The sequence below is a fragment of the Typha angustifolia genome, chromosome 7, assembly GCF_048772165.1.
Source record: "Typha angustifolia cultivar Huaian chromosome 7, ASM4877216v1, whole genome shotgun sequence".
Lineage (NCBI taxonomy): Eukaryota > Viridiplantae > Streptophyta > Magnoliopsida > Poales > Typhaceae > Typha > Typha angustifolia.
The window spans coordinates 10,607,184-10,679,272 of NC_133245.1; the positions used below are offsets into that span (position 1 = coordinate 10,607,184).

At 36.3% G+C, this 72,089-nt stretch overlaps 5 protein-coding genes across 7 annotated transcripts in view; 1 reads left to right on the forward strand and 4 right to left on the reverse strand.

The window, feature by feature from the left end:
• Positions 1-4,880: 4,880 nt before the first annotated feature.
• Positions 4,881-7,644, reverse strand: LOC140762218 (uncharacterized). Of its 2 annotated transcripts, XM_073099866.1 has the most exons (6): positions 7,514-7,644; positions 7,301-7,423; positions 6,378-6,653; positions 6,108-6,269; positions 5,687-5,901; positions 4,881-5,586 (listed from the first exon to the last, which is right to left on the reverse strand). In XM_073099866.1, the coding sequence occupies exons 1-6, from the start codon at positions 7,613-7,615 to the stop codon at positions 5,571-5,573; spliced, it is 894 nt and encodes a 297-aa protein (XP_072955967.1). In that variant the 5' UTR covers positions 7,616-7,644; the 3' UTR covers positions 4,881-5,570. The 2 variants fall into 2 exon arrangements, with proteins under 2 accessions (XP_072955967.1, XP_072955966.1); XM_073099865.1 differs by having other exon boundaries at positions 4,884-5,901.
• An 18,446-nt stretch (positions 7,645-26,090) lies between these two features.
• Positions 26,091-27,761, reverse strand: LOC140762554 (uncharacterized). The gene is made up of 2 exons (XM_073100430.1): positions 26,913-27,761; positions 26,091-26,210 (listed from the first exon to the last, which is right to left on the reverse strand). Exons 1-2 carry the CDS (start codon positions 27,759-27,761, stop codon positions 26,091-26,093), a joined length of 969 nt encoding a protein of 322 aa, XP_072956531.1.
• Positions 27,762-29,933: 2,172 nt separating this feature from the next.
• Positions 29,934-33,757, reverse strand: LOC140762217 (monooxygenase 2-like). Its single transcript, XM_073099864.1, has 6 exons — positions 33,532-33,757; positions 33,285-33,431; positions 32,373-32,438; positions 31,961-32,126; positions 31,646-31,874; positions 29,934-30,745 (listed from the first exon to the last, which is right to left on the reverse strand). Exons 1-6 carry the CDS (start codon positions 33,603-33,605, stop codon positions 30,222-30,224), a joined length of 1,206 nt encoding a protein of 401 aa, XP_072955965.1. The 5' UTR covers positions 33,606-33,757; the 3' UTR covers positions 29,934-30,221.
• A 14,351-nt stretch (positions 33,758-48,108) lies between these two features.
• Positions 48,109-51,412, reverse strand: LOC140762216 (monooxygenase 2-like). 2 transcript variants are annotated; one of them, XM_073099863.1, is made up of 7 exons: positions 51,255-51,412; positions 51,008-51,154; positions 49,967-50,032; positions 49,644-49,812; positions 49,322-49,412; positions 49,184-49,258; positions 48,109-48,788 (listed from the first exon to the last, which is right to left on the reverse strand). In XM_073099863.1, exons 1-7 carry the CDS (start codon positions 51,329-51,331, stop codon positions 48,262-48,264), a joined length of 1,152 nt encoding a protein of 383 aa, XP_072955964.1. In that variant the 5' UTR covers positions 51,332-51,412; the 3' UTR covers positions 48,109-48,261. The 2 variants fall into 2 exon arrangements, with proteins under 2 accessions (XP_072955964.1, XP_072955963.1); XM_073099862.1 differs by having other exon boundaries at positions 49,184-49,412.
• A 10,879-nt stretch (positions 51,413-62,291) lies between these two features.
• Positions 62,292-72,089, forward strand: part of LOC140762555 (pentatricopeptide repeat-containing protein At1g20230) — a 14,483-nt gene continuing 4,685 nt past the window's right edge. Inside the window, exons 1-2 of the mRNA XM_073100431.1 lie at positions 62,292-62,403; positions 71,001-71,106. Of these exons, the coding sequence (XP_072956532.1) occupies positions 62,292-62,403; positions 71,001-71,106 (218 nt within the window). The remainder of the gene's footprint in view (positions 62,404-71,000; positions 71,107-72,089) is intronic.

A 72,089-nucleotide genomic window follows, 5' to 3' on the forward strand; every position in this document is an offset into this window, starting at 1 on the left:
TCATGCCATTGTTTAGGTGCTTGTTTAAGCTCATAAAGAGACTTAACTAATTTGCACACTTTTCTCTCTTGTCCTGGAGCCACAAACCTTTCGGATTGTTCCATATAGATTTCTTCATTTAATTTACCATTTAAGAATGCAGTTTTCACATCCATCTAATATATTTCCAGATTATATAATGTCGTAAGAGCAATTATTAATCGGATAGACGTTATTCTTGTTACAGGTGAATATGTATCAAAGTAATCTATTCCCTCTGTCTATCTATATCCTTTGACTACAAGTCTTGCCTTGTATTTGTCAATTGAACCATCTGCTTTCATCTTTCTTTTGAATATCCATTTGTAACCCAAAGGTTTACACCCTGGTGGAAGATCCACCAATTCTCAGGTATGATTTTGCAAAATGGATTCAACTTCACTATCAATGGCTTCTTTCCATAAAGGAGCTTCAGGAGTAGACATTGCTTCCTTATAACTCTGAGGTTCTTTTTCTAACAAATATGTTAGAAAATCAAGACCAAAAGACGTAGAAGTCCTTGCCCTCTTACTTCGTTTAGGTTCATTATCATTTCCTTCTTGTATAGACTCTTGGTCCTGCTTATTTTCATAAATTCTTTTGAGAGAACTTATTTCTAATATAGATTTATATGGAAATATATTCTCAAAGAATGATGTATTCCTAGACTCAATAATTGTATTCTCATGTACCTCAGAATTATCTGATTTGTGAACCAGGAATCGATATGCACTACTGTTATGAGCATAACTAATGAATATACAATCAATAGTTTTAGATCCAATTTTTGTTCTTTTAGGAACTGGAATTGCAACCTTTGCTAGGCACCCCTACACTCTTAAGAATTTATAGCTAGGTTCTCGACCTTTCCATAACTCATAAGGTATTTAATCCAATTTCTTATGGGGTAACCGGTTGAGAATGTGATTTGCAGAAAGCAAAGCTTCCCTCCACAAATTCTGGGGTAAACCAGAACTTATTAATATGACATTCATTATCTCTTTCAGAGTTCTATTCTTACGTTCAGCAATACCATTTTGTTGTGGAGCGTAAAGAGCCGTTATTTGATGAATAATTCCATTTTCTGCACATATTTGTGCAAATGGTGACTCATATTCACAACCTCTATCACTTCTTAGCATTTTAATCTTTCTGCTAAGTTGGTTCTCAACCTCTATTTTGAAATGTATAAACATTTCTAATGCCTCATCTTTGCTTCTTAGCAAATACACATAACAGTATCTTGTACAATCGTCAATAAAAGTAATAAAATACTTTTTTCCACCTCTAGTTTGAACAAATTTCAAATCACATACATCGGTATGTATAAGTTCTAGAGGTTATGTACTTCGTTCGATAGAATGAAACGGAGTCTTAGCCAATTTGGCTTCAACACATATTTCATATTTTTTATTTAAATCAATTTGGAAATTAGGCAACATGTTAAGATTAATTAATCTACGTAATGTACCATAATTAACATATGCTAATCTACCATGCTAAATTTCATAAGACTCAAGCAAGTAAGAAGAAGATTCTCCTTTAATTATTTTTGGAGTTACAGTCATTACATTCATCTTAAAGATGTTATTTAACAAGTAGCCCCTTCCAACATACATGTCATTTTTGATAAATACAAACTTATCAGACTCAAACACCAACTTAAAACCTTTCTTACTCAATAATGATCCCAAAACCAGATTCTTTCGAATGTCGGGCATATGCATTACATCATTAAGAGTAAGTTCTTTTCCTGAAGTCAATTTTAACACAACCTTTCCTATTCCTTCCACCTTGGAAGTTGCTGAATTGCCCATGTAAAGTTTTTCATCTGTTATAGTTTGATAAGACGAAAACATCCACCTATTGGCACAAATGTGTCGAGTAGCTCCAGTGTCTACCCACTATTCTTTAGGATTACCACCAATCAGGTTTACTTCCGAGACAATAGCAGAGAGGTGCATATCATCGACATCAGAACGAAGGTGTTTCACTTCAGTTACATTGGCTTGTGGCTTCTCCTTTTCAGAGTTCTCCTTCTTTGAGTTATCTTTCTTTTTTCTCAAGCGGCAGTCCTGAGCACGATGCCCTTGTTTATCACAGACGTAACATTTGCCCTTGAACTTCTTTGCATTGCCACTTTTAGAGCCTTCGCCAGTATGCTTTCTTTTCTTGTCCTTTGTGGACTCCACAACATTTGCCTTTGACACGTATTGGCTTCCAATTTTCTTTTCAGCAGTATGATTGTCTTCTTCAATCCTCAATCTGACAATAAGTTCTTCAACTGTCATTTCCTTGCGCTTGTGTTTTAGGTAATTTTTGAAATCCCTCCAAGATGGTGGTAGTTTTTCTATAATAGCCGCCTCACCATCCCTTTAGCATGAATCTCATGAATTATTACTTGAAGATCTTGCACCTAGTTAATCACTGGTTTAGTGTCAACCATCTTGTACTCAAGAAATTTACCGACTACAAATTTCTTTGCACCTGCATCTTCTGTCTTGTACTTCTTGTGTAAAAATTTTCATAATTCCTTAGACGTTTTTACTGAACTATACACGTTATACAACGAGTTGTCCAGTCCATTAAGGATATAGTTTCGGCAAAGAAAGTCGGCATGCTTTCACGCATCCACTGCAGCAACTACTTGCTTATCAGTTTCCTCCTTTCGGAGTTCAGGCATATCTTCATGTAAGAATTTAGCCAAATTCAAGGTGGTCAGATAAAAGAGTATTTTCTGTTGCCATCTCTTAAATTCTGTACCACAGAACTTCTTAGGCTTTTCTCCATGAACTGTAGGTATTGGAGGAGCAGTGATAGGGGAAATAGTACTCTTTACTATTTCAGCCATCTAAACGAATGAAAGAAAAATAAAATCCAATCAGAAGAAAAGAACACTGATTGGAATCAGAGTAACAACCAAAGAATTGGTCTTAAGATTGTTGGCGGTAACAATCTGATTTCAAAGAGTCACAAAAAATCCGATCAAAATAAATTAAATAAACTTACAGATTACAGAATATAAAATTCTGAATAGTCGAGTCTAGTGTTGGACAATATCTCCTTAAGACCAATTCGCCCTCCACCGATTGATTTTAGAACAGTGGACGTCGGTTTCCCAGGATACAATGACTGCCTTACACTGTAAAGGAAGCAGCTTTCTAATACCTTGATTGAACCTGAACCGGGCTGTACTCTCTTTCAAATGTAGACTCAAACTTAAAGACTTGACTCTAGAAGAAATGAACCAAGTTTTCCTCTCTGAAATTATATAAAATTATGTAGACTGACAGCCTATTTATAGAAGTAAACAGGCTTGACGAAAAGATGCAAAAGGTCACCGAATGGATGCACCATTTCGGGTCTGAAACTAATTAATAGTTACACTGTGAAGGGATGCATCATTTCGGGTCGGGTTCAAACCATATTTGAACCTGTATTAGGCAAAAAAAAAATTAAAATTGGACTTGACCCGTGCGTGCGAACCGAACCGGGCAGCGTGCGTGTGTGTGAGTTAAGTTGTATAGTAACCTTTACCCACAAATTAGGTACCCCTTTTGGGGCCCAAAGCCCATAAGAAGTTTGTTATTTATATACCATACTAACATTTCTCAAATATCCAATATGTACTGAACTTACTTTTTCATTACCATGATACCCACTTTAGAGCTAATTTTCATTCACTTCTCTTCATGGATTTGACTAAGTAAATATATGATAATAAAGTACACTTTGAGCTAAATTAATTCTACCATTAAACCATCATTAATAATATGTGGGCTCCACTTAAAACTTAGCTCAAAATTAATAAAAAATTTATGTCAAATATATAAAATTACCAACTCGTCATGTTGCTATCAAGTTCATATCAAGGTTCGAAGAAAGGGAGATTTGTGAGAGATACTAATCAATTTCATCATTTCAAAGATGGAGTGTGCTCCTGTGGGGATTATTGGTAAGAAGTTAAATAATGCTCAAATATGGCAAGATGTTGGAGCCACTACAGTGTATGCATGAATCAACAGCTTGACACCCGAATATCATAGTGTAACTATAATACAGGGTAAATTATTACGATGAGAAAAGGAAAAAGGTCTCCACATTCTAAATTGAGCAAAATTTGAACAAAAAACAGCTTCAAGGCTCATGTTTTCCCTCTAATCTGAAGGCTTCTCAAACTAGGACGACACCTATTTCAAGGAGTCAATATTTGTAGTCAAATTGTGCGGCTACTCTTTTTCTTATATCTAAATTATTGATCCAATTAACGAGTTACTAAGAAGACAAGGAAATGAAGTTGTATTTTGGCTGGAGCTCATGCAATCAACCAGTACCTGTTTAAGAGTGTCTATCATGGTGCTGCTATTCAATTCTATTACTGCCTTTCAAACTCAGTCAGATAATATAAGATATAATGTCAGTTCCATGTCGAGGATGGAAGTAAGTCTTCTGGGAGTTGCTTGTGCTAGGCCACATGACTGAGCAAGAAATTGGAGCTCCATATCTGGCTACTGGTATATTCATGAAATCTACAGTACGAGAGCCTTGTTTCGAAATGCTGAGGAGGAACTATCAGAAGACACTCAGGGCTAATCATGACTAGAGAATAGGGACGCAAAGCAGGTAGTTAAGAACAACATGAGGCTGCACTAGTACCGTGGAGACAATTTGCAAGGTATCATATATGGAAGCCTAATTTTGTAAGGGATAACATTTTGTCCTCACTCAGTGTCTTCAGTTTCTACCAAGCAATACTGCAACCTTGAGCATAATCCTTGTTTGTTTACATAATGCTTTAGATCACCAATGGCTAAAGAGTGATCACCAATGGTATTCATGGCTATCAAGATAGAAAGGACATGATGGAGATAATAGATGAAGAGGATCTAGAATGCTACATCAGCGATAGGATGTAAATACACCCTAGACTTTGGAAACCTATCAAATTGAAATATTCTGCTGTTCACCTAAGACATTAAGCCATCTAGTAAAACAGAAAAGTAGCGACAGAACTGTTATGGCTAGAAGCTCAAATTCTCTCACAGTTAGCAGTTGCTGCTGCTGCAGTCCATTATCCTCTTTCCTTGGAAAGTTGTCTGTAAAGATTAAATCAGCAATACAAGTTCCTAGTACAATATTAGTTATAGTGGTTTCTTCCATGAAGATATTCTTCAGCTCAGAATTAGTCAAGGATAGTTGTCAGCTAATATTGTGGTTTCTTTCATGAAGAAATTCTTCAGCTCCGATTTAGTTAAGCATGGTTGCTAGAAAGGGGAACAGAAAACTTTAGTTAAGATGGCTTTACCCAACTCAAGAATAATGCCAACGATGTAATGCCACCCTAATATTCTTATTGTTCTGTGTAGATGTCTTCTGTCTTCCACTGTAGGTCTGGAAATTTTTTCTGTAAGTTTCAATTTACTTCTCACTAACCAGACAAGTATGCTATGAAGCAAGACCTTGAAATTTTACTACAGATCAAATATGGAATTCCAATCATGTTTATAAGCTTGAAAGAATTGTAGCTACCAGATAAAAATACTCGCGTTGCATCAATTCAGCACTGCACTGAAGAAAGAAACGTAGATTTCAGTAATAGACATCACCAGAATATGATAATATTCATAACTTATCAGTTGGAGTTGTAGGACTATGTTCATTGTCATACTCCTCATCTATATCGCTGTCTATCTTTCCCAGTGGAGATGAGAAGTCCAAGCACATTCCAGTAATGACTTGCTCATATGATGCTGATAGATCTTGAGAAGTCAGTTGATGATACTCGACCAGTTGGTGAAGGCTTTGATTTTCTCGTGTTAGGTTTGCATTTTCCTGTGCTAATCTAGATTTTTCATTCAGAAGAGCCTCCAATTGAAGCCTCACCTACAGAATAACATGCACAAAAAGCAAAATTGAATCACAGTGGCAGACAACGGAAAGTACTGAATAGTTTAGCAATTCGCCAGCTTAAGCCATTGGGTTCAATCTTCCCTAGCTAGGAAGTTTAGTGAAGCAATATACTATAGGAACTTACAGACGTGCCATAAGATTTCTTCTAAAGAAAAGCTTTGATTATAGGAATGGCTTACCAGGTCGTCTTCTTCTGAAACTCCCTTGTCAAACCCTTCTCGAAGTCGGCTGTTTTCTTCTTCAAGCATAGTACATCTTTCTTGCACAAAATGTAACTCTGATCTGATTGACTTCAGCTCCCTAGCTAGTGAAGATGCTTTAGCTGCCATGGATACTGCAAGCTGCAAAAGAGAGAAAAAAAAGAAGAAGAGAAATTGAAGTTGATAATAAAAGGAGGAACAGGTTGGCAAACAGATGAAATATACGTGAAAAATAGTTGAATATCTAACATTCTTAGCCTTCTTCAGCTTAGCACTCCTCATAACATCTGAAGCAATCTGTTTGTCTTCCTTATCTTGGCATCCATCGGAAGCTGCCAAATCTTTATCTTCTACAGACCTATCGGATTCGGTCCCCTCGTTCTTATTATAGCTAATCGCATCATGTTTCTCCAGTATCTCGGTGGAATTACAGTGCCTCTTTGCTTTCGGCTCCTCGTCTTCTGATCCTTGTCTTTCGCTTTGCAGTTCATTTGTTACTGATGGTTTAGCTAGAGCATTCGCTCCCTGTTATTTGAAAAAAATTAGATTGCAAAGATAAGGAAATGCAATCTGTCAGAGAAATCACAGGATAAATACAGTGATCATACTCGAAATGGAGATTCGATTAAGCAATTCTTTTTATTTTTTGAAAGATTTAAGTAGAAGAATCCAAGCTGCCAACTACTTGGTTGCGGATATGGATTAGTCATATCAGCTGCAAGGATCTTGAAAGAAAATATCTCGTTCTTGAGATATGAGAAATTAAATCGAACATGACTGTGGATTAAAACTTCATGTACCGCCTTGAGATGGGAGCTCAATACTAGATCTTGAGCGAAGTATTATTTCAACTATGTTTCTATTTCATAACAAAGAAAACAGAGCTCGATTCACCTTTGCTTTTTTGTTGCTAGAGTAACTATGAAATTATCATTTAATCATCAATTTTAAGAACTATATAAAGGAGTAACTATATCCTCGTAGAATAATCTAATGCAGTCTCTATTCAAGAATTAAAGAATTCGCAGATAAAAAACAGCTAACAGTTTCTTATCATTCTAGGGAAAAGAACTCAGCTTGCAGCCATGAGTAGTACATTACAAGCTCTAAAATCTGTTCTTTTTCACAACAGAATGAGATCCAGATGACATATTATTGACTCAAGGCTTTACCTCCTGAGCTGCAGTTAAAGTTTCTGAGAGCTGAGACAGCGAGGAAGAAACAGAATCCAATCCCCTGAGTAGAAGCAGGGAGTCTTCCCTCAACCTCTTCCCACGCTCCGATTCTAACCCACACTGAAGAGAAAAAAGCACCAAAAGTACCCAAAAGTGTGAAAATTTCGAATTCGCTAGAAGAGGTTGAAGATTTGAGAACATGAAAAGTACCTTAGATGGCTTCCGCTCCTCGAGAATGGCTTCGACCCGGTTCCGGAGCTTGCTCCAGAATCTCTGATCTGAAGAAGGGCTGATGATAGGAGATGAATCCATCGATGGATGAGAGAGAGATGCAACGGCTAGCGAAGGGGAGCGTGAAGGGAGGAGAGAAGTTTAAATAGGAAATTTACTGTTCTCTAACGGTCGGATCCATGGGTAAGTCTCATATATTTTTCGTTGACCGAGATAGGCTGGCCCACTCTGTGGGTGTGCTGTTGTTGGTGACAGGGGGCAGTGCATTTCAAATGTTTTGCAATTTTTGCTCATTATGAGAAAAAAATTAAGTGAATGAAGCTTATTTGATACTACAGTAATCCAACCCCTTTTCTCTATAATTTTTATATTAGAATTTTTATATGATTAACACTAAAAGCTTTTAAAATGTCATAGTTGCAAAATAATAATAATAATAAAAAATATCCATAATTGTCATTACATTTTTTTAAATATCAGAATTTCCACTAAATTGACTCTTTCAGAATTGTAATTATGGTTAATTTATAGTGTAATATTCCTAATAGATTATTATTAAGTTGATAAACATATCGAATGACAAAAACACCCCTATTTTTTTTTTTTTAAGTTTTGTAAATATTTATCAATAATTTGTATCTCACATAAAATAAGAAATATTTCATTATACTATAATATTATTGGCTATAATATTAGATAGTTTTCAATAATCTTTAATGATTTATGCAAGTGAAAACTAGTCTTTTTAAAATTAAATTGTGTTATAAATATATTAATTAGATTTAATTAACATAATGATATTTTTGAAATTTTTTATGATTTCAGTGACAATTATGATATTTTGAAGAACTTAATGGCAATAATAATATTTTGAAAGTTTTCAGTGCAATTATGTAACAATCCCTTTACATTATACCGGGAATTAACTTAACTAACAAGTTTCTATCAAAACAGTATGTAAGCATGAATATCCCATTAAATTACTAAATTTTCTTTTTAAAATACTAAAAATACACTAATCTTCTATTGTATCTTTATAGTTTTATTCCTGCACTTAAATAAGACATAGTCCTGAATTAATGGCGATTCGTCAAAATAATAATGAGTTAATGAACTTCCATATCCAAAACATTTAGAAGAATAAAGGAAAAACTATAAGATTGTTTTCAAATAAAAAGAAAGAAAAAGATTATATTTTACTCTTTAGTGGTTAGGCATAAATTCATTTCACTCTCTATAGTTTGTGTCAATTAACCCTTTGATGGTCTAGACAAAATGCAATCGTTATGTTTTTCAATGTAAATACTAAATGGCAAATCAAATTTTAAAATACTCATTTGAAACCTAGTTGTAAAGAGTTAAATAACTTTTCCAATAAATATAGAAAATTAAGATCATATTTAAGATAACAAAGATACGACAAATATATTGAACAAATTATATTTTTGCCATCTCTGATCGATATAATTTTAGATGTTGATATGGTTTGGACTTGACTAGACCGCCTCGCGTCGGACCAAATTGAATTCGATCCCAAATCATCTTCCTTTAGCATTTTCTATTTTTCTTATTGTATTTACAATTTAGTCATTAATTTTTATTTAATTGCTTATTGTCATTTGATTGAGTTAATTGGGTTAGTTGATTGGGTTAGCCAACCCAGCTATGTCTGGTAGCCACCTATAAAACATTGTTGTGCTAGTCCTCTAGCCCCTATCATCCAATCATTCCCCCTGGTTCCTTAGGGCCAACCAACCTTCTCCCTCCTCTTCCTTTCACCGATTATTGTCATATTACCATTACATCTCCATTTTCATCCATAAACCATCTCCATTACTAGCTAACCATAACTACCACCACCATCCATAGTAGACTGCACAACCATTTTCTACCTAAACCTCAATTTGGCCTAGCCGAGCTAGTTATCAGAATGTGATAATATCAGTTTTGGTATCAGAGCCAGGCTGTTCTCGGCAGACTTCCATTTTCATGATGATTACCGAGCCATGTTGACACAACGTGAAATAGAGGATCCTAACTCGACAACGGTAGAGATTTTCGAAGCTACAACACTGAGAACAAACATGGAAGAGAACCCCAACACCGAGCCCCTTTCAATCCATGTTCAACTAGGCAACCTTGTCGAGCAGATCACCATGACTAACCAAATGATCATGGACATGTTGTGGGAGACCAGAGCATCAAGGGAGGTCGGAGAATGAGCTACAGAGCTATCAGCGCAAATCTTATGCGGAGGCTTGACACCTACTGCAGCCACTCCAACGCAACATTTACACCACCACTAGCTCCACTTCCCTAACCTCGAGAACTGATCATCACTATGGATCGGCTGTGATCGAGTCGCAGTGAAGAGGTCACCATAATGGGGAGCCTCTTGTCGGCTTTGACCCGTGGCACGACATGGATGATCCTCCGTTGTTGGTAGAAGTTGAACATCATTAGGGAGACTATCGACCAATCATGGTGCACCCTCCTCTTCTCTAACCCAGCAATGGACATGACCTAGATCATGACAACAAAGTTGGAGTGAAGATCATCGGCTTGGACTCCCCACGATTCAAGGGTGGCAATCCTATCAATTGGATCTACCAAGTGGAGAAACTCTACCTCTACCAAGGAACATCAAAAGAGCAAAAAGTGTTGCTAACTAGCATCCACTTGGAGGGACCGACATTGCATTGGTTTTGGTCAACCAATGCCCAAGGTGAGTTCAAACAATGGGAGGACTTCTACACTGAGCTCATGAGACGTTGTAGTACATCAACCTATGAAGACTTCAACGCCTTCCTCTTGAAGACCATCCAAAAGACCACGGTTGGGGCATTCCGTGAGGAGTGTTGTATTGTGTCTGAGTGCATCAAGTTGAAGATCCAGGGTCAAGTCTTCACCATCAACTTATATCCGCTAGCCTTGAATGGCACCGACATCATTTTGTGGATTCAATGGTTCAAGAGCATTGGGCTTATGACTTTCAATTTCACAAGCCTCTTGTTGTCCTTCAAAAGATATGGCATGAGAGTTTAGTTGGTGGGTGACCAACCATAGTCACAAGTCGATGTTGTGTTGCAACCTTTAATCAGACTACCACTTCGTAGAGACCAAGCCTTCTTGAGACAAATATTCAGTGACCCATTTGAAGAATCATGGGGGTTGCCACCCACCTATGGGCATGATAACCTAAGTAAGAGGACCTACTCATCACCAGTGGAGACTGACTTCATTGGCATGCTAACGACTGCTAGGAGGGTGATACGAACTAGGTCATATCGAATCACATCAATGAGATATTAGACTCAATAAGTTGAGTCTAGTTATCTTATTTGCTTATTTGGTTTAGTTAGAAGGTTATGATTTTATTTAATTAGCTAAATCCAACTCCGTGTAGTTTTAGAAAAATATTCGCAGAATATTCTATAGACGTCCAAATAATATCAAACTAGCTGGATAAGATCGCCAACCTCTATATCTACAACTTTGGTATTCACTACTTCTCTAGATTCAGAATCTATCTATAGTAAACCGAAGGATTAATCCGAGAAAGATAAAGAAGGCTGATTTAGTTAGTTAGCTAGCTAGCTTTATCTTATTATTTGAATTTCAAATAAATCAGATAATCCGCATGTGGATCCAATCCGCTATGGATTTTTACTCCTATAAATAGGAGTGGACATGTATTGATACTTTTTATTGAATTGAATTGAATGGAATGAATCTAAGTTTAGCCGATTATTATTTTCATCCTTATCTTTTTACTTTAGCCGTTAGATTGTTTTTATCTTCATAGGAGTAGATCTTAACTGTAGATCTCTTTCAAGCATCCAAATCCTAGCCACCTCCAACCTCCAGTAGCCACTCTACAATACGGCCGTCCACCACCACCCTTGGCCGTCCGCCACCCTTCGATGACTGCCACAATGTTAGAAATTACTATTTGCCCTCTCTGACCTATCTCTACTATTTTATTTTTATCTTTTCATCCTAACCTCCGATTTAAGTGAAACTAGATCCATTAGGACTCTAACTCATGAGGCTACCTCCACCCAAATTTTTACAATCATCTTACGAACGGATCATTCCAGATCTGGTCCATAATAGAGGGGCGAACTGGTAGAATAGTTTGAAGATATGAAGACAACAACGACAACAACAACCACCTTGCATTGTAGGGTGGGATTATCTAGGCCATCGATGGAAAAGGTCAAGGTGGTACAACCACTTGGTGTTGTAATCAAGGTTAGTTTAGGCACGGTCCAGTGGGAGCACATGAGGGGCTCACACTAAGTTGATTCGATCGACTTGGATATATTATTATCTGAGTCCACTTGATTATTCGAATTGAAAAGGAAATTTCATTAATGAACCGAAGGTGCTTGGACTTTGAAATTGGGAAGGCAAAACCAGACTTCATTAGACCCATACAAAGGGTTCAGGTCTGCACCCCTAATTCTGAGCCCAAAAGGACCTAATCCAATGAACCATCGGAGGAACGTTGGCTTTGATACCAATATTATTAATCATATTTAGACTGATCTGAATGTAAGAAAATTGTTATATTTTATGTGGTAGTAGCTCGTGAGTTAGAGTTCCAATGGTTCTGATTTCATAAGAATCCAACGTCGGAAAAAAAAGTTATAAATAAAATAGTGGAGGAAGATCGAAATAGGGCAGAATAGTAAATATCTGATATTGCGACGGTTGTCGGAGGGTGGCAGACGGCCAAGGGTGGTGGTGGTATAAGGTAGGGTGGCTGCTTGTGGAAGATGGCTAGGGTTTAGAAGATCGAAATATTTTTACGGCTATGATATACTCCTAGAAAGATAAAGACAATATAACGACTATAGTAACAGATAAAGCCGAAAAGATTAATGATAATTATCAATACATGTCCACTTCTATTTATAGGAGTAAAAGTTCTAATAGATCGAATCCATATGTAGATTATCCGATTTATTTGAAATTCAAAACAATAAAATAAAGCTAACTAACTAACTCAAATTAATTCAACTCGACTGACTCAACCGACTTGACTAACTTAACCTATGTGGTATCAAAGCCAATCCAAGCAAACAAGAATCCAAGCAACTCCATGACGATTGTTACACCAGGTATAAGGCAAACTAGAGAAGCCCACGTTAATTAAATCCAATGTTTTTATAAGCGAAGGAACAAGATCTACCTCCAAGTTTATCATCGGGACTTAAAGTGCAATTAAAATCACCCATGAGCAACCATGAAAGATTAAAATCCAAATGACTTAACTCATGCCAAAGCCAATTGCGGGGCATCATATTGGCATAGACAACAAAAATTAAAAAAAGATTTGGTACCTATCTTTGAGACTATGACGTGTAGTGCTTGAGCCGAAGAATGGACGAGGGTAATTCATATCCTGTTGGTGCGCCAACAGAGCATGATCCCGCCGGTAGCACAGTCCTAGGAATTAATAAACCCAACCATTCCGGTTCAAGTCTTAGAAAACGAATAGAACTTTGAGAGTCAGAGTGAGTCTTAACAAGAGCATATAAGTCAGGGGAGTGACTATTCAAGAACTTGAATAAATAAAACTCTGCTTCAATTTTGGAGAGGTCGCAAATATTCCAACAAATGGCCCACATTAAGAAACCATTGGAGATGGGAGATCCTTATCGATGACAATGGAATTGATTTTCTGAAGGGGCTGGTTAGCTATAGCCTCCTAAGCCATCTTCTTTGTGTTCCTCCTTCGAGGCTTTAAAAGAAGAGCAACTTTAAGAAGAGAGGAGGGATTCTGAAGTTTCCTCTACCAAAAGAACTTAGGGGGCAGTGCGCTTTTAGGTCAGGATCAGTGAGTTCCTTAGGGATGAAGACATTTGTAGCCATTACCCTCTCATGGGCCTGATGGAGAGATTGCGAGGTAATGGCCACCAAGTCAGCATGGCATGGGCTATCGTCAGGGTCCGAAGGAGGAGGAGGGAGAATGGAGAGGTTTGGTGGAAACTGAAATCCCTTAGAAGCCTCACACGTCTTAAGGATAGACGAAGGGTTGATCACAAGGAAATCAAGATAGAGGAGAGGATAAAGGCTGGTGTGGAGAGAAGAAATCTCAGAAGATTGATACCATTTTGTTTGAGTAGTATCTTGGGAAGAGATTGGTAGTGTGGATAGAACCTCTGAAATGGTCGGCTTAGTAGGAGAAGTACTCGCAGAACCATCAATATCCATCAATCAGGAGTAGGGGTAGTAATGATGAGGTGGAGAGGGGTTATGTCCTTCTTGGGAACATTGCACGAGCTTAATAAGGTCAATGGTTGTAGGGCAACACCCCTGACATGGCTCTCGATAGATTCATTGATGCAGCCATTGAGGATATCAAGGGTGGCGTGCACTATAAGTCATTAGCCATCTTGATGGCGATGGCGTGATAGCGGATGAGCCACTCAAGGAGTTGGGGCGCAGGGCGCAATGCGGGACGCCTTGGGTTTTGAATGAACATGAGGCAAAAGCAATGGGTTTACCTTTGGCATCACATTGATGCACCCATTGAGGATATCAAAGGTGGCGTGCACTACAAGTCATTAGCCATCTTGATGGCGATGGCGTGATAGCGGATGAGCCACTCAAGGAGTTGGGGCGCAGGGCGCAATGCGGGATGCCTTGGGTTTTGAATGAACATGAGGCAAAAGCAATGGGTTTACCTTTGGCATCACATTCCCCTTTGGCACATGATCTTTTAAATACTGACACGTGAGGGACTGAGTGTTGTTGAGCCTCACCACCCCGAGTGAGCTTACCTTCAGGAGCAAACACGGAGGTCTTACCCTTACCATCCTCTACAATATACATACCTGCCTTCGTTGTCTCCTAAGTTGCTATGGTAATAGGAAGGTCATCCCCGGTTGTGTTGGCTCTCGCATCTCTAGGAGTACTAGCTCTAGTGCCCCCAGGAGGACAACCTCACCATCCTTTTTTTTCAACACAAATCCACAAATATGGCTTGGTAGTCCCTGGTGGGCTCACCAAGTTCACCAAGGCTTGATGCACAGGCAACCCTGGTTAGTCAGAGTTGCAAACTCCTCGATTGGGATTGGTTGATTGCTTTTGTCAACAGTCTTATAAGGAGAAAATTTAGGATAGGCAGTTAGCCGGTGACCTATTCCTTCCATAGTGAAAATAGACCACAAGCAAGTTTTTATAGGCCACAGCTTGATGCACCTGCTCCCCCAGCGATCCGACAAGGGTAGTTTGCTTTAGGGGTTTCATCAAGTCAATTTTGGCATACACCCTAGTGTACCTACCTCTCATCTGAGCTAGGGTATAGCCATCAATATTTAGTGGCCTCCTCAAATCAGAGGCAATTTTTAGAAGGAGGTTCTCCCTCTAGTATTCCCTCAATAGGTGGCAAAATTTTGGCCTCCATGGTACAAGGTTTAGCACTAGACCCTAAAAAGTCCAAGGGCTACCAGTAAGGACATTAACTATATCACCCATAAAGGAGAATTTAAAAGTAAAAAACTCACCCACCATGTCTATACCTTGAAAGCTAGCTTCCATCATTTCACCGTCTCCCTAGAGAGGTATGCCAAAGGCAGTGGTTGGCCCAAAAACTTACCTATTAGATTGAATCTCCACTCCGTGTGAAATATATCACTTTGCCAAAAGGAAAATGAAGTACGAAGTTTCCTCCACTAATTTGAAACATGACCATTAATTGCACCTTCACTATAGCTTCACAGTGAACACGTTGTTCACAATAAATTTCTAAAAAAAAAATGTTAACATATTAGTAAATTTATCATCACATCATAGTCTTAGTAATAACACCCCCTAAGACGTAAACTAAGTGCCTGTTAAGCCGATCGAAAATGAATATTTAGTTATTCGTATATCTATAATAATACTTAAACATAGAGTTACCGAGATGAACTCCTAACATAACAATTCAATGAGTCAAACAATCTCGATTCATTGATTCTTAGATCCGAAGTTATTTGGTGAATTGAATTCTAATGGATGATTTTAAAGGAAACATTGGCATAGACCTGTTAAATACAAGTCCTCTTGGGTCAATTTAGAATTAGGTGAGCTTTATTGGTGGACATCTTTCTAGTTCTTTTCATTTTTTTTAAAGTATGGCATCATTCTCTTTCTGGCTACATCTTTCTCTTTGTCTTTCTCTTTTAGCATTTATTTCACTCCACCAATATGTGTTGGTTTCCCACGGTTTAGGGAGTGTTTACTTACTAGAAGAAAATGGAAAAAGAATCATTTTATTAAAGTTCGTTAATTTATAACTTCACTTTACACTTCACTTTATTAAAAGCTACTACCAACGATTGTAACACTTGCCACTGAATACACATGCTCTAAACCTACATAATGTCCCCGTGACCTATTGGTCAATATTTTAATACAATAAATAGGAGAAAATCTCATATTTTCATAAATAATATAAAACAAAAAAGTCTATAATATCATAGGCAACAACAAGCACCAAAATACATAACCATAGACAAATCCTAATGCCCATGCAATGGCTACAAGCCATCTAGCTTACCTAATAGATATGCATAGAAACCATAACATGAGTAATCTTACTAAACATTAAATAAAATTAACATGCACGACATGCATTACTAATAGTAAGAAAATATATGCACATGTATTATATGGATGCAATGATATCATAAGGTAAGAAATTGCATTCATTGCATTACTTGTAACAATCCAATCCCAAAAAAAAAAAAAATCTTTACATGGGCACGACGTGGCTAACCATAGTGTGACCGGCCTCGTGCCCATGCAGTGGGGCTGCGTGGGGGAGGTGCCACGCACCCCCCCTCGCATCGCCGCAGCCAACTGGCTGTGGCCATCTGGCAGCGACGGGCCTCAGCGCCGCCGCAGCCACCGCCTTCCCTCTCTCTCTTTAAAATCTCTCTCTCTCTCGTTTGGTCTCTCTCTCTTTAAACCTCTCTCTCTCTCTCTCTCTCTCTCACATCGAGGCCGGCCTATCGCCGCCGCCACCTCCGCGAGCTTCGGTGAGCTCCTTTATCTCCCTCTCTCTTTCTCTCTCTTCCTCTCTCTCTCTCTCTCTCTCTCTCTCTCGCTCACACCCGAGCTCGGGCACGTCGGAACCGAGCCGTCGGCGAGAGGCCGGCCGCTGGCTGGCCAGCAGCGGCCGGTGCCCTCCCCGCCGACCCGATTCCGCAGTTCCCTCCCCTCCTCTCTTTCTTCTCTTCTTCTCTTCTCTTTTCTTCTTCTTCTTCCTTCTTTCTTCTTCCTTTCTTCTTCTTCTTCCTCAGCTGCTTCTCCTCTTCTTATTTTCTGCAATACTGCTGGGCTCGGCCCAGCATTGTAGCAGGCTAGTGCTAGGCTCGAGCCCAGCACTGTAGTAGAGATCCTTTATCCTTTTAATTTTATTATTTATTTATTTAGGTATTTCTGTCTTAATTAATACAAATAGATTTAGACATTATTTATTTTAATAATAATACATATTCATCATTATGATTATTATAATTAAAGTTTATTGATGATTAATTAAGTTATAAACTATTACACATAAATATAGGTAATACTTATATTTATTTGTTTATTTATTTACTTATATGTATATTAGATTAATAGATAAATTTGTAAATTATAATTACTAGATTTATATTCTAATATTCTTATGATATACATTTTAAGTAATTCTATTAATTTACTATACATTATTATTTTGTAACAAATAAAATAATGACTATATAGTCCCTAATTAATCAAAATATAATTTAATTATAATTAGTTTTTTTATCTATATTTATATTTTATTTATAATAAAAATCTAGCCAATTATAAAATTAAGTAAAAATTTTAAAATCTAATAAATCATCATATTTTACTTGAACATATTATAATGGGATAAACAACTAACTTTATGTTACTTAAACATTTTCAAATCCCGAACCTCTTATTTAAGACCCCGTGGACCTTGCTAGTGAGAAGTGTCACACGGTTGATGGGCGGATGTAAGGGATACGTGGTTTGTATCTTCTGATCAGGATGAGTAGTCTTATCCCCTAGATCCCTTTCTCAAATTAGGTTATATTATATATTATGTACATACATGTTTTGGCCTCCAGCATGATTATATGACTTTATTTAGAGATGATTTCAGTTGAGCATACTTTATCATGCATTTGATTAGGCTGATTTGGGATATGAATACATTGGTGATATATAGAGATGATTGGAGATGATTATACTATTCTGATTTTATACCGAGATGATCTCTAGCATGAGTGTGCATGTGATAGACTAGTAGGAGTATGCATGTATTGACTATATAGTTGGAGATTGCATTGTATTATTTTTCTCTTAATTCCTATTCCACCTACATTCCTATTATGCATTGACTTGTTATCGTACTGGATATATACATGTGATCTGGCATTTAGAAGGAAAGCATGAAATGTGATTGATAGGATAGTTGATAGAAAGCGTGGGGATACCCAAGTAGGCGCCAGGGTTAGGAGTGCCTGGAGTGATGATTATGGTCGTTGATATGCGATATCTCGTGGCCCATGTCCGAGGTCAGTTGAGTCTGTGCGCACAGACAATCGGACACATGCCGTTCGCTAGGGCATATGTGGCGAGTTATCCTCACGAGGTTTCTATCAACTATGTGATGTGCCCGGTCTGGATGGATATTGATACCCTTAGCGGATGGCAGGGTATGGTTATATTTTGAGATACTCCTTGCGGATGGCAGAGTATGCTCGGAGCCTTCGGGCATGATGTTAAGACCGGGTACCGGGTGTTGACTGTGCATAGTGGTCTAGTATGATGATATTATACTGAGATGTCGGTGATGATTATGATGTTGAGAAATGAATATAATTTCATTATCATTTGATTACCTGATTATCGAGTAGTCAATATTCATCATATATGATTGCATTTGATATCATAACGTGGTCATGGTCGGCATGCATCATGTGTCATATTTGAGAGAGAGTTATGATGATAGTATAATACGGAGATTTGTTTACTCATGGTCGAGGATTATATATACTTTTATCAGTTATGACATGTTATCTACTTTTTATTTATATATTATTGATGATACATTCATATACTCATTCATGACATGATACTCTTTCTGATTTATATTATTCAGTACATGATTTACTCTCTATTTGGCATCACTGATTCAGGGTAAGGTCTATTCACTGAGCATTTTGCTCATAACTCTCTTCATTTCTTTTCTAAACCCTCAGATTTGTGGTACGTGATAGCGACCTAAGATATCTTGAGAAGATATTTTAGAATGATGATGAGGTGAGCTATTGATGCGAGATGGTATAGAAGATAGTTTAACCAAACATTGAGTTGTATCGTTGTTTGTTATATTTGTACCTTATTGTATCTAATGATGATTTGTATAGTATATGTCGGATTTTATAGCACTCATGTATCAGTTGTTTAGTTGTATCTTGATGGTTTGTTGTGGCCTATGTGGGCCCTATCAGATTATGTAGTGGTCTAGTGTATATTATTATGGACTTGGATATTCATATGTTAACAAGTTTATTTGGTTGACAGTATGATGTATTTGGTGATGGATTATGTGATCATGGATAGGTTAACAGGTTTTATTTGATGATATCATGATTATATATGCACATGAGAGTATATGTGCGTGACGAGCCCCACCCGACCTGTCGCGTGCGCCATGTGGACGCGTGGGCGTGTACGTGCCCGTGCCGGGCGGGGGCGTTATTTGACTTGCCTTACATCGCTTTCTAGACAATGGGTTATAACTACTTCATGAGATATCCTCACATGGTATGAAGAGTCCACCTTGATATGAAGACATTAAAACATGAGCGCCACATTCCTATCACGATATAATTAAATAATCCTACTGACATCCGCTCTAGGCTTGGATAGGTCTAATTGAGAATTTTTTGCTTTAATAGTCAGGTAGGGCTAGCATAGCTATATCAATGCCTGACGCATTATTAAACGTAATTAAAATAATTTATCTTAAATTATCATTCATATCATTATTGTTAATTTATAGTAAATCACAAAGTCCATATTTATTAATCACCTTTGTTATATTGGACAATTTGCTTAATATCATGTCTCTACATTAATCTGTATTAATTCTCTCGCATTCGAGCAAAGCCCAACTAGCTTGTGGTTGATTCATTGCCACCCCTATATACAAGTTAAGGTTATGTTATAATAAAAAGTAATCTGTGTCAAACACTCACCTATATTATGATAATGGTTCATGAGACACAAGGAAGTTTCTTCTTCTTCTTCTTCTTCTTCTTCTTCTTCTTCTTCTTCTTCTTCTTCTTCAATGAGAGAGACATGCAAACATACAAGATAATCATAAAAAGTCATGGTACAGTGGTACATTATCAATCCTTGCATTCCATATCGATATTTGAACAGGTGACTAATTCTCAAGTACTCATTACATGATTTTCAATTTTTTGGAGATCTCAACTTGCATATTGTCGATGAATGAAATATATGCAAATCTCCATGATTTCATAAAAAATAGGATTCGGAAAAATAGCCAATACCATGTCTCCAGTTCCGTTGCCTTTACTTGACGGTTGCGCACAAACTGCATCGGTTGAACAATTGTTGGTCAAGGGAAGCCCACATAGTCCATCGTTACTAATATAACTTAGGTTGCTAAAGGTTTACAATTGACTTCTAGATGGTATCCTTCCCCATAGATTATTTTTTTGATAGATTCAAATAATCAAGAGTTGTTTGTGTTAGGTTTTTATTTGTTGGCAATTGTGTACAAAATATTCTAAGTGTATTTTAACATGTATATGAGCTTTACACAAGTCTAGAATATCTCTGGTTTGAAGAATTGCAAGATTAGTGGAGAAAAGCTGTTGAGTTCACACCATGTTCACAAACGCGTTCACGCACCGCGTTCGAACGCGGGTACTACGTTCACACAGACAGAGAGCCACGTTCACAAATACGTTCGAATGCGGATACTGTGTTCACACAGACCGAGAGTTGCGTTCACAAACGCGTTCAAACGCAATCTGAAGAATTCAAGCTGTTACATTCGAACGCACCTGAGATTAAGTCAGGCCGTTCAAATGCACCCGGACCGCGTTCGAATGCACCTATGAAGTTTGCAATTTATTGGATTTTCGTGAATACGGATAAGACTCGGATTTGGCTCTATCATGAAGATCATATATAAGGATTGTGATGCCCTATCTCTAGAGTAGTTGAAGTAGCATTATTGAAGGAGACTTCTTGAGGCTACATTGGTTCTTCAACGAACAAGCTTCTACTCATTTATAAAAATTTAATCTTTCGTCTTAAGGGCTATCTAGACGAAAGATCAATCTCGAGGGCTATTGAGATTGGACTTCAATCACAAGAAGCAATGAATCGTGGGTTCTAGCGATCAAGACTGAGAGGAACAAAGTCATTTGGATCGACGGGTTGTTTTGTGAGTCAGTCTTGTAACTGCTACTATCATAGTGATTGGTTTTGATCCGAGTTTGGATCCGTATTTTTTTTTCTCGTTTTGGGTTTTTCCACGTTAAAATCTTAGCGTTCATCTGTGCTTTCGTTCTTAATATTTCTTCGAACTTTTACTTAAGCGAACGAACGATATCATTGCCTAGTGTTTAGATACATACGTGTGTCTAAGGGTTTTTTCAGTTTGGTTAGAGATACTAGGAGGAATTGCATCAAAGAGATAGTTGTTTGACAAATCAAGGGATTCTAACCACTTCAAAGGACCAATTGATATTGGGATTTCACTTAGATGATTCATCGATAACTTTAGGATGAACAAACCTGAAAGGTTTGTAAACTCTATAGAAATCTCTTCAAAGAGAAGATTATTTGATAGATCGATACTCGTCATAAGTGAAAGTGTGTTTCCGAATGAATAATCTAAACTTTTCCACATTACATGGACACTATATGTATAATGAAAACTAGAAGCATTATATATTTCACCTTCTGCTGTCTTATAGCCATGGAAGCAAGTTGCTTGAAACTATGTGGTATGTTTCCCGTAAAATTATTATTTGCAAAGTCCAGAAGTTGCAGCGATCCAAGACATGATAACTGTGGAAGAATGCTACCATCAAACATATTAGATTGTAAGCGAAGGATTTTCAATGATGGAAAGCTATTGCCTATCCATGTTGGGATCTTGCCTTATAACATGTTCTCCCCAAGATCTAAAATAGTTAAACTTTTACAAGATCTTAGTACTAAAGGAAACTCTCCTGTAAAACTAGTATTATCCAAGTGCAGCAATTGAAGAGGATGGTTGGTGGTGCTCATTGAGCTCGAGATCCTCCCAAAAAGATTATTGCTCTTCAAATTTATCAACAGTAGAAGATCCATGTCCCACCAACATTGAGGAAGCTCTCCTGATAATTCATTACTCGATAAGTCGAGGAGTTTCAAAAAGTTTATAGCACAGAAGAATAAAGGTATAATATCAACTATAAGATTGCTCATGAGAAACAAAGATTCCATACTAGCAAGAAGTAGAATTTGTTGACTCACCAACAATTCTAAAAGCTTAAACTTTTAAAGAACAGTAGTTATTATATTTTATATTCTAACATTTTCCTTCACTTATGGACTTTAAATATTTTGATATTCCTAAGAAGTGTATTCAACTCAAATTAGTGGAGGTTTAATATTTTTTTAAACAACATATAGATTTGGTAGGATTTGAACTCAAGACTTAAAGATCATATTAACTGAATAGCTATTCTAAAAATTTAAGTATTTAAAAAATGATAATTTTTATATTTTACATTCTAATAGAGTTGAAGGAAATAATGAAGGAAGGGTGGCATGATCGAAGGAACATGTCTAGTATTCGACCAATAAATTTGAGTCTGGAAAAGTCCAGCAACGAAAGATTAGGTAGTTTGTTAGCAGATTGGTCCATAATCATTAGATAGGTTAAAGTTTCAAGTTATTATGGTATCACTCGAGAAAGGAAGTTCTTACTCATATTTATTCCCTCAAAATCTCTACTTGTATATTATTTGACAATAAATCACCCTAATTGAGATAAGTGTCAAAAGATTAGGGCATCGGTCCAATTACAATGTTATTAAAGATGCTTACTAAAGAGCTTGTTGGAACTCAAATCCATATATATCAGATTGGGGTACACTCCCAAGTTAGCTATATCTCCCAAGAATTGATTTCTTTCTAGTCGAACTCGGACTAAACTTGTGTAATTTATCAAGCTTCTTGTTATGGGTCCTCCAAAATTGTTGTCCAAAGCAACAAAATACTAAAGCAGGCCTCTTTTGCACACATCCGATGATAAGTCACCAAAGAAATTATTTCTAGATAAGTTAAAAAAAAATTAAGTTTGTGATACTATTCATTTCCTTCGGTAAAGGACCACTCATTGATTGTCTAATAGTGATAGATAATAGAGGTTTGCCAAATTAACAAATGATGGTGGAATGGAACTAGAGAGCTTATTACCCTAGACTCGAAGGTATTGGACCTGCTATGCTGTTGTTGGACAAAGCTAACATATTCAGGTTGGAGAGAGGTCATATTTCATGAGCAATAGAACCAGAGAGCATATTACCCAATGTATAAGGTAGTGAGCTTGGTCAAGTTTCCTAGACTTGAAGGTATTAGACCTGCTATGCTATTGCTAGATAAAGATAATACATTTAGGTTGGATAAATGTCCTACTTCATGAGGAATGGAACTAAAAAGCTTCTTACCTGAAATATATAACACAGTGAGTTTGGTCAAGTTTCCCAGACTAGAAGGTATTGAATATGCTATTGTTTGGAGAGATATCCTATTTCATGTGGTATGAGGCAACTCAAGAAATTAGAAGTCAAGGATGAGCTTAATAGATTCTGCGGGCCTCCTAGTTCCTTCGAGATAAGACTTAAAAGATTATTTCGATACAAGTCTAAGTTTATAAGTTTGCTTAAGTTACCGAGTGACGAGGGTATAGAGCCACTTATCTAGTTCTCATAGAAATATAAGGTGTTGAGCACTGGAAGACAGCCAATCTCTGAAGGAATAATTCCGCTAAGTTGGTTGACAAAGAGATCAAGAGAGGCGAGCTTAGAAAGAGCAGCAACGGCAGGTGGAATGGATCCATCCAGTTGGTTGAGGGTAAAATTGAGATTTGTTAACGTCGCCAATACTGAGAAGTTGATGTCATCAAGTGTCCCTACTAGACCAATCTTCGGCAGGTATAGCGCGGTGATCATGCTCTCCCTTCCATGAACAGTAGTACTACTGCAAATGTGATGCAATTGCATGGACTAGTCTTAATATTCTATGAGTCTATGGTTTCATGGATTTTAAGGCTGGATCTCCATTGGAGAATGGCTCTTCCTTGTGAATCAAGTGTTGCCAACGTAACACTCGAGAGAATTGGGAGTAGCAATAGAACCAATGAGAGAAAGTTTAGTATAGGCAACAAGGAATTCATAGCTAGATCTTTTGGAAGACCAAGACTGAGCTTATTATATTGTCCTAAACCCTAAGGAGTTCTAGGGTTTATATAGGAGCCTTTTTTTACCACTCACTTAGGGCATATACTTATTTACTAGTAATTTTTTTGAGGTAAGATAACACTCATTTTCGTGGTAAAATTGATTCAATGAATTTCAAGAACAAGTCAATCAACAAGGTCTAATTAGCGATATGCTACCAACTCCCATTTAGTGACAGGGTCTCCACACTAATTAATAGTGCGCCTACTCTTGTAGACTTGTTGAGTCTATCTTGTAGAGAAAAACACAATACACATGATTCTGATAGACATGGGCAATCTTAAATTTCTATAATTAGACTGCTCTATGTAATTAATTATATTGTATATGAATATACAAAGAAAGAGTAAATGACCTTATTCTATACTCAAATTCTTTTATGGTATCAAAGCTTTCGACTCACTTTAGTCATTTGATCTCTGTAGCTGTGTCTAGTTGTGTCTAGCTGTGTCTAGCTTTCAAATATAATTCTTTGTTCAGAGTATAAAGACAAATGCCACCCTTACGGAAGGGATACTAGGGATAGTTTATGATCTAAAAATGGCTCAGTTGGTATGGAATGCTCTTGCTGCTCGATTCACTTCTCAATCCAAAAGCCATGTTGCAAATCTCAAATGACAAATCCAAACTCTCAAGTAAACATTAAAGCCTTTAAGGTGGCAAGGAGATTGCCAATCAACTCACAACAATTGGAGAATCTGTCGACGACGAGGATTTGATTAACTACTCTTATGCAAGTGGGCCCAATAACTCTTCATTAGGTTGCTACATATAGATGGATTTCACATTCCAAGGGTGGATTCCACCTTCAAAATTGCCTTCCAAGGTGGCACATTTGTCTGCTCGAGATGAACAATCATGATATGTTGATAGTGGAGCAAATGAACACATCATCATTGCTCTTGACAACTTCAACTCCAACGACAACATAATGAGATACTAATTACAGAGTTTTATATTCCTAAAATAGAGTAACAAATCCTACTACAACTCAACTTAACCCTAAGCAAGTCCTACGACAACTCAACTTAACTTAACCCTAAACAAGTCCTACTACAACTCAACTTAACCCTAAACAAGTCCTACTACAACTCAACTTAACCCTAAATAAGTCCTATTACAATTCAACTTTCCTATCATGTATTCAAACGCACTGTGATCATGTTCGAAAGGCCAAAATGTGTTCTCTATATGTGCAAATGCCAGATCGGGTGTTAGAACGACCCAAATGTGTCCTATGTATGTGCAAACACGAATCAAGTGTTCGAACGCAGTCCATTTGCGTTCAAACATACCTACTAGAAACTATTTTATTTTCCTAAAATATAAATAGAAATTGATACAAATTGAAGCAGTTTCACTATGCACCTAAATCAAGAACCGCAACACTCCTACAGCTGGGCATGAAGGAGTGTTGAGAACATACAAGCGGCGGTCCCAAAGTTGCATTTGGCAAGGAATGAAGGCTGAAGTGAGGCGCTACATCAATGAATGTCAAATTTTCTAATGTGCCAAAACCGAAGCCACGAAACTTGCTGGACTACTCTAACCTCTTCTTATTCTAGAGCAGATTTGGAAGGATGTATCTATAGATTTCATTGAGAGACTTCCAGAAGTTAGAGGATATTCTGTAGTGTTAGTAGTAGTGGATCGTCTTAGCAAGTATGCTCATTTTTCTACCTTAGCACACCCTTTTTCAGTAAAGGGGGTTGCTGAAATTTTTATTCGTGATATTGCTAAATTACATGGGACGCCAAGGATAATTGTTTCCAATAGAGATCATGTCATCATCAACAAATTCTAGTCAGAATTTTTAGATTACAGGGTATACGATTGACACTTAGTTCAGCCTATCATCCGTAGACTGACGGCCAAATGGAGGTTGTTAATTATAGATTGGAGCAATATTTGAGATATGTCATAGTAGAGAAGCTAAAGGAGTGGTTGAGCTATCTTCCATAGGCAGAGTGGTCTTATAACACCGCATACCATCATTCCATTCAGATGACACCTTTTGAGGCGGTGTACGGATGGATGATGTCGACGTTGCAGACATACGACAGAGCAACAGCAGCAGACTGATCAGAGGTGGACTTAGTATTGATCGACAGGGATAAGACCTTAAGAACATTGAAGGAGTATCTCATAGTAGCTCAAAACTGCATGAAACATGACCGAGGACATCGTGAGTGAGTTTGCTATGAGCGATTTGGTATATATACGGGCACAACATTATCAGCAGATCACTGTAAGGCACATAATGAACCAAAAGCTATCTTTTCGGTATTTTGGACCCTATAGGGTAAAGGCGAGGATTGGATCTACTGCATATTTATTGGACTTACTAGACTTTGAGCATAAATGAACCGCATTTGCTCCTAAAGGTTTTTAAGAAGCTGAGGATTTTGTGAGCCATAACTTGATTGTCGATGATCTAGTGCCGCGGAACAAAAGTAGTTTGCGGTTCCAAAATAAGGGAGTTCATCAACGGCTTTATTCTATTAGCTAAGATCTTTGATATGAACTTGTAGACGGTATTGCAAAGGCTAATGGGCCCAAATTCACTCACGTTAGTTGTGAATCAAACTTACTAATAAGAACTAAATTTGTTTTGTTTAGGTTCTTGTCCATCTTCCCCATGGTGAAGAAGTTGCAGATGCTATCGCAAACTCCAAATTTCATATTAGGCTACATAAGCTGGAAGAAGCGGGCAATTAAGGGGTTGAAGTTTTAAGAGTTGTTGTAATACTTTCATCTAAAGGAGGAGCTGCAAGGTCAGTATTATCTAGGGGTTAAAGTTTAGGGAAGAGAGACCAGTCCACCTGACTTGCAGAATGAATCGATGATGGTTTTGAAGTCTTGAAAATAGCTTTGAAGTGGGAGATGAAGGCTCCCTTGATACATTTGTCGTCGTAGATCCAATCGCCATTATCCAAATTTAGAGAACTAATGTTTTTGCATCTCTTACGAATAGTTGCTTGAGAGTGGAAGTAGCTAGTATTCCAATCTCCCCATGCAAGATGCTTTGAGTGAGCTATTTGGTGCCAATACAATTCTATTTTCATGAGAAGGTCCTCATGGATACCTCTTAGAGCACGTTTATGGAATTGGCTTTTGATATTTTTGTTGCCCCCTTGGAGGATGAGCAATTCATCTTCCACTGCATGAAGCTGCTTTCTAAGATCCCTAACTCCGTTTTGAGCCCATGTTTTCAGAAGTTTGGAGAAGGAAGCTAAGTTGTTTGAGATGGGAAATTCCCGATTGAAAGAGTCCACCCAAGTTCTCGAGTAGAAAGGGAAGAATGAACCTATGCTCATCGACCAGTTCTCAAAATGAAATTGACGCCCTGAGAAGGACGATGAGTTAGTTCTCAGCAATATGGGGTTATGATCACTCGAAACGGCTAGCGGGTGGAGCACACGAGCCATCAGGAAAGTGGTGCACCACAAGGCCAAGGCTAGAGCGCGATCTAACCTCTTGCAGATCAATCCCCTACCTAGTCTTCTACTAGACCAAGTGAACGCTGCAAAACCCAAATTAATTAGTCCAACATCGTTAACATGCTTGGCAAATTCTTTCATTTTGGACGAGGTGCCAAGGAGGCCACCCTCTTTCTCATAGAGGTTTAGGATAGAGTTGAAGTCGCCGAGGCAACAGCAGAGGGAAGCCATAGCCATATTAGAAAAATGGGCAACTCGAGCCCACAGAAGAGAATTTTCAAAACCATGCACATCTCGGTACACCCCACCAAGAGTCCTGTGAGAACTTGGGTTGACATCTAGCAAAAATGAAATGATCACTTGTTTCTAAAACCTCAACCTTCGTGACGTCGTTCCATAGTAATCAAAGGCCTCCTGAGAGACCGTTGGAGCTAACCACATATTTGTTGCTAAGAGAGAGATTCTATGATGGCATTTGCTTTGCTTTCATTACACTTTGTTTTAGAGATGAAGGCTATGTTGGTTTTAGAGTTGAGGAGGATGCTGCGAAGATTTTGACCGGCAGTGAGTCTTTATTCGTCTTGGGCCTTCTAGTTTTGTGCTTTCAAGTTTCAAAAGATAAAAATGAAAAAAATCCACTACTTACTTCTTGTGTTGCATTATAAAAAAAACTAAGAGGTAGAAAACCAATGCAATAGTCGATCAATGAAATTCCATACATAAATCTTCTTGAATGGCAAGACTGACAAAAGTTGTGAGCATTGAGATTATTATGCTCATAAAGGGAATCTGGATAATCAGAGAAACACTCCAATCCACTTTGGAGTTGAAACTGTTGACTGCCTTGCCAACAAAAGGCAAAATATGGATCAGATCTTAATATAATTATATTAAAAAAGCATTTCGATACATTGAAAAGTATTAGAAAATTTCTATTTGACATTCTACATTTCGCTTTTATTATCATTAATATATATTTATTATTCCACTCTTATGTTTTATTTTATTTTTTTGCCTTAAAAATATCCAGTTAAATTTAGGGGGTTTTTTTTTGTGTGTATACCAGGGGTGAAAATAAATTAGATAAATATTGGCTAATTCTTATCTCAATTCATATTTTTGCTTTGAATATGAATTCAGGTATTAGATAGATAGTAAAATTTAAAACTATATCAGGGTAAAAACTACTGATATAGATATTAATGAAATATGGATTGGATCTTAAATCGATCCAGATATAAATCAAATATTAATGGATTTTGATACAAATTGAATACCAGCGAAACCTTAGAGTAAAGTACAAATAAGATGAAGATTTAGATATATTTGAAAAATAAATGAATTTAAATATATCCAAATTTTGGGAATATGCAATATACTAATAATTTTTTTACATTTTTATTAATGATCAAATATTTGAATAATCCATTTGTTAGTAGGGTGTGAATTAGGAAGATGAAAAAAAATTATAGCTAATAATCTGGTAAAGAGAGCTAGAAAATTTATAATTTTATTAAATACTAGTCAATTTAACTTATATATTTAAGGATAAACAAATATCTACATTTGAATATCTATTCAAATAAAATTTGAATCCGGATCTAATAGAAATTTTCCAGATGGATACGAAATCGGGATGGATTGGATATTATCCTACCTGTTTTCACCCTATTGTATACCCTTAAAAAATTTCTTATTTGTATGTACACTCTTTAAAACATATGTTATTTTGCATAGATACACTTCATATTACTTTTAGAACTAAATCTTAGTAATTTTAGAAAAAAAAGGAATTTTAACTAGAGAAATATAAGAAAACTAGAATAAAGATATTTTATCTGTTTTATATTTAAACTAATCAAAGTTTAACTTTAGCTAACTTAAAAGGATATTATGAAAAAATAATAAGGGTTTTAAAGTATATACATACAAAGTTCCCGTGGTTCAACGGGGTATTTATATAAAATATCAACTTTAAAGGGATATACAAATAAATAAATAAAAATTGAAGGGTATATATCCAAAAACCCTTAAAATTAATCTAAATAATTGTCAAAATAAATATTATTATGTTAATGTCAGAAAACAAAATATTAAAAATACTGAAAATACTCTTTGGCACGTTCCGGAGTACTACGGTCATTACATATAAAGTAAAATAGAGGGTTAAACAATAAATACCTATATAATAGAGTGTTAATGATAACAAAAATAAAGGGTAGATGTTTTCGTTTTATAAAATCGTCAAAACTATTATTTTTGAATTATAAGTTCAAATAATATTCTTGTACTCATGTCATTATAAAACTAGCTGAAAAAAAATACAAAAGAGAGAAGAATCTATATTCTGTATCATTTTCACCCCAAACTCGCTCTTATTTGTAGCAATAACTTCATTTACTGAAAACAGAGTTTAGAAGAATAAACACATGATATCTCACACACCATAATTCAGAGAATTTTGAGGAGGATAAGCTGCTTCGCCGTAGCCTGCTTGGTCTTGATGCCCTTCCCTCGTCGTCTCGAAAGAAAAAATGAACGATGGATTATAATTGTCAATAAACCACATATCATGAAATCAACTATAAGGTTGCAATTATTTATTTATTATTCCCTACCATAAAATAGCATCAACATGCTAGACTAGTGCTATAACTTACATTACAATATTTTACCCTCATACTGAACTGATCAAAGCTTTCCGCAATCATAATTAGATATGTTAAGCAGCATCTTAGACATCAGATTGGACAACAACTTATCTCTTAGAAAACTTATGACCACTCCATTACTTTGCTGTATAAACCCCACAACATAAGCTGTTGCAACAAGTTGAAAGCTCCTCCACCTCCTATTCTTGGCATATTTATCCAACCCTTGCTTAATCCTGTCACACTCATCTTGGGCTCCTTTGTGGTCATCTAAGATAGCTTCACTTAGACACTTAGCTAAAATGATACTATCTTCAAGTGCTGAGCAACCTCCTTGACCTATCTCTGGTGTCATGGGGTGGAGGGCGTCTCCTGCGACGCAAATGTTTCTTTTGGTGATATTTCCCCATAGCAAAGAGAAGGGTGGCCTGTATCTTAATGGAGATGAGACCACTTCACTAATCTCACTGATCTCAATTGCTTCCTTTACTTCTTTAGGGACATTTGTGAGCTTGCTTAGAACATACTGTTTCATCTTGGTTGCACTTTCCTCTACCTCCTTTTCTGCAAAAGAAAAAATGGTACGACTTTAGAGGATTATAATGTAAAATTATTTCAGTGGACTTTAGAGGATTATAATGTAAAATTATTTCAGTGGAGCTACTAGTGAACTTGACTTGAGAACTAGATAAAAGTTTTAATGTCTATGCACATGATTGTATAAAGTGAAATAAAGTGAATTTGTCTTTGAGTTCTATATATATAGATATACATAAGATTTAGGGGAGGTAAGATTATAAGACAACTTTTTTTCCCCAGATAGATGAAAGCCTATAGGCTAAGTGAGCTAAGATAATATGAGGCCAACCTTATAAGATACAAGACTAAAATTGGCTCAATTTCACCTGCATCAGATCTTGCGTGCTTGACTTGAACCAAGTTGAAATTGACTTGTGCACATATCTGAATTTCACTATATAAGAAATTATAGACATTTCAAAATTTCACTAGGTCAAACTGGCAGAGCCAGGTCACATTAACTTAGCAAGTCTTTGATGTATGCTTTACACCATTATGATTAGCAACTAGCTATCAGCTTAATCCATCGATATTCTAATTTGATTGAATAATCAATAATGTTAACACATGAACAAAGCTCTAATCTAGAATATTTCATATTTTGGTGCATACAGTTGGTACATAAGCTTGTCTGAAGTTTATTTTAGGTTTTCCACTGTATGTGCTCAAATGAGCCCTTAAGCTTGCTCAATATACCTATGTTATAAGACTTTGCAAGTGGAAAATTACGACTCAATTATTCTCATTCTTACGTACTTAAATGCCCAAGAATTTTCACATTACCTAGAGGATTAGCTTCTTTATGGAATTTTAGATAACAAGTAATAGAACTCCAACCTACACATACACAAGTACATCTACAGACATGGATGCATGCAGTTTTACCTTGTGGTGAGGGAATCCAAGTGAAACACCAGTAAGCACTTGTCTCAGAACATGGTAACAAACCGGAACGATAGCCTTCGCCGACAAATTGTAACAATTCTGGTTTGAAATCATGGCCAGATGAGAACTCAGCAAGACCTCTGGTAGCAGAACGCCCTGAATAGACCGGTTTCTTTAGCCCTAACCAATTTGCTACCAGTGAATTAACCCCATCACATCCTATCAAGACCTGTAAAAATAAAATAGCATATTTGACCAAAATTTGCACAATTTTAATCTGACAACTAAGGTAGACAATCTTTTACAAGCGTGTACCTTGGTTTTGATTATGGAGCCATCGGCTAAGTGTAAGAGCTTAATGGTGCCATCTTCTTCAATTGAGACAATCTTAGAAGAGTATCTGATTGTGCCTGATGGTAGTTCTCTTTCTAATGTTTCTAGCAATACATTCCTCTTCACACAACGGACTTCTTGCTTGCTCCTGCATTACAGCAGCATGATAATTAGCATAGGATCTAGAAATCAAGAGCACAGTCCATTGTCAAAGATATTGTAGAGCTAAATGTGAATGGTGCTTTGCTTCTCTACTGATGAGCACATGTAATATGTGATGAACTTTGGTGTAGTGTCTTTTGATAATCATACCAAAGTTCATCACTTATTACATGTGCTCATCAGTAGAGAAGTTTTTTTCCTAAAGTTAAGGAGGTAAGTCCGATGAACCCACCAATTTTCTTGTTTCTTAAAGCTCAATTCTGATGTGACAGCTCCAGATGCAGAGGAAACTACCAATCTGCAGAAAATGTATAAAAAAGATCGTATCATGGTTTTCTCAGATTAACTCAAGCATGTATACTGTGAGAGTAAGAACTTCTATCAAAAGGATAAATCTCAAACAATATTTTTTTTCTAAATTATCCAAACTAACGGATGCTTTAGTCATGGAACAAACTTTTTCTGACAGCAATAAAAAGTAAAGAGTCGATAGCACTTCTTAATTATGATACTATATACATGCTATACCCATATAAGATCAATAGCAAGTTGACTCCATATAAATACAATCATGTTAATTTTCATTGGGGGTACAGAAGCAATTCATATGTAGCTGAAGCTGAACCATTGAAAAGGGGATAATTGTATAATCCCAAATGCTGCCAACTTAGCAGTCTGCATATAATAGTAGAACTTTGTTATATGCATAAAACATTTTCTGTCAACTGACATATTTGTGTGCAAGTACAATAACTCTTAAAGACAGAATAATCACCGTCTGCTTTGATCTCATTGTTATTTCCGACTTATGCTTTCAAAGATCAAAACGACGTGAAATATTCTTGTCCAATGGCATAGAGAAACTTTCAACTCATAGAGTAAGTGCTGACAAGCCAGTCAATTTTCATGCTTACTATCAAGGGGTAGTATGAAACCTTTACTATGGACTTGAATTAAATGGGCGAACTCTCTTTTTTCAGTGAGTCTATGCTATTCAAACTCATGAATTGGTAAATTACTCCAAAATCTTAAGCTGATAGGGAATGCTAGATTAAGTTTCTATCTTCTAACTATCAATGGCTAGTATGCCCTTATCCTCATAACGGTTTCGTCTAAACATTCACAAATACTATCCAAAGCTTACCCTTGAATCAGAACATGCTGCTGCCTGATGGAGTCCCCCACCCCGAGCGCATCGAGCGCTCTCCATGCATTTGTCCAGGTCGTCAAGGTAAAGCCTGACGCCCGCAACGCCTCTGACGATTCCAAAACCAAGCTCCGGACTCCCTTCCTACATCAATTCCTTAGTATCATATGAAAATCACATAGACCTATACAGTTAAATTGTGCTATATGTGGAAGCCATTTCGTTGAGACATTTAAACAAACACCTATATAGTCCTAGCGCTGTTGCAAGACCCGCTATACCGGCACCAACGATAACGATATCTTCTACGACCTCCATATGTTGTATGTTAGCAATTATCCTTTGCTACTTAATATATAAGGATGGTAGAGGCCAGGAGGAGGAAGCAGCAGCGATGGTGTAGGAAGGGTTGCTTGCCACAGAAATTCCAGTCCCTTTACGCTGGCTTATATTTGACCACAATATTGGACTGATCAAGCGATTCAGTGATACTTCATGCCAAAGTCAGCAACAAAGTAGCAGTTACAATATTCTTGGAACCATTATAATAAGAGCACTTCTTTCGTAGCGTAGAGTTAATTATTTACCAATCGGTACAATAAAAATCTAAGTTAAGATCATCAAGGGTATAAAAAAAATGAAAGATATTACCGAAAATCTTGCACATTATTTTTTAGGTTATTTGCACCGAAAATCTACTCGGTTTTCGATTTGGCAGTCAAGGATTATTTTCGGTTTATCTTGCACTTGAGGCTTTTTCTATATTTTCTTCCAACTTTGTCCTTCTCGTACTCGAGTATTGCATTAAATGCCGTAGATAGAGAGCAAACAGAGAAATCAATATTTTTTATGTGAAGTTGATTAACTGGACGTTGTAGGAACGAAATGAGCTGCTTCTTCTTCTTCCTCTTCTTCTAATTTGTGCATTTGGGAACTTATCTTCTAACTTGGGAACTTATCGTAACGTAGAGTTAATTGTTTACTAATCGGTATGATGAAAATCTAACAGCTAAGATTGTCAAGGGTATAAAAGGAATGAAAGATATTACTAGGTTATTGTTATCTTTTTTAGATATATAACATTGCATATTATTTTTTAGCTTTTTTGCACCGAAAATCTACTTAGTTTTCGATTTGGCAACCAAGGGTTACTTTTGGTTTCCCATGCACTTGAAGCTTTTTCTATATTTTTCTTCCAACTTTGCCCTTCTCGTACTCGAGTATTGCATTAAATGCCTCAAAAAGAAAGCAAACAGAGAAATCAATATTTTTTACGTGAAGTTGATTGACTGGACGTTGTAGGAACGGAATGAGCTGCTTCTTCTTCTTCCTTTTCTTATTCTAATTTGTGCATTTGGGAACTTATCTTCATTATATTGATAAGAATGGAACTTCTATCTAACCTTAATGTGAGAATTTTGTTTCACTATAATGGTGCTATTATTTTGGACGATAAGAAGAGATTTTTGTACTATAAGAATGGTTGTATCACAGAAGTATAAGTAGACAATGTAGTTTATTAGATTTGAAGTCAAAGTTCTCCAAAGTAATGTGAATCCCTCTAAGTGAGTTTGAAGTCTATTTGAAGTACCTATTCCCTTCGAACAACCACGATATATTTGTCGATATCTTCGAAGAATGGAAAATCTATCTGATCATAATGTGAGAATTTTGTTTCACTATAATGGTGCTATTATTTTGAAAGATAAGAAGAGATTTTTACACTATGAAGTACCTATTCCCTTCGAACAACCGTGATATATTTATCGATATCTTCGAATATAGTGATATTATAGAGATATATGATCTGTCACCATTATTTTATCGAGCTATACAAATTTTTGAAACAAGGAAATAGAAAGATTTATCCAAGTGAGTTAATATTTTTATGTTTGTGATTATATTGAATATATGTAGGGAAATTACTTTTGCCTACTTTAATGACGACATTGAATATAAAAGTCGTTATTGATTAACATATGTCATACTTTAATGACGACATTCGTAATTTAGCTACGAATTTCGTAATTGAACCATGAATTTAGCTATGAATTTTATAATTGAATTACGAATTTCAAAATTGAACTATTAGTTTAACTACGAATTTTGTGAATGAAGTACGAATTTATTTATGAATTTTACAATTGAACTACGAATTTAGCTACGAATTTCGAAATTAAACTATTATTTCAACTACGAATTTCGTAATTGAAGTTTAAATTTAGCTATGAATTTTGTAATTGAACTATGAATTTAGCTATGAATTTTAAAATTGAACTATTAATTCAACTACGAATTTCGTAATTGAAGTACGAATTTAACTATGAATTTTGCAATTAAATTACAAATTTAGCTACAAATTTTAAAATTGAGCTATTAGTTCAACTACGTAGGGGTGTAAACGAGCCGAGCCTGAGCGAGCCGGCTCTGGCTCAGGCTCGGCTCGAAATTAGTTTCGAGCCTCATGATGTTGCTCAGGCTCGGCTCAGCTCAACCCGAGCCGAGCTCGAGCTGAGCCTAACCGAGCCCGAGCCGAGCCCGAGCAAAGCTCGGGCTCGATTAGAGGATGAGGCGGTGGCGACGTGGGCGGTGACGACGTGGGCGGTGGCGACGTGGGCGGTGGCGACAAGGACAGCGGCTTGCCGAAGGAGTCCGAGACGGATGGAGGAGGCCGACGGAGGAGGAGGTCGACGGCGGAGGAGGAGGTCGACGACGGAGGAGGAGGCCGACGGAGGAGGAGGAGGCCGACGGAGGAGGAAGCCGACTGCGGAGGAGGAGGAGGAAGAGGCCGACGGAGGAGGAGGCCGACGGAGAGGAAGGCATGGCGCCGTGGTGGTGGCTTGCCGTCGTTGCCGATGGAGGCGAGGAAGAGGCCGACGGAGGAGGAGGCCGACGGGGAGGGAAGAGGTGGCGGCGTGTGGGGTGAGGTTTGGAGTGGTGATCGGGTGGATGAGGGTGAGAATGAAGGTGAGGGTGGGGTGGGGGAAATGAGGATGGGGAAGGTGATGTGATGTGATGGGAAAGGTGAAGTAATTAATGAGGGTGGGGTAGGTGAGGGTGATAAATATTGTGTTACGGGTGAGAATAAGTTAGTGAGGGACACGTGGCAATATTTCTTTATGCCACGTGTCCTTAGTCATAGGGAGTCAGGCTATCGAGCCTATCGAGCCGAGCCTGAGCGAGCCAGCTCCAACTCAGGCTCGGCTCGATATTAATTTCGAGCCTATTATGATGGCTCGGGCTCGGCTCAGCTCTGATCGAGCCGAGCCGAACTCGAGCTTCACCCGAGCCGAGCCCGAGTCGAGCCCGAGCTGCTCGTCAAGCCTGAAAGCCCTACAACTACGGATTTAATTGAAGTATGAATTTAGCTATGAATTTTGCAATTGAAGTACAAATTTAGCTATGAATTTTGCAATTAAACTACAAATTTAGCTACAAATTTTGAAATTGAACTATTAGTTCAACTACGAATTTCGTAATTGAAGTATGAATTTAGTTATGAATTTTGCAATTGAACTACGAATTTCGTAATTAAAGTATGTTGAAGTATGAATAAGCTATGAATTTTGCAATTGAACTATGAATTTTGAAATTGAACTATTAGTTCAATTACAAATTTCGTAATTGAACTATAAATATAGTAGCTAAATTCGTAATTGAACTACGAACTTTATAATTGTACAATGAATTTAGTTACGAATTTTGTAATTGAACTACAAATGTAGTTACGAATATCATAATTTCACTTTGAGTTTCCTTAATATTTAACATCGTTGTGTTGTTATTGTTATTTTAGGATAATCCATATGAAAAGCTCCATAAATGAGCAGTTGCCTATTGTTTCAAATGTTCCGAATCCGAGCCATATTAATTTGGATAAGGTAGGAGGATCGTCTCTTCTCAATCATCCTACTGATCAGCCTTCGATTTAAATGGATAGTATGTACTCGACAGTGAGGTTAATTCTTCTGTACGTGATCTTGGTAATATTGTCACAGCAAATGTTATTGATTCTCATCTCATGATGATAATGAGAATCTTGGTGAAGAATTTCCTATCACTGATTGTATTTGATTCGTCTTTAAATAAGAAAACAAATCACAATCTTTAAGAAGAATTCTATTGATCCATCTCTAACTAATGAGAATGATGTGTCAACAAACTTGAGCGTCCAACCTTATGATGATAATGAACATATTTCAAACACTGTTGATTATGTAGAATTTTATGTACAGCATTTAAAAACCCTTGAAGTTGAAATGGCACAATATATCACATCAGATGATCTATTTATAGGACAGATGTTCCATAACTCATGCAAAAGTACTAAAATTATTTGCTATCAAGCATAGATTTGAATTAAAGCCTGTTAAAACTAACCTTCAGAAGATTATTTCCCAATGTAGTTCAGAGGAATATCAATGGAAGATAAAGGCTATATAGATAGCAGGTGATATATTTAGGATAAAGTATCTTATTGGACAACATGTATGTAGTAAAGATATATCTATGAGAGATCATAAGCAATATACAAATTTATTCATATGCAATGAAGTGCGTGAGTAGGTCCTAAAGAGTACTGAAGCATACATTCCAAAGATGATTCAAGTTAAAATGCAGAAAAATTTTAGTGTTTCAGTAGGTTAGTATAAAGCATATTGCGCTACACGGAAGGCAATAGAAAAGATCTATAACAGCTATGAGGAATCTTACAAGTGGTTGCAAGGCTACCTCCGTGAGTTTAAAAAGAGGGATCATAATATAGTAACTAAACTTCAATGGGCTGATTTTGGATGTTTTAAGCATGTATTTTGGGCTTTTGGTGAATATTTGCATTAATTCAAATCACACTTGCGGTCATTGCTCAACATTGATGCTACTTTCTTAACTAGCAAGTATAGAAGTTGCTTACTTGTTGCAATAATTTTGGATACTAATAATCAAATTCTTCCAATAGCATTTTGTGTTGCCGAAGTTGAGAACATTAAATCATGGAGCTAGTTTTTATATCATCTTCAGGTATCAATTGAACCGTTTGAGTATATGACGATATTATCAGATAGGCAAAAGGGGCTAATTTGTACAGTGGATGATGCATTTCCTAAAGCTTATCATGGATATTGTATGGTGCGCCTCTCTCAAAACCTTCCAAATGCTGTAAAGGGTTCTCCCTAGTATAATAAGTTTCGGGTAGCAGCATAAGCTTATAGGGAGACGGAGTTCAATTACCTCATGGAGTAGACGAAACAAGAGTTTCCTCAATAGTATGCTTACATAAATAAAATTTCTACAAGTACATAGGCTAATTATTGTTTTCCGAGTAGAAGATATTCTACACTAACAATCAACATGTTTGAAAGTCTAAACAATGTTATTCATCAATCGAAGTTTGCACTCGTACAGTATTTGATGGAGACGACAAAAGATAACTGAATTCTATTTTAATCGAATAACACTTGTCGAAAAATATAGTACTCGTATGGATAAAAAAATTGAAGATGCTCCAGACATTTCTCATGAAAATGCTCGATTTGTGAATGTTATTTCATCCTCTATTTCTGAATTCCAAATCTACTCCTATGATGGGACTTATATTGTAAACATTGAAAAAAGAACTTGTAGTTGCCGAGCGTGGGATATTCTTGAAATTCCATACACAGACGGTATTACTGCTCTAAGCTTTAGGCATCTTGATCCTTATGAGTACTGCGAGAGATGTTTTACTAAAGAAATATATTTAACTACATACTCAGACTCAATTCCACTATCTACATCAAGGGAATTTTGGCCACCGGGTCTCTCAAATGAGATTGAAATGCTACCTCTCTAAATGAGACTTCAACCTGATCAAAAGCGGAAGAAAAGAAAAATCATCACAGGGTGAAAACTAAGGAGTACAAAAGAAGAAGTGCTTGAACTGTAAAGAACTAGGACACAACTCTAGGTCTTGCACGAATCCCCAAACAATTTGTAGTGGAAGCTTACAGTCACCTACTACAGCACATCAAACTATCTAAATGTGCATGTGTTTATTTTTGTGTCTTTGATGTGTTTGAAATTAATGTGTTTTATATATAATGTGTTTGGTTCTTAAATTTGTTTTATACATGATGTGTTTAGGTTCACACAAGTTTGCCACATACAGGATGTGTTTAAGCATCAATTGTTTACTAGTGTTTGAATTGCTTCAAATATATCAACGAAGTTCATAAGTTAAGTACAAATTCTTTTGGCATAACAACGAATTCCACCAGCTTTTTATGTAGGTTAAGCAAAAAGACAGTTTATCAGTAAGTATAAATTTTACTTCAAACATATCAAGGATCAATTATTTTACTAGTGTTTAAGATATTTCAAACATATCAGGGAAGTTCATAATTTAAATATGAATTCCTTTGGCATAACAATGAATTTAACCAGTTTTCTATGTAGGTTAAGTAGAAAGACAGTTTACCATTAAGTATGAATTTTGCTTCAAACATATTAATGATCAATTGTTTTACTAGTGTTCGAGATACTTCAAATATATTAAGGAAGTTCGTAATTTAAGTACGAATTCCTTTGGAACAACAACAAATTTAACTAGTTTTATATATAAGTTAAGTATAAAGACAGTTTATCATTAAGTATGAATTTTGCTTCAACCATATCAAGAATAAATTGTTTTACTTGTGTTCGAAATACTTCAAAAATATTAAGGAAGTTCGTAATTTAAGTACGAATTCCTTTGGCATAGCAACCAATTTAACTAGTTTTCTGTATAAGTTAAGTAGAAAGACAATTTATCATTAAGTATAAATTTTGTTTCAAATATATCAAGGATCAATTGTTTACTAGTGTTCGAGATGCTTCAAACATAGCAAGGAAGTTCGTAATTTAAGTACGAATTCCTTTAGCATAACAACCAATTTAACTAATTTTCTATGTAGATTAAGTAGAAAGATAGTTTATCATTAAGTACGAATTTTACTTCAAACATATCAAGGATCAATTGTTTTACTAGTGTTCGAGATGCTTTAAACATATCAAGGAAGTTCGTGAACAGAGATTCTTGCTTAATTAAATTTTTTAGTACTAACAGCACCCTATAAATCTCGTTCCTAATAATTGTAACACACGTGAAAGCCTTAAGTGTGCACATGTTTCCCTGTTGAAAATCAAATGCCTGCCTTATGTTGATATAGTCAATATATAACATTACAAACATTGTACAATCAACCCTACAAAAGAATGCAATATGAACTAGTTACGAATTCAAGAATAACTTACATTATATGTACTAAATGGACTTACGAATTAGCCAATTTCGGGCAATTGGCTTTGAACAGCTCCCAATCCCTCGTGCAATTTCCTTCTTTTAACACCTCTTCAGGCAAGATACCATATATTTGTGGTGCAAAAGTACGCAGCCATCTGTTGACCTATCCTATCTACATATATAATTGAGTTATTCAGATATCTCACTACAAATACTTAACTAAATGATGTCATGTAAAATAAAATATTCACCATTTTCTTTGCAGCCTGTGAGTATCTAGAATCCCACAAAGAATTGTAATGAATGCCCTTCCAGTTCTTTATGTCAACCACCAAAAGATGCCCATGGTAGCAAATGTGAAGAGGGATAAACCAGAACTTCTTCGAAATTAAACTACTTGAACTAGTCCACTCAGTAGTCCCAACTATCTTCTCATTTTCTATCTTCTGAAATCGTCTCCTCAATTAAACATTTTCAGCTTTCAATTCGATAATTTCTCATTCCATTCGGCTCATCCGTCTTTTCAAATAATCCATAGATGCACATAATTTGTGGATGAATGATTCTTGCTCTATTCGGCTTGCGTAGATGGATAATTCTTGTTCACTAGGGAGTCCTAACTTACATTTATCCTGAAGAAAATAAATTTGGCATATATATTAACTTATTGATAATCTAATAAAAATAATTAAGTGTACAACTCAATCTATACATGATTTACTCTTTTTCTTTTCTTAATACGTACAAATTTTATTCTAAGTAGAATTTCACCTAAGCCATGATCTAATTCTTTAACTATTATTTTTTTCCTTTTTAGTAAACTGAATGGGAGGAAAGATCTGCAAAACATAAAGTTTACATAAGCATATCATGGACATAATTAAATAACTTTCTAATTAGACCTACCTTCTCAATACTCAATTGAGGCATAAGGGTTGCGAGAGTGTATTTCTATAACTTGATAACATCAGCCCATCAAAATATTCTGGGAGTCATGTCAAGGAAATTGGGTTTCAAAATTTGCCAATGCTCTACGAACCAAATATGTGATGAAGAAAGTAAAGATAGTTAGAAAAATCTAAAGTAAATAGGTTTACAAACATCAACATAATCATGATTACCGTCAATACAATGGTACATCCACTTATGAACACTTTATTGGCTAAACTCCCCATCGCCATCATGGAGTTGACCTTCTCAACTATAAATTAGAGGGAATGAAAGAGAGGAACCCATGGATAGTCAATCCCAAATTATATTTACAAATATATTAAAGATTCTCAATATATGGGATAAACTCTGAGGGGCAAGTATAATTACTATGCTGAAATAAAATAGTACTGAAAATTAACAAAATGTACACTTTAACAAAATAATGACACTCTCTTCATCATTTAAAGGTGACAACTTCTCCAATACAATCTCCATTTGTTTTCTCATTATTGTCGTTCCACGAATGAAGTGTCTCTTTACAAAAGGAATGTCGTACCATTCCTCATTCATTTTTCCACCTTTCGAATTGCTCATGTCAAAGACTATCATTTTACCTTTAAAGGTAATCCAAGAATTACGACAGTTTTCACTACCTTCAACTGAAGCTTAAATTTTCTAAAAACAAATGTTGATCCACTCCTCCATCCCTTAGTTACCTCTCGAAGGAGTGGTGTGTCTTGTGCTACATTAAGAAAGTCAAATAAATACTTGAAAGGTGTATTGAAAGCAATCTCCATATGTCGATTACAAATGAACTTGAACATCTCACTTATTTTACTTGTATAGCATCGTGAAGTAACTAAGCACGATTTAAAGAATCGATATTTTCTCCATTGACTCTGAGAATCAGATACCTCTGTGGCCTTATCAATATTCTTTTTTAATGGAAGGGTCTAACTGGCTTGGAAATTATCATTAGAGTCCCTCTTCCTCTTTGATAGAAGGGTCTGCTTCAATTCACCATGATTAGTGAAATCTCTCTTCCTCTTTAATAGAAATGTCTGACTTAATTGAAATCCTTTCAATTCACTATGATTAGTGAAATCTCTCTTCTTGGATTTTGTCATTATATTTATTCAAATTCTCTGCAAAAATCATAAGAACATAATATTTCAAACATCCAATAGGTATTTAAGTGTACAACACACAAAATATATATCTAATTTTGATAATTAAAATCAAAATAATAAGTACAAATGTTGTCAATAAACTAGGAAACTAAAATAACAACTTCGAAACCAAAATAATATGAATGAATGTTATCAATAAATTGCGAACTAAAAATAACAAGGATGTATGTTATTAATAAACTGTGGAAACCTAAATAAAAACAAAGACGAATTTTGTTAATAAATTGCTAAACCTAAATAACAACAATGATGAATATTATTATTAAACTGCAAAATCTAAATAGCAACAATGACGACTTTTGTCAATAAACTGCGAAACCTAAATAACAATAAGAATAAATTTTGTCAATAAACTACGTAACCTAAATAACAATAAGGAAAAATTTTATCAATAAACTACGAAACCTAATTAACAAAAATAAATTTTGTCAATAAACTATGAAAACCTAATTAACAGCAAGGATAAATTTTGTCAATAAACTGCGAAACTAAAATAACAAAGATGAATTTTGTTAATACAGCGAAACATAAATAACAAGGACGAATTTTATCAATAAACTACAAAACCTATATAACAAAAACAAATTTTGTCAATAAACTGCAATACCTAATTGACTTTTGTCAATAAACCGTGAAATAAAAATAACAAGGACGAATTTTGTAAATAAACTTTGGTAATTTAATTAAGAAAGCAACATTAATATTACATCACAACCCATGAAATTAAGGGGGTTTCTCAATAAATAGCCCCACAAATCCTTACAAACTGGAAAAATCTTTGCTACAAAATATGGACAAAAACAAAAATCTCCGACAATAATTTAAGAGAAAATTTTTAAATAATAGCCTCAATGGTACTAGTCGAAAAAATAGAGCGAAAGGTCTTGCTTGCTTACTGGTGATGAAGAATACCTTTAGAGGGAACCTTAGACGAGATTTCGGGGTGGAACAAGATCGAAGAAGCAAAAACCCTAGAGTAAAAGAAGATGATGTCTACAATAGATATCCCCTAGCAAAACCCTTTTTCGTTCTTCAAGTACAAAAAAAGATAATGAAAATATTACTTTTTTATTTCAAGTTAATAATTGCACTCTATATAATAGGGCAACAATACTCGAATATGAGAAAGGCAAAGTTAGAAGAAAAATGTGGAAAAAAGCCTCAAGTGCAAGGGAAACCAAAAATGACATTGAGCTGCCAAATCAAAAACCAAGTGGGTTTTTGGTGCAAATAACGCTTATTTTTATACAATTATATTATCTTAATATTTTATCAAGTAAAAGAAATATATCTGTAACTAAGAATAATGTATATATATCAAAATAAGGGTATTGATGTCTTTTATAATTAACTTGATGAAAATTTAACTACATTTTATCTCTTTGATTATTTTTTATTATTTACATATATCTCTCAATAGTTTAAGATTGATTTTAATTAAATTTTAACAGATAGAGATAGATAATCATATTTAAATAGAAGTTTATCTCCAAAATTTCAAATTTAAATTATTTAATATTAAATGATATCTCCTATAATTAGGGCATAATCATATTTAAGAGAAAAATCTTAATGGAAGAAAAGAACGTGTATGGCGCTTATTCCATACCATAGAGTTAATTGTTTATCAATCGATTTGATGAAAATCATCTAACGGATAAAATCTTCAAACGTATAACAGAAAAATTGAGAAGTTAGACACATGTAATTAAATATTCTTGACTAATATGCTATTTTTCTTACATAATGTGGTTTTGAAATCTGTATCGAATATAAAAACTATCTATTATATCCGTTGGATTAAGATTATAATTTTTAAAGAAGTATTAAAGTATTTGCCTTATAATATTGGTTGATAGGCTTATTTTTTTCTCATTGAGTAGCAGTACCAGTACTGACGAAGGAGCTATGAGATCCCTTACATTCGCAAGGAACTTTGGATGAACTAATGCGAAGGGGAGGGATCTCACAGCTCTTTCTTCAATACCAGACAAGATTGAAGAGAAAAGGTAGTTGTTTCCACGATCACACACTATGGCAAATCGATATCCAGAGAAATTCTTTCTAGGTTTCATGTCCCAAAAGCAATATCCATAGGTTTCATGTCCCAAAAACAATATCCATCAGCATTTGACCTGATCAAGGGGAAGCATATGCAGGTTAGGTTCAATGCCTTTCCTTCCTTCCTTTAGGTGTAAAAAAGTTATCTGCCTATACAGGGAGAGCTAACATATTTTATTTACTTCTATATTAATAAAAAGTTATTAAAAATAAAATTGAATGGTATATAAAGAAGCATATGGAAATACATAAATTTTGACAATAATATGTTTACCCAGAATTAATTTTATATATATATATATATATATATATATATATATAGTTATATTTTAGTTTAACTTTAATTTAAAGAGCAAGGAAATTTTTTATTAGATATGAATATTAACTTAAAGTATTGTAATACATTGGGCGATTTGTACTACAAATCAAAATAATTTTCAAAATAATTTATATTTTTCCCTTATTACCTGTTTTAGTTCTTCTTCGCAGATTCACCCAAAATTTTCTATAAATATCAAAATTACCCCTACACCAATTTGAAGATAAGTGCATTACAGTCATTTAAAATTGAAAATAGTAAAATATAAAATAATTTAGTTTATGGTGCAAATCCTCATAATATATCAATACTATTTCCTAGCAAAAAAATAAAAAACTTGAAGAGCTGGATAGTCTGGGCATATCTTAAATTTAAGCATAAGAATGTGCACAATTCTGTCAAATCTATTAATCACAAGAGTGAATATAAACAGTTAGTTTTTTCTAGTTTGACTTTATTTTTGATTAGATATCACTCTTAAAATGCCCAAATAAAACCTACAAAATACTTACCAGTAATAGCTACATTTTACATGTACATTATGAACTATTTATGAGATGCATGTTGTCTTGGGTTTTTCATCTTTCTCTATATTTATAATATTTTGAGGTCTCTTTCTTCACTATCTAGGATTGATAGGACTTGAATTTTGTTGGCTTCAGCTGTTCAGCATGGATGAAAGAGAATACGTAGGGGGGATTTAAAACTAATAAGTTTTATAAAAATAATACTAAGTTAATTATTTTATCATTCAGAATGAAAATTGATGATGTCTTGCCCCTAACTTTTCTGAAGGGCGGCGATGATGATTACTAAGGTGTACTAAATAAAATTCTAAAATTTAAGAGGGTGGTCAGCCTAAGAGAGCAGGTGTTTTTAATAAGGCATATCGCCTCGAAGTTATTATTATGCGGAAGTGCTCAAAAAACACCAAAACGAATTGTCGCAACTTCAAGTAAACTGAGAAGATAAACAAAAGCCAAGATTGCCACCTTAAGTATAAGACAATGTTAGGTTTGGACATAAGACACCATGGTGAGGTTAGGGCTAAATCGGCTTATCTTACTCTCCCTAATTAGTCTTCCTCCTCCCCACTTGAGGAAGCCATTAGGATAAGCTCTGAGCCATTCCTATTGCCACTGGTATAAAAGTTCTCTTCTTTGTTACAAAAATGAATTTGCCACACTTTCCAATTCTTAATAAAATAACCATCAAAATTGTAATTTTAATTTTACCATTGCTAGCTTTCCCTAGAGGAAAAGAAATAATATTATGTCTAAGAACATTCTATAAATACTTCTGATGTGTTATTGTCTTATCCATTAATAATAAAGGCTATGAGACTGAGAAAAATACTATCGGTGAAGAAGATAATACCATATCATCTTGTTTGAAGAGAATGTTTGTGGTTATAACATTAATCTTAAGAAATTTAAGAAATTGAAATAAGAATTTAAGGAATTAAAATTGAATTTAAGAAACATAAATCTAATAGACATTGGCTATGCCAATTGTGAGTGGTGGGCTAGGTACCTCAATGGACACGCTATTATCTACAGACTCTAATGGATAGATCGAGCAAAATGAGCTCGAGCAGGGTTGCGTTTTAGATTCTATTTATTTTGATGCAAACTTGCAAAGCATCGCAACCGAATTAGCCTTAGACAACAAAAAGGATTGAATTGATTATGTTAGGGTTCAGCGAGCACCGAGTTTAGTGGGTGTATAAATATAAAAAGTCAAAGCCCAAGCCAAGTCAAAAAACGAATCCAAATTAGTTTTAAAAAATCAAGTTCTACTAGGTCTAAAAAAAAGCTGAACAGGAATCAAATTTGGAAACCAAAACTAATTAGAAAATCTGAATTCTAATTTGACAAAGAAAATCGAGCTTAAGTCGGTGCATGGGAAACCAATTAAGAGTAGAGAATGAAAAGCCAAATATGAATAAATAAATAAAAAGTAAACATGGCTAATATAAGACGACACATTTTTTTGAAGTAGAAAACTTACTCTCGCATAGAAAAAAAAATTTACGAACTTGCTCAAAACTGATTAATCTTATTTCATCAAGCAATAGAAATAAGACTTACTTAGAGCTTCTTCAAACACTACAATACCGTAGTATTTAAATAACCTCCTCAAAAGCAATACTGATTTGTTTGATGTTGATGAATATTAAGCTCCTTCTATGCTACTGAATCATTCTCAACTGTAGCTTGAGTAACCAAAGAAGTATAGAAGCTCCTCACTCAAATATAGAACATAATCTCTGTGAAAAATCTTGAAAACTCTTCTAAGATAAGAGTGAAAATCTTAGAGTTCTCTTTTCAATTGGTGAAAACCTTTGACTTTCATCTCCATGAATGGAGGCTAGGAATATAACTCGTGCTAAAATAAGCCACCAAAAGAATCCTCATATCATTTTCTGATTTAGAACATTCTTTTGATGTCTTGTTTTGTCATGCCATCTCCACTTATTTTGTATGGACTAAAGTGACCCATTCTAGCCAACCAGATGCCACTTAAATCCTTTGCATGAAATTATCTTTCATAAGTTATATGACTTAACCATATAAATAACTTTAAATTATACTACTCAAATATGTGATTTTGTCCACAAATTTTGCATTACAATAATATCGCTTACACATATGACAGTAACTCTCCTCATAATATGAATTATGCTCCATAAGATATCTTAGAACTCGTAGATAATTTGCTTTAAACTTGCATGAGTTGGATTACTTTCTTTAAGCCTCTAGTTATACAGAGGAAAAAAAATGTCATTGCTTTAAAATAGCAAAATCAACCCAAGAAAACTCCAAATGTGAAATATATTCAAAACTTGCTTTTGCTATCCTAGTAACGTCGTCCGACCACTTAAATTACATTAAATTTTGCATTCCATTCGTCCGGACACCCTTAACCATGCCATAACGATGTTCTAAAACATTATTTGCTGAAGTTAATTCTGTATCAGCTGACATGATTTTTTTTGGCACAGTTTGACTTTTCATAAACTATGTAATTTGACTATACACATGAATTTAAATTATATAATTAAAATTAAATATTATTTTATCCACAAATTTATCATTATAAGAATATCGCACTTACAATTTGATTGTCAATTATATATCACTCTCTAACAGCATGCAGAACTAGTACCACAACTCTCATATCCTCTACATATTTTACCTCAAATTGAACAGATCAAAGCTTTTCATAATCATAATCGGACATTTTCAGCAGCATCTTAGCCATCCATCTGGACAAAAACTTATCCCTTAGAAAAGTTATAACTGCTCCACTACTTTGCTGTATGAATCCCACAAGGTAAGCTGTTGTAATGAGTTGAAAGCTCCTCCATCTCCTAATCCTGGCATACTTATCCAAAGCTAGCTTAATCCTATCAAACTCTTCTTGGGCTCCTTTGTGGCCCTCCAAGATGGCTTCACTTAGACACTTGGCTAAAACGATACTATCTTCAAGTGCTGAGCAGCCTCCTTGACCCAAGTCCGGTGTCATGGGGTGGAGGGCATCTCCAGCGACGCAAACGTTTCTTTTGGTAATATTTCCCCAGAGCAAAGAGAATGGTGACCTGTATCTTAATGGAGTTGAGACCACTTCGCCAATATCACTGATCTCTATTACTTGCTTTACTTCTTTAGGGACATTTGTGAGCTTGCTTAGTACATACTGTCTCATCTTGGTTACACTTTCCTCTGCAGCCTCCTTTTCTGCATACAAAAATAGGAGTTCGGAGGAGTAAGATGTGGAAATATTAAGTAGAGTTAAAGCACAACATATGTGTACTGATGGACTTGACATGAGGACTAGATAGTAGTTTTAATGTAGATTTTTATTATTTTTAAATGACTATATTGCACATGTAGATATGATAGTAAAGTGAAATAAAGTGTATTTTTCTTTGAGTTATTTTTATATATAAGATTTGAGAGAGGGTTAGCCTTTTAGAGTTAATACCAACTCTTACATATTTCAATTCTGAGAAATTTTAGTCTAGCACTTCAGAGGATTAGTTTCTTTATGGAACTTTAGGTAACAAGTAACAAAACTCCAACTTACATATACACAAGTACATTTAGAGACGTATAAATGCATGCAGTTTTACCTTCTGGCGAGGGACTCCAAGTGAAGAACCAGTAAACACTTCTTTCAGAACATGGTAAAAAACCTGAACGATAGCCTTTACCAACAATTTGTGAGAATTCTGGTTTCAAATCATGGTCTGATGAGAACTCAGCAATACCTCTGGTTGCAGAGCGCCCTGTATAAGCAGGCTTCTTTAGCCCTAACCATTTTGCTACCTGTGAATTAATCCCGTCGCATCCTATTAATACCTGTAATGACAAAAACTAAGAGGAAAATTAGCATTTTATATATTTTATTTGACCAAATTTTGTAAATTTTAGTATCACCAGTTGTGTCTAACTGGGATCATGATTTTCCATCTCAAAACAAAAGAGTGCCCACGTCAAACAAAGGTCCAGTTTTGCCCTCAGTCAGTGGTCAACTGCCGATTCTGCTTGCCTTTATCAGCACATTATACATTCCTTTATAAGAATGTGTACCTTGGTTTTGATTATGGAGCCATCAGTTAAGTGTAAGATCTTAACATTGCCATCCTCTTCAATTGAAACAATCTTAGAAGAGTATCTGATAGTGCCTGATGGCAGTTCTCTTTCTAAAGTTTCTAGCAATATATTCCTCTTCACACATCGGAGTTCTAATTTCTTGCCCCTGCATTACAGTAGAGCATGATAAACCATTGATGATTTATAACAAACCTTTGTAAATTGTCTTTCGTTCAGTATGAGACTACCAAAAGACATTAAGGTAGAGACTATTTTTTTCACAAAGTTAAGTTTATTCACAAGAAGTTCAATGAACTCACTGATTTTCTCGTTTCTTAAAGCTCAATTCTGATGTGATGGCTCCAGATGCAGAGGACACTACAAACCTGCAGAAAATGTGAAAAATCTTACCATAGTTTCTTTTAAATCATCTCAAGCTTGTGTACAGTAAGGTAAGAACTTTCATCAAAAGGATAAAATGGTTGTGTCGATATGGGTAAACAACATTTGCATGCATTGTCACAAAGCATACTGGCTTCCAAATTATCAGATGATTTAGTCATAGAAATAAATTTTAAACTGTCAGTGATAAAACATAAAGATACCATAATACTTCTCAAAGTAGACATGCTGTACCCACATAAGATCAATATGTAGGTTGACCCTCTAGAGTCATGTTAATTTTCATTGCGGTCCAGAAGCGATTCATATGTAGTTGAAGCTTACCATGGACAAGGGGATATATAATACCAAAAGCTGCCAACTTAGCATTCTGTATGCAATTTTAGAACTTTGTTCATACATAAAATATTTTGCTCCTAAGGTTAATTTCTATGTTCATGTGCAAATACAACAACTTTCCGGAGACAGTGATTACCAACAACTCTGGTTTTGTTATTATTTCCAACTTATGATTGTAAAGAGCAAAGTTGGGTTAAATGCCCTTGTCCAATAGCATAGAATTATTTTCAACTCATAGGGGAAGTGCTGACAAACCTATCAATTCTCACTGACCAGTATGAAATTATTAGCAGGCCAAGATATGGTTGTTTTTACTTAAAGACTTTCAAAATGTTATGATTGTCATTATGTTTAATTTTAATAGAATATTCCTAACAAATTATTATGAAAGTTAATAAGCATGTGTAAATGACTAATACCCTCTCGTTTTTAAGTTAAGAGTGTAAATCTAGTCGATTCAAAATCGTTACCTCCTGCTCTGATGTCAAATGAATCAGTAAATTACTCGAAATTTTTTAAGCTGATAGGCGACGTAGATTTGATTTTCTACATTTTAACCATTAGCCAGTACCGTAATAAAGCCATTATCAAAAGATTCGCAGATACTGTCGAAATCTTACCCTTGAAGGAGAATATGCTGCTGCCTGATGGAGTCTCCCACCCCAAGCACATCTAGCGCTCTCCATGCATTCGTCCATATCGTCAACGCAAAGCCCGATATCCGCAACACCTCTGACGCCTCCAAAACAAGGCTTCGGACTCCTTTCCTGCATCCAATCCTTACTATCATCACAGAATTACATAGTAATATATAATTTAGTTATGGTATTCGTGAAAGAAATTTGGTTGAGGCATTTAATCAAACACCTATGTAGTCCTAGTGCCGTCGCAAGACCTGCTATTCCGGCGCCGACAATGACGACATCTTCTACTCCCTCCTGCATTGTTGTATGCCAGCAATTATGGTTTGGACTCGCAAAAGCAAAGGTTGCTACTTATATAAGTGGAGGATTAGGGGACAAAAGCAGTGAGGTCATTGCTGATGGTAGAGGAAGGGGGGCTGCTACTGGCTTATATTGACAACAAAGATTGGACTTGTCTATTGATACCTTGATGACAATGGCAGAAACCAATAGGATAGGGAGACTTTTCTCTTTTTTTTTTCTTTTTTCTTGTTTAGAATTTGATATTAGGTAGATAAGATCCACGTGAACGTCCCTGTGCCTTTAACAATAACACAAGCACCAAATTAACTCACTGAAAGAATATAGAGAAATTGACCGAGTATTTGACTAAATTGGACCTCCCTAAAAACCTATTTATATCCAGAGAAATTAATAGTTTTTATTGAATTATTTGCTTTAAATCAATGGTTTATGTGTAGGGCCGAAAATGGGTTGGATTAAGTCTGACCCCACCCGCTACATGATCCGGATCGGATTGGATATAGATAGAAAAATCCTATCCAATCTAGATTTGCATACGAATACTGATAGCTATTTACTAAAATGTCCAGATAAAGATAGCCTTTGAGAAAAAAATCTAGATCCGGACACGAATATGGGTATAGTTAATTTTATCAGATACGAATTCGAATAACGGATATCTGTTTATCTGCTTTTATAAATATCCAACTAAACCCTACCTTCTCTATCTCTTATCTCCCATCCCTCCCAAATCTCCCAAATCTCCTAAACCGCAAATGCTCGTAGCTACCTCCATCTAAAATCCCTCGTTGCTATCGCCGATCGTGGACGCCATCAACTTTCTAGTCATGGGGTCACCAACCTCGCTTCTTCTACTCCTCTCTCCTCGAGATTGGCAACACTTAACTCCACCTCCTTCGGTCCTTGAGCTCGGTGACAATAAGCTCCACACCTTTCGGCCCTCCCTTCTTGAGATTGCCTCACCAAGCTCGGCCTCCTCCAGTCCTCCCTCCTCAAGCCCTCCCTCCTCAAGTCCTCCCTCCTTCGGTCCTCCCTTCTCGAGCTCGGCCTCCTCCGACCCTTCCTCTGTAATAACCCAATCTTAAAAAAACGAAAAAAAAAGAAAAAAAAAGAAAAGAAAATTAAGTTCTGCATGGGCACGACGTGATATCATAACATGGTCATGGTCAGCATGCATCATATGTCATATTTGAGAGAGAGTTATGATGATAGTATGATACAGAGATTTGTTTACTCATGGTCGAGGATTATATACTCTTATCAGTTGTGACATGTTATCTACTTTTCATTTATATATTATTGAGGATACATTCATATACTCATTCATGACATGATACTCTTTTTGATTTATATTATCCAGTACATGATTTACTCTTTGTTTGGTATCACTGATTCAGGATAAGGTCTATTCACTGAACATTTTACTTATGACTCTCTTTATTTCTTTTCTAACCCCCCTTAGATATGTGGTACGTGATAGCGACTTGAGATATCTTAAGGAGATATGATAGAGCGAGGATAAGATGAGCTATAGATGTGAGATGGTATAGAAGATAGTTTAACCAGATATTAAGCTGTACTAGTACTTGATATTTTTACTCTTTTGTATTAGATGATGATTTATATAATACAGGTCGAATCATAGTGTAGTCTTGTATGAGTTGTTTTAGTTCTATCTTAATGGTTTGTTGTGGCCCGTGTGGGTCCTGCCAGATTAGATAGTGGCCTGGTATATATTATTGTAGACGTGGATATTCAGATGTTAACAGATTTATTTGGTTGATAATATAATTTATTTAGTGTATGATTATGTGAGTATGGATATGTCAATAGGTATTATTTGATGATATCATGATTGTATGTGCACAGGAGTGTATCTGTACGTGACGGGCCTTGCTCGACCTATCGCGTGCGCCGCGCGTGCCGTGTGGGCGCATGGGCGTTCATGTGCCCGTGCCGGGCGGGGGCGTTACATTCTCCTTGAGCTATATTAATTCAAACTTGTTTACTTTTCTACTACTTATAGAGAGTGAGGGATTTAATTCTTAAGGCATATTTTTTTTCTATAATTCTCTATCTGTACTATTAAAACTCACATTAAGCGTTGTTGTGATACACTTAGTTAGAGTCTTTTCTTATTACATTAGTTATTTATTTTTATTAAAATAAATTTTTTGTAGGTCACATTCGAACGCATTTGTGAACGCCTGCATCATGTGAACTACCTACATCACGTTCACATCGACAAAAAACATTTTTTGTGTGTTCGAACGCGATCGGCGAGAATCTTCTATAATTATAGTTATTCATTATTATTTTGGCTTGTTGGCTAGCCTCTATAAAGTTATGGATGTCAACCAAAATTATTATGCTATTAGATTATTAGTTTCTTGCCTCCTATCTTCTCTCTACCTTCTCTACTCTAATCTCCCTCATCCCTCTTCACCAACCTACCATCTCTACCATTGGCAAGGTCTCTCCTAACTTCTAATCTCCCTCGTCTGTAGAGCCCTCCCTCTTTCTTGGGATCTCGACCACTTCTTCCCCTTCGTCTTCATCACTTAAACAACATCTACCATCCACCCTTTTCTCCATTACCATCTATAACCCTAACATCCACTCCACTCGTTACCACCACCATCATCCGCACTAAATCGTAATTTCCTCCCAATTGCATTTCGAATCTGGAAAGGGCATAAATACAAAAAAATATAGATTAGAGAGTTACAGATCGATTCCACTTGGTTTTATAATTTTCTGACTACGGGAGAATATTAAGTGAATATTTTCCCTCGATTGTGTGGACTGCTTCCTACAATAAATCCAGATCTTGAATAGATTGTTCCGTAGCCTATCATTGGTATTAGAGCCAAGCGAACCTTAGATCTCTATTAATTATTGAAACAAGGAAGATAACATCGACAAGGAGACCAATAAAGAGCACACCGACAAGGGAAGACTCAATCCACGATAACCCTAACTGTGAGGCCGATTTCTTTGGAGCGACCATGGCAGGACCGAGTCAACCAACGTCCATGGGTGTGAACGTGGGCTTGGCGAATGAACTTAGGGGCATGTTCTAAACATTGCTGCATAGGGTTGACGTAATGCAAAATGATCATAATGCTTTAAAAGAATATCCCCCACCTCCGATACACAACTCAAAACCGACGGTGGTGGAACCCGAGAGGCATGTGGCATCGGTGCGCCTCGTCGATGAAGAGGATTGGCACTTAGAGGATGATGTTGATTTCTTAGGAGATGGTAATGGAAGTGCTCGAGGATTTAGAGAATGAGATGAATAAGCACAAAGGTTCAGATCTAAACCAAAGATCTTTCGCAAACTCGAGAATGCTATCCGAGGGAGAACTGCACGCTTGGACTTCCCAAAATTCTAAGGCGACGATTTGATGGATTGGGTGTTTTAAGTGGAACAATACTTTGATTGTCAAGGGACAGCTTTCACCTCCAAGGAACGACATTGCATTGGTATAGATCAGCTATTCGTGGTAGAGGATTTACCGGTTAGGTTGACTTTTATAGGAGGATTATATGCAAATTTGGGACAACGGCCTATAAAGATTCTGCTGCCACATTAAGCAAGATGGTCAGAGGACGACCATTTTAGAGTATCAAGCTGAATTTGAAAAAGTTAGTAGTCGATGTGAGCCACCTTGGCCTGAACCGACATTGATGAGCATATTTATTTCACAGCTGCGGGATGAGATACAATCATATGTTTGAGCTCTTTGTCCTACCACTCTTGATGAGGCCTTTGAGAATGGAGCAAAAGCATAAGGCTCTCAAGATGGTAGCGAAAACAAGTTGGGGCAACCGAGATGAGTGGTTTGCATCTAGAACGCCGGTTGGAAATTCTGTAGGTTCAAAGATAGCGACTGCTAGTACTAGACCACGACTACCTTTGAGACCTTTTTCTGATGTTAAAAGAGGCACAAGAACCCCATTTGAACTCTCACACCTGCCCAGGTGGAGGAGTGAAGAGCTAAGGGCCTTTGCTTTTAATGTGATGAATGTTTAACCTCCAGTCATCGGTGTTCCAAACTGATCGGGAGTGTGATGCTCATCGATGATCTCGAGGAGGATGATGAGGTTGTTGATGATAGAGAATGTTCAAAGAAGGTCCATAAGGAGGTCGCTGAGGAGGGCGCGGAGGAAGATATCCAAGCTGAAATATCAATGCATGCATATTCGGGCACTTCCACACCGAAGACGTTATGGGTAGACGAACTCATTAGAAAGCATTGTGTGCACATCCTTATCGATTCTGGGAGCATACACAACTTTTTAAACGAGAGGTTAGTGAAGAGATTAGGCTTGAACGCTGAACCAACCACAAGATTTGACGTTGCTATTGGAGATGGCACGAAGCTTAAGGCAGAGAGCTTATGTTGTCGTGTCGGTATATAGGTGCAAGGACACGACATTATTGTGGACTTGTATCCATTGGCACTACGAGGAGTGGATATTATCCTAGGCACACAATGGTTGCAAAGCTTGGGACTCGTCACTTTGATTTTCGGAGCATGTGGATGAAATTTAAGCAAGGAAATGAAGAGGTGCAGCTTGATGGCGTTCATTCTTCGCAGATTCCAGGGATGCAGCCGATAGTGGGGCTGCCATGTGTGAGTGATTTGGCATATCTTTTTTAGTTGGACCAGCAGGAAACGAGTCTCAAATAAGTCCAGATACTACCATTGAGTTGTCTATTTTATTAGATAAATTTGCTAGACTATTTGAGGAACCAAAGAAGTTACCACCAAGGTGAACGGTGGACCATCACATAGAGATTGTGCCTGGGACTATACCGACGAATGTGAGGCCATATCAGTATCCACATGTGCAAAAGAAAGTTATCTATAAGATGATAGCCGAGATGTTAGAGCAAGATGATGGGTTCTATGGTACCAAAAGATAGGCTACGGAACGATTCAATCAAGATCTAGATTTATTACAAGAGTCAATCTGTGCAACCGTGGGAAAATATTCACCAAATATTCTTTGGTAGTTAAAAAATTATGAAACTAAGTGAATTAGAAACTCCCTGATCTATAATTTGCATAGTTATGCCCTTCACAAATTTGAACTGAAACTAGGATGAAAACATTAAAGAACACGGGTGATGATTGTGGTAATGGGTGGAGTGGAAGTTAGGGTTATGGATGTTAATGGAGATGAAGATGGATAGTAGATGTGGTTAAGGGATATAGACGAAGGGAAAGAAGTGGTCGAGATTCCAAAGAAGAGGGAGGACTCGACAGACGAGGGAGATTAAAAGTTAGGAGAGATCTTGCCAACGGTAGAGGTGGTAGGTTGGTAGGGAGGAGGGAGAGAGAATAGAGAGAAGATAGGAGACAAAAAATCAATAATCCAATAGCATTATGAATTTGGCTGCCATCTACACCTTTATAGAGGCTAACCAACAAGCCCTAATACAATAACTAACCCTAATCCTAGTGTAATCCCGTCGATCGCGTTCAAACGCACCCAATCGCGTTCGAATACACAAAAGACGTTCTCTGTATGTGCGAACGCGATGTAGGTGTTCGAACGCACTCGAATGCACTTTTCGCATTCTTTGTATTTGCGAACCTGATACAAGTGTTCGTAAGAGCGTTTGAACGGGACCTCTTCCGCGTTCGAATGCGACCTATAGAAATTTTATTTTAATGAAAATAAACAACTAATACAATAAGAAAAGACTCTAGCAAGGTGTATCAACCCACCACGCTTCCCCTATCTTGCCCTCAAGGTGTAAAGTCGAGGAAACGCTCCAAGATATCAGTCTCCAACTCCCATGTTGCCTCATCGAATGGCTTGCCAAACCACTCAACTAGAATCTCCACCTCTAATCTAGTACCATATCATCGTCGGCACCTAACAAGTACACAAACAGGCTCTATGATCTTTGTCTCCTCTAATGGCTCCGGTAGAACTGATCCAAACGACTACATGATCTCTAAGCCACTCCCTCAGCAATGAAACATGGAAGACAGGATATACTTTCAACCCCTCCGGTAGCTCCAAACGATATACAACCAGGCCATTACGCTCTAACACCCGAAAGGGACCGAAATAGCGATGTGCTAACTTCTGGTTTTTTATCGGACGGAAGGTCACCTGTCGATACGGTTGCACCCTCACAAATACCCAACTACTGATGTCAAATTCCTGCTCCATATGGTTGCGATCATAAACTTTCTTCTTGCGGTTTTGAGCAAGTTTAAGATAGGCACGCAATCTCCTCAATGTGACGTCTCTATCCATTAAAGCTAAGTCCACTTCTATCCGATCAGCAGATGCCACTGGATCATAAGCACATAATGTCGGAGCCGTGCGTCCATACACCGCCTCAAATAAAGTCCTGTCAATATTGCTATGGTAGGCAGTGTTGTAAGACCATCCGTCCACGGTAAGAACTCAACCAACATCTCGGCATCTCTCCAACAAAGCACCTCAAGTACTGCTCAATGCCTCGATTGACCACCTCAGTTTAGCCGTCCATCTATGGATGGTAGGCCGAACTGAAGTTCAATCGATTCCCCTGTAATATGAAAAACTCAGTCCAAAAGTTGCTCATAAATACACAATCACGATCCGAGACAATTATGCGTGGTGTGCCATGTAACCAAGCAACATTTCTAACAAAAATTTTAGCCATTGACTTGGCTGAAAATAAATATGACAATGCCGAAAAGTGTGCATACTTACTCAATCTGACAACCACCATAAAAATAACGGAATAACCACGTACTAGTAGAAGACCCTCTATGAAATCCATAGAAATATCTTTCCAAACACGGTCAGGTATAGGTAAAGGCTGAAGTAATCTGGCCGGTTTTAAAGTGGTTGTCTTAGCCCTTTGATAGACTTCGCAAGCATGGACAAAACTCCTCACATCCCGCCTCAATTCTAGCCACATGCAACTCTGAGATATCCTCCTATACGTCCTCAAGAGACCCTCATGACCAGTCTTTGGAGTTTAGTGGAAGTGCTCCAATAATTTCTGCTGCAATCCATCATTTGCGGGCACCCGAATGCATCGCAGACTAAGAACCTCGGTAGTAAGCCCATCATAAAGGTTAGTATCGCACATTGATACTACCATCCAAACCGTCGGCTCCACATCATCACACCATCATGCAGAAATCATAAGCCGTTGCTTACGGACACCCTCACCTTGCCTCGTTAAGTACCACTAGGTCTACATCATCCTATATTTCTCTCTCTTTATCTTAAATACCCTAAAGGGTATAACTCTCGTCGACAATAGTAAATCGCCCATCGCCTGATAAAACGGCTGTCTGATTGTTTGAGATTAATAGATTAAGACCTTAGGCATGGGCCCTAATATATATAAGTATAAGAATATCTCTTGCCCCTAACCCTGGTTGGGGAGGTGTCGGATACTACCGAAATGTAGCAGTCACCCCCTTTATGGTCGTGCATGTGTGCAAATGGTATGATACTATTCAGCACAGCAAGCATAATGTAACACCCATCATTATCATGTTTTTGCATGCTAAACACATGATCATGCCCAACAAGTATGCGAAGACATCATAATTGTGAAATCTTATCGAACCACAAAATATAATTACCATACATGACGTGCAATAATAACGGTAAGAAAAACATATGCTCATGCATGATATGGATGTGATGATTTCATAAAGTACGATATTTTTTTCTCTACACTACTCTAGATTATGAAAGTTTTACTTGCCTGAACCGCTTTCTTGATACTAACTACAACTACGCCACGAGATCATCCTCATAGGGCACGGAGTCCACCTCAATAAGAAAAGTAAATAAAAAAATATAAGGACAACAATTCTATGACTAATTAGTTAAATAATCTTACTAACGTTCACTACAGGCTTGGGTAGGTCCATCTCGTTATTTCTACCTTTATTAATCAGGTAGAGCCGACCAAACTGATGCATGAATCGATTTGGAAAATACCACTGAACAATATCAAAACAAATAAGTGGTGCCCTCGTCCTCCACATATTGCTATCGGCTATACATATTGCTGATAATACTTCTTCTATATATGACTCCCATATAATCTGCACATTAATAAAATAAGTTAAATATATCATGTTAGAAGTAATTTTACATATTTTCAAATATTACATGATCATCGTGTTGCTATTCTAGTTGATCTCAGTAAAAATTGTAACAACCCAGCCCTAAAAAAAATAAAATAAATAAAAGAAAACCTTTTTGGCCATGACGCGATCGACCACATTATGGCCGGCCTTGTAGCTAGTGAGAACTTTTACTAGATGCTACGGGGCCTGCAGCCACCGCCAACAGCTCCCCCATTACCTCTCTCTCTCTTTACTACTACCACCGCCTCGCCGGCTTACTACTGCCGCCTCCTCTACTGATGCAGACTCCAAACTCCTTTATTTGAGACCCAGGAGATCTTGCTAGCAATGAATGGGTATGTGTGTTGGGTCTTCTAATTAGATGTGAGTAGTCTTATCCCCTAGACGCCTTTCTTAATTTAAGTTATATTATATATTATGTACATACATATTTTGACCTCTAGCATGATTTTATGACTTTATCTAGAGATGATTACAGTCGACAATATTTTTATCATGCATATAATTAGGCTGATCTTAGTTATAAATATGATAATGATAAATAGAGATGATTATACTGTTATAGTTTTATATCTAGTTGATCTGTAGCATAAGTATGTATGTGTTGACTATATGGTTGGAGACTACATTGCATCATTTTTTCTTGATTCTTGTTCCACCTAAATTTCTATTATACATTGACTTATTATCGTACTAAATATATGCATATGATTTATCATTTAGAAGGAAAGCATGAAATATGATTGATAGGATAGTTGATAGAAAGCATGAGGATACCTGAGTAAGCATAAGGGTTAGGGCATGCCTAGAGATGATTGCTTGCTCGACATAGTCGCGATCCTATTGGCCTTACGTCCGAGGTTGTTGGTCTGTGTGCATAGTAGATATTCAGACATATACCGTTTGCTAGGGCATCTATGGCGAGTTATCCTCACAAGGTTTCTATTAGCTAGAAGGGTGCTCAGTCTGGATGAATGTTGATATCATAGCAGGTGATAGGATATAGTTATATTTGAGATATTTCTTATGGGTGGCAGAGTATGCTCTGAGCTTTTGGGCATGATGTTGTGATGTTGAGACTGGGTACTAGGTATTGACTATGCATAGTAGTCTAATATGATGATGGCATACAGAGATGACATTGATAACTGAGATGTTATGAAGTACATATGATTTCATTATCATCTAATTACTTGATTATGGAGTAGTTAATATATATTATATATAGTCGTATTTGATATCATAGCATGGTCATGGTCGGCATGCATTATATGTTATATTTGAAAGAGAGTTACGATGATAGTATGCCATGGAGATTTGTTTATACATCGTCGAGAATTATATACTTTGATCAGTTATGACATGATATCTACTATACATTTCTATATTGTTGAGGATACATTTATATACTATACATGTTCCTATGTGATTCATATTATCTAGTACATAATTTACTCTCTATTTGGCATAATTGATTTGAGGTAAGGTCTATTCACTGAGATTTTTACTCACGACTCTCTTTATTTTTTTTTAACCCCCTTAGATATGTGGTATGTGATAGCGACTTGAGATATCTTAAGAAGATATTTTAGAGTGATGATAAGGTGAAATATAGATGCGAGACGGTATAGATGATAGTTCATATAGAAAATGAGTTGTTCTAATATTTGATATTTGTACACCTTTGTATTAGACAATGATTTGTATAATTACAAGTCAAATCATGGTGTGCTCTTATATTAGTTATTTTAGTTATATCTTGATTGTTTGTCGTGGCCTGTGTAGGTCCTATAAAATTTTATAGTGGTCTACCGTATATTATTGTGCACTTGAATATTCATATGTTAATATATTTATTTAGTTAATAGTATAATTTATTTGGTGATGGAATGTTAGTATGTTTAATTTGATAATGTCATAATTATATGTGCACAGGAGTGTATCTGTGTGTGACAAGCCTCGCCCGACTTGTCGTGCGTGTCATGTGGGTGCGTGAGCGTATACGTGCCTATGCGAACAAGAGTGTTACAACTATTATCAAAATTATAGGAGATAGCATAGATAATATTTAATTAATAAGCTTCGTCAAAAGAAATGCAACTTGCTTAATATCATTTTCCTATATTTATCTCTATTAATTCTCCGATAGGAGCTATGAATACAGATATACCGAGACCACCGACTCTTTTGATAAATTTGAATTAGCCCAAAATTATAATCAGCAAAAGTTCATATTCAATTGGAGCTAGTTCGTAATATGTGTTATTTGTAACGGCACTCTAAGGCCATTGTCTATCTCATTAAGATTTATTTATAAAATAATTATGTAGCAAACACTACCATCGGCTAAAAAATATTTATTAATTAAGCCTCATTATTGCCAGCATTAAAAATAATTAAAAAATGATTTAACAATTTAAAGAGATAAATCAACGGGTAAACACTCTATTTAGCTGGCACAAAGTCAAAATAAACCTACCAAGAATTAGCATAAGCCCATGCTTGGGCTGGGCTACTTGCAGCCCCAAACCCACCACACACTTGGGCTACGCTATAGGCAGCCCAACCCACCACAAGCACACAAGCTGGGCTGCACCCAGCTCGACCCGGTGCTTGGGCTAGCTGCATCTAGCCTGACCGCCCCTTCCTTCCTCCTTTAATTGAAAGAAGGAACAAAGGCAGGTTGCCGGCTAACCGGGCCACCGACAACCCGGTAAAATGCACCCACACGCTCCCCTCAGCTAGCAGAAGCTAGCCGAGGGGAAACCGAGCAACTAGAGGCGGTCGACGATGAGCACCCACCTCGCCTTGGCCGGCACCCGATGGCACAGGCCGCGAGGGCGCCGAAGGGAGCCATCGAGGCATCCTCGCGAAGAAGAGGAGCTCATCGGACCGGCACAACAAGGCACAAAGCCATTGGCAAGCCAAATCACGGCAAGACCGAGATAGGAAGTTTTGGAGAAGAAAAACACAAAAATAATTACTTAATTATAAATCTAACTTACTAGGAGGGTGATAGAGCTTCAATCCATAGGGTCAACGATTCTGGTGGCACTCCGGCGTGACAGGAAGGGAAGAGAGGGAGAGTGAGCTGGCGGGGAGAAAAAGGTAGAAAGAAAGAAGAAAAGAAGGAAGGAGAAGAAGAAAGAGAAAGGGAAGGAAAATAGAAATGGGTGCACGTGCCCCGCATGTGCATGCCCTTTTTTCTGGTTGTTACAGCTGTCTTTCAAAGATAGTTCCAATCATTAGTAAGATCATATTACCAAGACATCTTACTAAGATGTCTTTCTTAGTGGTTATCTTTTAAGAATGAATATGATATGGAAACTTACATGAGATATGTTTAAGTTGGAAGATCATAATTTGTTTAAAATTTGATACATATACATTTAAGATCCAAAAGTTTATCCGAAAACTATTCGCTCTCTATCCAAAAATTATTCGTATTCATTTTCTTATGATATGATTTTAAGTTTTGCTATCCATCAAATATCCGTATTCGGATAAAAAAAAATAGATCCGGATGTGGGTTGAACACTATCTAATCCGTTTTCACCCCTATTTATATGCCAAATTTAATATCTAAATAGAAAAGTGCTAATAAATTATTTAGTGTGTGACATTAAAGGTTCTAAGAAGATTAATGATTTATTTTAGGCTAAACCACTAAATAGATTCATGTATTCTAGTACCCCAATCTACTGTCTACTAATTCTCCTTTCTTCCTAATGCGATCTGGGTTAGGTTGGATCACATCATGAGGATATTAGATTCGATGGATCTAGTTATCTTATTTATTCTGCTTATAGTTTAGTTAGAATCTAAGTAGGTTAGAGTTTATTTAATATACTAAGTTTGTTAACTTCTGCACAGTTTCAAGAAAATATTCTACAAATATTCATCAGTTCATCGAATATTATGAGATTACTTTGAGAAGATCGAAGACGTCTTGATCTATAACTTTTGTGTTTAAGGTTTCTTCATATTAGGACTCCATCTGTGGCATAATGAAAAAACATTCTAAGAAGGTTAAGGAAGGTTGATTTAGCTAAGTCATGTTTGTCTTTAAGTTATGTTTAATGTAAACACTTAAGACAAGCTTTGTTAAGTCATGTAAGCTACTAAGGCAAGTTTAATTAAGTTATATAAGCATTTAAGATAAGTTCAATTAAGTCGTGTAAGCATCTAAGACAAGTCCTAGTCCAAGTCATATAAGCATTTAGGAATAAGTCCAAATATGACTCATTGTACTCGACATCTATTTATAGAGAGATTGGGTTTTATTCATCAAAGCATCCAAGTATTGAGAATTAATTGATCTTTGTTATTTTCTTATTCTCATAATTATCATTTTTATCATAGCTGTTAGATTGTTTTATTTTTCTAGGAGTAGATCTAAGTTAGAAACTCAAATTCTACCTCCAATCCATAGCCACCATAACCTCTAATAGCCACACCCTACTATACGGTTGTCCACCACCGCCCTTGGCCATCTACCACCCTCCAACGATTATTGCAATGTCGGATAATTACCATTTTGCTCCATTCTAACTTTGCTCCACTATTTTAATTATATATTTTCATCTAGATATTCGGTTGATGTGAAACTAGAGTGATTAGAACCTTATCTCATGATGCTACCATCACTTAAATTTTCATATTTTTCTTATGTCTAAATTAATTCAGATCTGGTCCGTAACACTTTCAATTTTACCTTTAGTTATCGTTTCGCACTTTCAAATAAGAAAAAAATAAAGAGGCAAGATATCCAATACTAGTCCTTGTGTTGCATTCTACTAACACTACCTCTAACGAACTGCCATGCTTTGTGTTAGGTTTTTATTTGTTGACAATTGTGTACAAAATATTCTAAGTGTATTTTTTTCATATATATGAGCTTTACACAAGTCTAGAATATCTCTGGTTTAAAGAATTGCAAGATTAGTGATGAAAAGATGTTGAGTTCACACCGCATTCACAAATACGTTCGAACGCGGGTACTGCGTTCACACAGACAGATAGCCGCGTTCACAAACGCGTTCGAACGCGGGTACTGCGTTCATACAGACAGAGAGTCGCATTCACAAACGCGTTCGAACGTGGGTACTGCGTTCACACAGACCGAGAGCAGCGTTCACAAATGCGTTTGAACAGAACCTGAAGAATTCAAGCTGTCGCGTTCGAACACACTTGGGCCAGTTCGAACGCACCTGAGATTAAGTCAGGCCGTTCGAACGCACCCGGGTCACATTCGAACGCACCTATGAAGTTTGCAATTTATTGGATTTTCGTGAGTACAGATAAGACTTGGATTTGGCTCTATCTTAAATATCATATATAAGGATTGTGAAACCCTAACTCTAGGGTGGTTAAAGAAGGATTATTGAAGAGATTTTTTGAGTCTACATCAGCTCTTCAACGAACAAGATTCCACTCATCTACAAGAATTTAATCTTTCGTCTTAAGGGCTATCTAGACGAAAGATCAATCTCGAGGGCTACTGAGATTGGACTTCAATCACAAGAAGCAGTGAATCGTGGGTTCTAGCGATCAAGACTGAGAGGAACAAAGTCGTTTGGATCGACGGGTTGTTTTGTGAGTCAGTCTTGTAACTGCTACTATCATAGTGATTGGTTTTGATCCGAGTTTGGATCCGTGGTTTTTTTTTCCGTTTTGGGTTTTTCCACGTTAAAATCTTGGCGTTCATCTCTGCTTTCGTTCTTATATTTCTTTCGACTTTTACTTAAGCAAACGAGCAATATCATTGCCTAGTATTTAGATACATACGTGTGTCTAGGGATTTTTTCAATTGGTATCAGAGCAGGTTCTCTCACTCTTTGAGAGAGATCAGGTAGGCATGGATTTTCATAGAGATAGACCCTCATCTATTAAACCTCCTATTTTAGATGGATCAAATTATGGATATTGGAAAGCTAGGATGAGAGCTTATTTGAAGTCTATAGATGAGAGAGTATGGATGGCCATTGTGAATGGTTGGAGTCCACCAATGTACATGGTGAATGATGAGTTTATTGAGAAATGGATTGAGTCATGGGATAAGACAGATTATAAAAAAGTTGGCTGGACTAGCAAAGCAATAAATGCAATTTTTAGTTGTGTTTCCGCGGAAGAATTTAAAAGAATTTCTACTTGTGAAATAGCAAGAGAAGCCTGGACGATCTTAGAAACAACTCATGAAGGAACTATGACTGTAAAACTTTCAAAACTTCAAAGGTTGATTACTAGTTTTGAAACTCTAGAATGAAACATTTGATAAGTTCTATGCAAAGCTGAGTGATATAGTCAACTCCAGTTTCAACCTAGGAGAGAAAATTCCTAAAAACAGAATTATTCGTAAGATCCTTAGGTCTCTTCTAGAAAGGTTTCAGGCGAAAGTTATAGCTATTGAGGAAAGTAAGGATATCGACTCTATGAAAGTTGAATAATTGCTAGGAAATCTACAAATATTTGAGTCTAGTCTTTCAAAACCGAGAAAGTCCAAAGAGATGACTCTATCCATTGTTGAACAAAATTTAGATGAGTCTGATGATGAAGGTGATTTAGATGTTGAGATGTTGGCTATGTTTGTCAAAAAGTTCAATAAATTCTTTCGGAAGCCAAACAAGTTGAATACTGAAAAATTTGAAAAAAGCAAAGCTTTTGTGAAAAAGAAGAATACTGTGAGTTCGAATACAAGTGTGAGCAATAACAATGTCAAACAGAAAAATAAGAATTCTGAGAATAAAGTTCAATGTTTTGAATGTTCTGGTTTTGGACACATCGCACAAGAATGCCCTAATCGGCTTAAAAGGAAGGGCAAAGCTATGAAAGTTACTTGGGATGACTCAGATGAATCTAATGATGATTCTGAAAAGGATGAAGAAAACTTTGTAGCTTTTATATCTTCTTTTCTTAATACTGACTCTATTGTTGATACTGATAGTACAGATGATCAGGATATGTTACCTGCTGAGGAAGTTGAATTTGAAATTCAAAAGGCATATAATGACTTGTACCTGGAGTCATTTAAACTAAAGAAAAGCAATCTTCGACTACCTCAACGACTCAAGATAATTGAACCAAAAAGAATTCAATTTGAGGAGAAGTACAAATTGGAGCTTGAACGTGTCAAAGACCTTTCTAAACAACTTGACAATGCGAAAAATAAAATGAAGGCTGATGAAATTGAACTAGAGCGATTGCATAAGAAAGTTATATTTCTAAAAGGGAAGAACAAACTGGACGAGATTCTAAAAGCTCAGATCTCTGAAAAAGGCAGGTATGGTGTTAGATATACTTGAGTTGCCTTTCTTCGTGAGAAGTCTGAAACCTTCGAAGTTTTTAAATCACTATGCTTAAGATTGCAGAATGAAAAATCTACAACCCTAGTTAGGATTTGTTCTGATCATGGTAGAGAATTTGAAAATGAAAATTTTTCTATATTTTGCGATTCTCTTGGTATTCAACGTGAGTTTTCAGCTCCTATAACTCCACAACAGAACGGGATTGTTGAAAGAAAAAACGGAGTTGTGCAGGAAATGGCTAGGGTTATGCTTCACGCTAAAAAGGTTACTCAAAGGTTTTGGGCAGAGGCGGTCAATACAGCGGTACATGTGATAAATCGTGTTTATCTAAGACCAGGTACAAAAATGACTGCTTATAAAATCTGGAAAGGTAAGAAACCTAGTGTTAAATATTTTTAAGTTTTTGGTAATAAATGTTATATCTTACGTGATCGAGAATATTTGACTAAATTTGACACTAGAAGTAGCGAAGGCATCATCTTGGGGTATTCGAATAGTAGTAGAGCCTACAGAGTATTTAATCTTGACACTTCTACTGTTATGGAATCTGCTAATGTTATGATAGATGAATCTACGACTGACTTAACTGAAACTACTCCTATTTCTGTTTCTACAGATACATATTACGAAGAAATAGGAAATGAGCTTTATCTGGAAATTGAGAATCATAACGAGGACAAAGTTGAAATGAACAAAAAAGACTGCAACGTACCGGAACCATCTGCCAGAGTGAAATCAAATCATCCACTGTCACAAGTGATCGGAGACGTGAATGAACCAATTAAGACAAGACGACAAATCCAAAGTGAGGTGTCATTTACTTGTTATACATCTTCTTTTGAACCTAAAAATGTGAAGGAAGCATTGTTAGACGATTCTTGGGTTAATGCTATGCATGAGGAATTAGAGCAATTTTCTAAGAATGATGTTTAGTATTTAGTTCCTAGACCTAAGAATGTGAACATCATCGGGACAAAATGGATTTACAAGAATAAAAGTGATGAATATGGCAATATAGTTCAAAATAAAGCCAGACTAGTAGCACAAGGATACACTCAGGTTGAGGGTATAGATTTTGATGAGATATTTACTCCTGTTGCTAGATTAGAGTCTATTCGTATACTGCTTGCCATTGCTTATCATTTAAAATTTAAATTGTTTCAAATGGATGTTAAAAGTGTTTTCTTGAATGGTATCTTGAACGAAGATGTTTATGTGGAACAACCTAAGGGTTTCGAAGATCAAAAATTTCTTTCTCATGTTTTTAAATTGAAAAAGGCTCTTTACGGGCTAAAACAAGCTCCAAGAGCTTGGTATGAGAAGTTGACCACTTTTTTAGTGGATGCGGGGTTCACTCGAGGGGGAGTGGACAAGACATTATTCATTAGATATGAAAACAAGAGTTTAGTTGTGGCACAAATATATGTGAATGACATTGTTTTCGGGGCGACGAGTCAATTATTAGCTAAGGAATTTGTAGATCTCATGCACAGTCATTTTGAGATGAGCATGATGGGTGAGTTGAAGTTCTTTTTAGGGCTTCAAATTACTCAATTGGAGAGAGGGATTTTTATCGCTCAAACCAAGTATACTAAGGACCTTGTGACTAAATTTGGTTTAGAAAATGCAAAATATGCTAGAACTCTTGTGAGTACGATTACCAAACTAGGTAAAGACATGTCAGGAAAAAGTGTTGATCAGACACTGTATAGGAGCATGATTAGTAGCCTTTTGTACTTAACTGCTAATAGACCTGACATTGCATTTAGTGTCGGTGTGTGTGCTAGGTTTCAGTCTGAAACTAAGGAGTCACATTTGTTTGCTGTGAAACGTATCATAAAATATGTCAGTGGCATAGTTGATTTAGGTATCTGGTTTACTTATGACTCGGGTGCTATCATATCGGGATACACGAATTCTGATTGGGCAGGTTCATGTGATGATAGAAAAAATACTTCAGGTGGATGTTTTTATGTTGGAAACAATCTGGTTGCTTGGCACAGTAAGAAACAAAACTCGATATCTTTATCTACTACGGAGGCCGAGTACATTGCAGCAAGAAGTTGTTGTTCTCAATTACTATGGATGAAACAGATGGTCAAGGATTATGGCATTGAACAAGATAATATGGTGTTTTATTGTGACAACATGAGTGCTATTAATATATCGAAAAATCCTGTTCAACACTCGCGTACAAAACATATTGATATCCGACATCATTTTATACGCGAGTTAGTTGAAAACAAAACAATAGTACTAGAACATGCTGAGACGAAGAAACAGTTGGGTGATTTGTTTACAAAACCTTTGGATTTACAGAGATTTAAGTATCTTCGTACTTCTTTAGGGATTTGTGCTTTGGACTGATTTTACTGGGATTTGTGTTCTTTTTAGTTTGCGAGTTTCTTTCGTTTCGTTTTTTTAAGGTTTTCTTTTACTCTGAAATTTTCTTTGGTTTTAAGTTTCAGATTTGCCGGGAGTTTTTGTCATAAAAAAAAATTGATGCACTCCTAGATTCAATAATATACTCTTGACATAAAAATATGATTTTTCTCTTGATTATGAGTTATTATAGTCAATTTTGTCATCTTGTAGTATATTGTATCAATTTTGATTTTGTCACTCCCTCGACTACTATTATAATGAAACTAAACTTAATGCACTCATAACGTATGTGTATTCTTGAGTGAGCATAATATCATGAATTATTTTTTTAAATAGCTCACTATTAACCTTGATTTGCACAGTTTGACCTCATACTTAGTCATCAAAAATTTGTTCATAAAATATCAATGAAAAGGGCTACAATGAGTTAATGTGAAAGCCGTCTTGTTTAGAGTCCAGTTTGACTCAGTACATTCTTTGCAAAATTAAAAAAAAAATGACATATGTGAATTTCTTCTTGCACATTGTTGATTTGTACTACAAGAAAATGGCTACCTACTCATATGTGAAAGCCATTATTGCACATATTTGTTTCAGTATAAAAAAAATATAGAAAAAATTCCTGTTATGTTATGGAGAATAAGTCGAAAAGTGCAAAATTTCAATACTAAGTCGGTTTGACTACTGTGTTGCATCATTATTTATATAGGAAAGTTTGTTTAAGAAGATTGGTTCATGTTATCTATGCTCATCTTGCATATGTATATCGTTATGATCAATCAAGATTAATTTAATTTTGAGTGATGCATTCGAATTGATTATAATATGCTTTTGATGATTTGATTGATCTGTGTATGACTTATTTCATTTGATTATCATATTCTATGTCTTAAATATATTTTGAAACTCTAGAAGTGCATCTCCAAAAAGATTTTTAATTTGTTTTAGTTTAAAAAAAAAAAGTGGGCGTTCGAATACTGATTTTTGAGTTCGAACGCGATGACTGGCGCGTTCGAATGCGCAGACTGGTGCGTTCGAACACACTCGTGGTTTCTTTAAATATTGCGTCCGAACCCAAGGGTTTCATCTTTCATTTTCCAAACCCTAAAATCCCTTCATTTTCCTCTTCTCAAATCTTCAAGATCTTAATGTTTTTCATCGAATTTTTCACTTCAAATCCTTTTAGAGGGTAGTTCTCCTCCAGATCTAGCGTTCTTCAACCAAATCTTTGAGTTTTTCTTCACTTTTGCAAGATATGATCATCCATCATTTTTCCTATTTTTTATTCAATAAACATGCTTGATCTTGATTGATTTTGTGCGTTTTCACGTTTTGATCACGTTAAGGTTAACACCTTGATATTTCTTGTGAGATTGAACGTGATATCTTTGAGTTTTCAAGAGAAAGATGGGTTTCATTTAGGGCCTTCATGGTTTCTAAAATTTTTTGAAATTCTTGATTTTTTTTTTGTTGCTTTGGGCTTGTATTGAATCTTGCAACTTGTTTCTTTCTCAAGAATGCCTAAAAAAGTGATAGTGACCAAGAAACCAAAGCCGCCTTCGTCACCGTCTTCCGCTCCAAAATTTTCTTCATCAACGGCTACCGGGTGCTACAAACACAAATTTGGCACTAGTCCTGTTATCTGTGAAAGACCCGTGGTTATTTCTGATTTTTCTGAATTGGGGATTGAACAGATCTTTACTGAGCGTGGATGGTTATCTATATGTCAAATGAGCGGGACTGCTTATGTGGAAGTTGTTCGGGAATTTTTTAGTAATGCCACGGTTTTAGATCGCTGTATACATTCTACTGTTCGTGGTGTGTCTGTATACTTGGACTCAGATGTTATTCGCACTGAACTTCGTCTTCCTGATGGTGAATTCCAGTATCCAACGTCTGCTCCACTTCCTGATGTCAATGAATATGCTGGTATTGTACTGATCAAAGGGTAACGTTGGAAGGGAAACATGATGCCGCATGCGAAGCTGACATCCGTGGCTCGCATGCTTCACCTTTTTGTCTATACAATGTCACCCCAAGACTCGACATTCCAGTATTAGTCTGGATCGTGCATTCCTTCTTCATGCGACGTTATCTGGAGTCTCTATTGATTTGGCTGTCGTGATTTATGATTCGATTCTTACAGCTGCACAGAAAGAAGCACCTCGTGAGGGGTTACCGTTTGGCATCTTTATTACAAATTTGTGCACTCAGAGTGGGGTGCGTGTGGATGTTTCGGAACCTTCCCTTACTTCGCAAAAACCGTTGGATCGGATTACTCTTAAGCGGAGTCAAGCTCACGACCAGTCGTCTCCTCTCAAGCCGTCCTCTTCCGCCGCTGGTCGTTCATCGCACCTCGACAGTTCTAATGATAGCTCTGACGATGACTCCTCTCACACTAAGGGGGAGTTACCACAGTACTCTGACCGTTTCGATCAGCTTAGTACTCAAGTGCAGGATCTCCATTCAGTAGTGAATGATTTATGAACTGAGCAAGCTCGTCAGGGGACTGTTCTTGACTCTATGTTGACGATTCTTCATCGTCAGTTTTCTCCGAGTTTCTAGTCTTTGGCATTTGTGTCAAAAAGGGGGAGAGTGTCTAGGTGTCTAGGTGTGTAGGGAGAGTATGAGCATAGTGGGAGTTTATTAGAGTCGGAGTTTATGAGAATCTTTAGAGTCTTAGTAACTGTGAACTTTATCTGTGAATTTTGTCTGCTTAAGTACTTTAGAACTTATGCTCTATTGATAACTTGTGTTTGGATTGTTTATTCATTTCAAGTTATTTTCACTTGATCTTGGATTGGTATATGTTTATTTGCAGGGATTGATGTGCAAAATATTCTAGACTTGTTGATTGCTTAGTTTGAAGTCTTTGTACTATCTTGTAACCTAGGTGTTTTGTCACAAATTATCAAATGGGGAGATTGTTAG

Bases quoted from the DNA above. Each gene is read 5' to 3' on its own strand.
- LOC140762216 (XM_073099862.1), bottom strand. From the start codon at position 51,331: ATGCAGGAGGGAGTAGAAGATGTCGTCATTGTCGGCGCCGGAATAGCA. The intron at 49,813-49,966 runs GTGAGTTCATTG...ACTGTAATGCAG, and splicing joins TTTAAGAAACGAGAAAATCA to GGGCAAGAAATTAGAACTCC. The intron at 48,789-49,183 runs GTAAAACTGCAT...TTTTGTATGCAG, and splicing joins TTGGAGTCCCTCGCCAGAAG to AAAAGGAGGCTGCAGAGGAA.
- LOC140762218 (XM_073099865.1), bottom strand. From the start codon at position 7,615: ATGGATTCATCTCCTATCATCAGCCCTTCTTCAGATCAGAGATTCTGG. The intron at 6,654-7,300 runs GTAAAGCCTTGA...TTCAAATAACAG, and splicing joins CTTTAACTGCAGCTCAGGAG to GGAGCGAATGCTCTAGCTAA. The intron at 5,902-6,107 runs GTAAGCCATTCC...GTTATTCTGTAG, and splicing joins TTTCAGAAGAAGACGACCTG to GTGAGGCTTCAATTGGAGGC.
- LOC140762554 (XM_073100430.1), bottom strand. From the start codon at position 27,761: ATGGCTTCCCTCTGCTGTTGCCTCGGCGACTTCAACTCTATCCTAAAC. The intron at 26,211-26,912 runs GTGGACTGGTCT...AATGTTCTTAAG, and splicing joins CGATTCATTCTGCAAGTCAG to GTCTTATCCCTGTCGATCAA.
- LOC140762217 (XM_073099864.1), bottom strand. From the start codon at position 33,605: ATGGAGGTCGTAGAAGATATCGTTATCGTTGGTGCCGGTATAGCGGGT. The intron at 32,127-32,372 runs GTGGGTTCATCG...GCTGTAATGCAG, and splicing joins TTTAAGAAACAAGAAAATTG to GAGCAAGCAAGAAGTCCGTT. The intron at 30,746-31,645 runs GTAAAACTGCAT...TTTCTTTTGCAG, and splicing joins TTGGATTCCCTCACCACAAG to AAAAGGAGGTAGAGGAAAGT.